Below are 52,011 nucleotides of genomic sequence, written 5' to 3' on the forward strand. Positions count from 1 at the left end.
CAACCAGGGAGAGAGAGCGTCCAGAAGGAGTGGGGCGAGTGTAGTGGCAGGGGGAGCCCGAGGGATCGGCTTCATCGTCGCCCTTATCCCCTCGCCGACGGGGACGGCAAGGTGGTCCGGTGGAGACGCGAGCGCGCGGTCGCTCGCACAGTGGGGAGCGGGAAGACGACGGGGGGGGAGTGGGCTGGCCTAGCTGGGCCAGTTGGCTCGGGTGGGCCGAAGCCCAAGGGGAGGCCAGGGGCTCTCCCACCCCTCTCCTTTTCTTTTCCTTTTTCTTTTTCTTTTGTTTTTCTTTTTCCAGCAGCTTTTGCATTTTATTTTGCCACAAATGACTTTACAAAAAATATCCCACTGGCCAAACAAATTCAAAGAAGTACTGTGCACTGCCACAAAAATGTTGGGAATGTTTTGAATCCCTTTGGATTTATTCAAAAAGAAAAGGACATTTTAAAAGGCTGTTTTGGCTCTGTTAAAAGCATTAGGCCCATTCAGGGTTGATGATGATTTTGTGTTCCTTAACAGCAAATAGTTTTGGATTATTTGCTAAAAGGTGAACATTTTTCCAACAAGTTATGAGCAACTTCATTTTGCACTTTGAATTTGAATGGAATTCAAAAAAGGAATGTGAAATGAGATATTAACCCAACATGATTATTATTGCAAATCTCAGTAGCTTAGCATCATCATGATGGATTACTGTAGCATGACACTGGGGATGTTACATCATTGCAACAATAGCTTTGTTGCATAAACACCCTGCAATAAGAACCTTGCTGCAAAAGGGCATTTGCATATCGTGCAACAATATCTTTGTTGCAAAAAAAAAACATCAACACCGCCACCTATGTCGGCCGATTCCGGCGAGTACCTGCGGCAATCGACGACGCTCGGCACACTCCCGAGGTCGCCTCACTCCGCTCCTTCCTGCCCTCAACCCAGATGTCGTCGGAGTAGCCGCCGGGCACCCACTCTAGCATCACCCTCCCTGACCCTCTTGCTCACCCGGCTCCAGGCGTGATTCGCTGATGCCGGCGAGCCTACTTCGCCGCTCTAACGCCCAATCTACTTCCCTCCCCTCTATCGTGTCTCCATCTTGAGCATGACAACCTCTGGGTTAGCGCCACAAAGAGCTCACGAAGCCATGGCATCGTTGTCTTCCCTTCGCCAGTCTATAAGAAAACAGTTGTTGTGGTGGAAAAAATTCAACAACGCCCGAGTTGCAAACCTAGATTATGGAAGAGGTTGCTCGTGAGTTGTATGATCAAAATGGGATCAACGGCCATGGAGGCGGCAGACACATGCGGCGTCATGGGTCAGGTGATGCCAAGCGTTTTCGATAAGTTATGGTATGGTCTTTGTAAAAGGAGGCTATGTTTTATGAAATAGACACAATTAGTTTTTTGAGATGGACACCCGTACCGAGTTTCCTTTCTTCGAATAGGACCCTGATCTATTAGAAAAGCTCATCACACAAAACACTAAAAGTGCTAGTTATCGACTAGAGGAGGGGTGAACAAGCGATTTTTATGAAAATCTTCGAAACTAGCAAAGTCTTGGAAGACAGACAGTCAAATAACACCTAAACAGGAAGCAGCGGAAGATAAGCTACGCTAGCCATGCCATAGTCAAAGAAACGGTACAGAGAAAGCACGAAGACAAATAGCATCTAGGTACAATAGATCGGAATAAGAAGACAGTATGAAGCCAAATAAGCAATCAGTGATGAATGGCTTAACACAATGAATTCAATCAGAGCAGGCAAGCAATGACTTCACGAAGACAATGATTTGGTAGACCAGTTCCAGTTGTTGTGTCAACTGTACGTTTGGTTAGGGAGTCTGAGATTGAACTCGGAAGACCATGTCTTCACCTTATTCCCCTTGAGCTAAGGTCGCTTAGTCCTCGCCCAATCACTCAGGTAAGTCTTCAAGGTAGACTTCCAAACCTTCACAGACTTCGTTCATCGACGATCCACAATGACTCTTGGATCCTCAGAACACGACGCCTAACCGACTGAAAGATCACAGTCTTCAAATGTAACAAGTCTTCATATCACACTGACAGAAAGACTTCAGTGATGCCAAATACTCTTTAGGCTCTGGGTGTTTTGGGTTTTGTCCTCGCAAGGATTCTCTCTCAAAGGCTTCTGAGGTGGGTTGCTCTCAAACGACAAAAGCCATGTACTAACTCTGAGCAGCCGCCAATTTATGGTGGAAGGGGTGGCTATTTATAGCCAGGGGACAACCCAACATGATATGTCCAAAATGACCCTGGGTCATTGGGGAACCAACACGTGTCCAAGGGTCAGATTTCAAACACACGCGGCACCTTGACTTCGGCTACAAGTAAAGCTGACTTATCTAACTCAGATAAGATTTTCTCTCATTGTCTTCACTCGAAGACATAGGATTTGGGTTGAGCATCACGTCAGTTTTCTGACATTGTTCACTTGGACCTCACTTAATAGTTCGGTGATTCCTATGACTCAAGAAAGAAGAAAATGAAACTACAAAAGAAATTATGTCTTCGCACTCCATTGTCTTCAAGCGAATGTCTTCCCACATCATTATCTTCTATGTGAATGTCTTCTCGAACCACCAATGTCTTCATACATTTTTAGGGGTCATCTTCGATGAGTAAACCGAATCAATAGGGATTTCTACCTGTGTTCTCCTGTGAATCTCACAAACACATTAGTCCCTCAACCACGTTTGTCGTCAATATTCTAAAACCACCTATGCGCAAGTTGTTGGCGCCGTCTTAAGGAGGCCTACCGACCGAGTAGCAGGCCTACGTCGCACTATGGCTTGATGGGCCTATATCCAGCCTGGTGGGCCAACTTTCAGTCCAGCGATGTACCACCGATAAAAGCTTCCCTATCATACCTTGTCTAACCTTGTCAATGATAGCCAGAAAATCTTTATGCACCTGCCCCTGAGGACTAGCTCTAGGGAGACGTAGTCATTGTCGTTGAAACTCTTGCATTAGTCTAAAGCACTTGACATCAGATGTCACCGTCGCACATGGCGAGAAACACTAACCTCGCTATCCCAAGGAGAGCGGGAAGTTATAGTGGAGCTTCATCAAATCCGTCTCGTCGAACAAACTCGAGGAGGATCGAAACCCGGAAGACCAGCTCGAAGATGAAATGCCACCATCCGTCCGAGCACCGTCCTTGTGAGGACCAAAAAACCTAACCTCAACTATTAGCCAGAGATGAGGGGCCAAGCTTCCCCTCCCCGCCATCGGCCGTCGGGGCGGCTTGGGGGAGAGTCGAACCCACAGGCTCGTCGGCGGAGCCAAGAGAGCTCGAGTTCTTCCCTAGCCGCTGCTTTCACGAGAGGGGGAGGAAAAGATTTTTGACACCAGTACCGAGTTTTGAAGATAGTTGTCTAAATATCTCTTAAGTTTTGAATAGAGCTTTAGAGAAAAAAACATGAGCTCTGGTTTCTGGAGAAATCGTCTTCGTTTGATTTGCCGAAGGGTGGGGTGTCACGTATTGTCATCGCTCCGTTCTCCACCATCGTCGCTACAGCCAGCCACATCTTCTCCGGCTCAACGCCGGTCGCCGCTGCAGAAGCTAAATTGGCCAGGCCCGTCACCATGCATCAACCTCATCCTAATCAAAGTGACATTCTCGAAATATAACATCATAAACAGGAAAGTTAGAATCCACCCGCATGGAACCAAGCGCAGCAACCGAGTGCTCAAATGTCCGCGTCGTCGCATGAAAGCTATTACTCGCCAGCATACGAGCATGTTAATAGTGAAAAAAAAGTGAACAAAACAGAAAAGACACGGAATCAGCGATGTTTAATTTCTTACTATTGCTATGGTGTTTAAATTCTTGACTATCGTTATGATCAAATACAGTTTCAATATCACCAATCAAACAAACCAACAGTTATGGTTATGTAGCCAACTATTACAACCGGTTACAAGTCAGTGGAGCAGAGCTCCAGGCACGAGATGACGATGTCATGTGTACACGGATCCAGAGACATCACCAAGATCGTTTCCCAGAAAGAAGACATATTCGCTACATGCAGACAGGGATCAGGACCTGCTTGATAATCTCGCAACCTTGGCTCATCTCATCTCACTCTCCACACAGAAGGTTGGCATCGTAGACTGACAGGTTGGATCAGCCAACGCACCTGTCTCTCCTATTAAGGCTTCAGCGGAGATGGAGATCTCAGTGATTACCACCGACAAGTTCCCGCAATCACTTCAATCTCGTGCACATAGTCCGTCAGCGCTTGCTTCACTACCGGCGGGCAATCAAGAGAGCAAGATGCAACATTTTCTTCTGACAAAGTTTGTGTGGGTTTTTCAACATTTTAATATTTGCCATCTTTTCGCCAGACACCATGACACGGGCGATGCTAAAATCGTCCCCCTTTTCCAATGCAAACTGCCATTCCCTCGCTGTGATGTAGAACCAGTTTTTGTTTGAAGTTGTGGTTGCCTTCACCTCCACATACTCTATCCGATTATCTCCCCGGGTGATGATAATATCATACGGCAGTCCGGTTTCGGTGTCTGCATTAACCCACCTGACGTTCTTGGCCCCTAGCCGCTCAACCAAATGTTTGTAGGCTACAGCTTCACCAACCCTGCCAGTTTTTAGTAACTGGGCTGCGCGGAGCCTTTCCCTGTGTTCTGAAGCATTTGGCATTTTGTCACTGAAATCCATTACCTCAACCTCGCTAGGTGAACCGGTCCCGAGGTCCAAATAAGCAGGTGCACCGTCCGAGTTAATGGACATCATCATCTGAGGCTCGTCCAATGTTGCCACTGTGCTTTCTGTGTGTAAATTACTTTCTAGACTCGTATCCTCTTCTATAACCCAATCCTCGTCAAGCTGAACAGGAAACCAATTATCTTCTGTATTTGTGAGCTCAACATCATTCACCTCTGTATCTTGCAGGGGTCCAGGAAGCCAATTATCATCATTCACCTTTGTATCTTGCAGGGGTCCACGCTGACTTCTGCGAGATGTTCTAAAATCAGGAGCTGTTCTCCAATTATTAGGTGGCCAACTTGAAACAGTTCCGTCTGACCTCTGATGTTGTTTGTGAATATTGAGAACACAGGCGGATGAGGTTTCAACCGGTTTGGAATCAACACCTTGGTCGGGTACAAACTCTGGCACAAACGAGGAAGAAAAGGACCAAACCGCTTCATCTTCAGGCAATGCAGGCACATTCTGATTATTAACGACAAAAGACTCAACCTGTTCAGCTGAGGTGCCAGATTCTGCCATGGTTTTGACCATGTGCAGAAAATTCGCAAAGTGCAGATCAGGGGACCCATCAAAGAAAATTCTAGAAGTTTCCAGAAACAATGAATGTGAATCAGCTTCTTGCGTAGCATACAGAATATTTTCCTGAAAATAAATAACAGATCAAATCAACTGAACTTTAAAGCTCATGGCAGATGACATAACAGAGCAAAGCCTTAATCATGAAGTGCATCAAGCATTCAAGCAATGCCTCAGTTGCAGGAACTTCTTAAGGTCTTAATTTTGCATACAGTCGACAAAATGTCAGAAGGTCGATGCATGGCAGCACATTACACTTAATTTAACTATTTATCAGGTATAATTAGCAACCAAAGTTGGAGATTGCCAGTTATAGCATTATTCGGATGCAAAAGTACATCAGTATATTCAGTGGCACATCACTATATTCTTCAGCGGTGTCATAGGAGAGGGACCTGAGAATAAACCATCTAACTAAGCAAGCAATAGTCCATCGTAATTATCTAACAAATATGCAGTTAATATTCGGAAACAAAAGATTAGCAAGGAGGTAATCACTCACACTAGTTACCATAAAGGCGGAACAGAAACATAGGTACCAACCTGCAGAAGACAATTGCATTTGAATCTTTTCTTAGAAGAACTCTCATGTCCTTTAAGCATATACTTGTGGAACAACTTTTCAACGACAATAATCTGAAGATTGCTAAGCTTCATGATCTCATTTTGCTGAAAGTTGATATATGCATCTCTATGCGTCTTATAGGTGTAGCGTTGCATATATGGTAACAGTCCACAAAGCAAAGTAGCCTTTTCCCTGTTGTCAGCCGTGCCATAGAATATTGCTTCACGATGCACAACCTATACAAAAGCAACAAAAGTGAATGAGAACAATACTTAAGATGCACACAAATTCAGGATATGCCACTCAATAAACCAAAGTTCTGAAAAAATAACCTAAACTTAATATGCAGCTCGTGCAGTTGCGGAAAATAAAGTACTATATACTTTAAAATATGACATGTACATATCAAGTATGTTACAACTTACAACATATAACCTTCAAATGCTGCTAGCCTATTACTAGCAGATATGAGTGAAGTCATAATGTGACCCTTGCAGTCAATTTTGACGACTGTGATGAAGTCATCATCCCCAGCAAGGCTATAAAGAACTAACATGTGTATAATGTGGAAGTGGTGGAAAGTAGAGTAACTTTTTCTAGTTAAAAATAAAGAAAAGGAAAGAAGCACGTGCGACCAGTAGCCATTTCTCTATAACAAAAATGTACAGTTTTACCAAATTTCTCGTCAATTATTCTATTATAGATGGAATCATAGGATGGAGCTTTCAGAATTTTACGTTCAGAAACTTGTGGGAAATTCCAATTGACTTTGCAGTTTCAACAGCATGGCACACACCATTACAACACCTTCCACCCTCATTTCTCGCTGCTACCACTTGCAGGATGGGTAGTGGTTCTAGTGGATGGTAGAAATTAACATTGTGAAGCACATGAAAAATTCACTTCTACCATAAAGAATTGCTTTAATTTATTGCATCACTCTATTTCCTTGTTTCCTTAAATCTTCTACTGTGGTCTTTTTTTTTCAAATCCCAAAAAGGTGTCACTTCCTACTACCCATTTGTACGATGAGTAGCGTACGGTAAAATAGTCGAAGGGCCGAGGCCAATCTTTATTAAGATCGGAGAGAAGATTTACGAAGCAGCGAAGGTCGCCAAGGGTAAAAGCAGGCGAAGCTGTAGCAGAGCCTCGTGGCCAAACACCACAAACACACAACACCACGATTGCGCGAGCACCAGCAGCTAGCGGTAGCAACACATGCCACAGACACACAGCAGCACCACAGCAAAAGCACGAGCAGCCAGCTAGAAGGCCGCGGTGGTAGCAAAACACCCTGCCTCCCACCAGGGTCTCAGCTCCTCAATGACCGTGTCCACCACTCCAGCCGGGGTCAATGAGAGGCCATTGAAGATTCATGCATTGCGCTCCTTCCATATGGGCCAATGCACCAGAATCACCACCGTATCAAAGTCCCTCCTAAGCAGCTTAGGGGCAAGCTTTCCTCGCACGCAGCCACCAATCGTACGGTATAAATAGTAGTAGTGAAGCGCATTACAATCTTTCTTGTACCATAGTAAACTTTATTTATCAAAAACATTGTTTTTATGCTAACTTCCATTTTCCGGTTCTCCTAGTCATTAAATAGACAGATATGGCCCTGGTAAAGCAGGCAGCTGATAGTACCTGTCAGGCGCCAACAAACTGGCCACTCTGTTCGGTTGTGATGCAAGGGATTGTTCGTTGTGACAGCCCGCTAAACCCGCTACAGCATAGTTTGCACTGTGCCGCAGCATTTTGGTGCAAATACATTTTGTATTTTCGTATAATTCATACGTTACATATTACTCAAGATGTGAAATATGCCCCGATCTAAAAAACCAAAATATAATATTTATGTTTCTGCAAACACAGCCAAGTGGATGCAGACATGGAGCATGCCTTGCGTCTAAATTAGCTAATGGCACATAGCAAACTTTACCTATGTTTTCAAGGCGCCCAGGCGCTTTAAGGCGCTGGGGGGGCGCCTCAACGCCTAGGCGCTCAAAGCGCGAGGCGAGGCGACGCCTTAGACACTTATTATTAGGCGGTAGGGGTACTAATATGGCGGAGGAGCTTGGCTGGAGAGGGGGAGGACCGGCGGAGATGGATCTTGGCCGGAGAGGGGAAGGGCCTGTGGAGGAGGAGCTTGGCCGGACAGGGGGAGGCCGGCGGAGGAGTAGCGGATCTGGGCCGGCGGCGTGAGAGGGGAGAGCTCCTCTCTCTTTTCCCCTCGATTTGGAGTCACGGGTGTGTTCCCCTCTCTCTCCTGCCTCTGTTTACCCCCTCTCTCCCGCCCAATTTCTCTTCCCTCCCGCCAATTCCTCTTTCTGGCGCGCGCCAGCTGCTGGTTCCCGCTCAACCTGCCCACGCATGTCCAGGGCGTCCAAAATCAACTAAAGCGGCGCCTTATCCGCCTAGGCGACGCCTTGGACGCCTCAACAGCAGAAGGCGGACGCCTTAGACAGAAAACTAAGGCGACGACGACGCCTTGACGTCCCCGAGCGCTCTGACGCCTAAGCGTCGCCTAGGCGACGCCTAGGCGACGCCTTGAAAACATAGAACTTTACTAATCTTCTAATCTGTATTACTTTGCACAACTTCGCAGCTAAATGACGAATTACATACAACATTTCCAGCATTACATAATGTAGGAAAGAAGTCAATAAAGATATCATAAAACAAGAAATATATTACCTTGGATAAAGCTGGGATACCTAGGCTTTTCATCAGTGCAGCAACTCTTCCATGCAAGATTTGCTTGTCCTCAGAAGAAAGTGTACCAAATTGTATGAAGTCAACATCAATACAGTTCTGAAAGTGTTGTTTCAACTCATCATCATCTGACCAGCAAACAAGACCAAAAGATGGATGGAGAGAGACCCATTTATCAACCAGGGTTGGCAATATCGTTGTCTCCAGCTTCTGAAGAGAATCTTTCACATAAACTAGATCGTTCTTGTCATTCACAGAATGGATATCGGTAGCCCATCTCACAAATACACGGAAGACCTATGTACAATGTGGAAACGAAAGTTCATATTTTAAAGGCGTACAGCCAACAGTTGAGGCAATGACAAATAAAGACATAACTTTAGGTACTCCATGCACAAAAGCAACTTACCTGATGGGCTACTTGTGAAGGCAGTGCAACTTTAGATAGTCGTAAGAGCATCTCTACATAATCAGCTGTTGTTGGAACTTTTGGCACACCACATGCTTCCGTAAAGAATTCACAAAGGTTTGGATAGGTTGAGCACAGCATCCTTCTTGGGAACATTCTATTCTTCACCAAAACGAATTCCTCTGTCGTTTCAGAACAACCTGTTGGGTCATGCCAATAGAGATCTTTTGGGGATAAAAATTTACCATGTACGACCTCACTAGATCGAGCACGGATTAGTGGTGTAAATATAGATGAGCATGACATCAACTCCCGTTTGATGTCAATCTTTGCATCAGCTGCACCTTCTGACACGAAGGTATAGAATTTGCACATCTGGTCCACACTGAAGAAAAGGCAGGTCAACCATTAGAAATTATTTGACAAAAGAAAAATTGCAGGGTAGTGTGCGGTAAAAAACTACTACATGCCAATGGGATTGACCTGGAAATGTTCATATTAGTTCTTAAGCACATACCCACATTTTAAGCAACCACATGTATAGATTAAAATAGAAACATGGTAGTGTTTAGACTAGTAATCTTTACAGTTGCTTTGCATCTAAACATGGAGATCAGATTTTCTTTTAATGAAATACCTTGCGCTGAATGGAACTTGTGATGTCATCCATAAGTTCAGGGTCATTAAAGCGTCACTGTGGGATACATTTGTTTTGAATCCAATATCCTTCCTTAGTGACCTGCTGGATACCTGTTCCACAGAAATGAAGTTTCCAAGGTGAGTGGGATACTTGTTGGTAAGGATAAATAGAACACTTCTTTCTATTGGCTGGTAGGTAATAATAAAAACTACAAACCTGAGGTACAGCATATGGGGCCACACCACCAAGCAGGGAACGCACGTTTTCACAATCATAAAACAAATCCGTTGCAGTATGAAGGTCATAATCCACAGTTGACGCTATCCATTTGAAGCTTCTGATACATTTCATAAAGGATGACTCGACTGTTCTGCTTCCATCACAACTGGTCCCGCTTGTGAGACACCAAGCTTTTGCACTATAATGATCATCCCAGAAACTGTCAAGAACCTCCAGAAGATATATGCAATTTTCTCGGCGATTTTTTGAAGAAAATGATGATAAAATGTTAGCCAGTTCTGGTGACTCCCAGTCATACACTGTACAGGATGTTCCAGAAACACCACCTTGCAAAATTCTTCCTGCTATCAAAGAATCAACTTGGGATATGTTTTTCTCAACTTTCATTACATGCACAAAATCAGTCACACCCATCTCCTCAAAAAATTGCCTCCAACTTTTCAGCACAGATGGCAGCAAATCTGAACCATGATTCATCAAGTAACCACTATCAAGTTCTATCCATCTGATTTCAACATTCTGAAGTAGCTTGCCTATGTCCACAGGACTTCCATATTCTTTACTAAAGTGAATTGGTTCATCAGCTGGGCACTTGTAGCCATGGTTTGTAAGTAAGATGGGTCTAGTTCGTAGTTCTGACATTATCTCTTCCTTCCCAAAATTACAGCTTGTACATGGAGACTGAAGATGAAGCATGATAAAACTCACATACTCTATCATCATCATCTTATCAACCTTCTTAGCATCTGTACCATTTGGCAAGGATGTGAGGATGTGATTTTTGATAATTTCATGTCCAGACAACTTTCGCACCCCGATTTTCAGAAGAATATCCGTCAGATCGTTAGCTCTCATTTCTTCTATAAGGTATTTATTTTTACAGGACACAGAGAAAAGCAATGGACTAACAAATCGAAGGTTACCATACAGAATTGGGAAATCCTTCATGCTACCTTTGCAGTCAGGTGTGGAACCGAGAATATCATGAGGCAACCATATAGGGCCATCTGCTACAGAACTAAATGAACCATCTGAAAGTGGAATGCATGGTAATTTCCTGAGAGCACATAAAAGATCACCTTCCAGGCTTGTTGTCGAGGGAATATTTTGAAAAGAACGTGACAGCGCCAAATGAAGATTTACAAACCAAGCACATAGCCATTCCATCCCCAGGGACTCAATGCAACCCTCAGTTCGGCAAATTGATGATACCATATCAATAAAAACATTTGGTCCATGATCGTGAATACCTAGGGCCCTTGATAATGTATCAGGTATGATGATATCTTTTGACAGATAACCAAGACCAAGATGCTGATGAAGTAAGCCATCAGAAAACAGCATTTTAGTCTGTTCATCCCAACCCCTTAATGTGTTGCATGGATAGACCCATTGCGAACTAGAACCCTCCAAAACCATGCACCTATTCAGACGTAACTTGGAAAGGATTAAGTGAGGGAGCTTGCAAAAGAATCCATGAACTTCTCCTGCTAGAGGAACAAAACTCATGAATGCTGTAACAGCCTTTCCAGGGCAACTCTGGAAGCAGGGAAGGGAACAAAAGGATTCTTGTGCACTGACAAACAAAGAGGGGAATTCGGATAACAACCACTGGTTCCATGCATTATCTGCATCCACTTCCTCTCTGGAAGAAGGTAAAACAAAATCCCCTTGAAGAATGAATTTAAGACCATAGTTCCTTAGAGGTAGAAAAGCGAACACAGGCTGTTGCTTCAAGTAAGGTTCATACTCTCCTTTCTCAGTCTCCTGCAAAGTAAATGCCAGAGCTATCTCTGTAGTGTGCACATCATGGCGTACAAGTGTGCCCTGTAACTTCTTACTAACTACCAACCAACTCATTATCTCATTCCCATGTGAGATCCTCACAATGCCATCACCAAGAGCCTTCCTTCTCATAACCAGCAGTGTGTCATTCACCACATTCTTAAACTTGATACAATTTAGTCGGTTAAGGAACAGAAGCAGAGATGGGTGGAGATCTGAAAACATGGATGCAATGGAGCACATGCCAGTGTCATCCCTGAATTTAGATCTGAAGGGAAGTAAAATGCAAGTATTCCAGCGGGAACAAGCGTCCTTGTCATCTTCAACAGATAACATTCTACTCAAAGAGCTAGTATTGTAGGGTGGAACTGCAGTTGGCAATACAAAACCAATCTGGCCGTCGGTAATGTCAAATTTCACATGGAAACCATTTGAATGGATCTCTGGAGCATCAGTTACCTGACATATTAGACAAGAACAAAAATGTGATTTTTTTCCACATTAACTCGAGATTCCTACCCAAAATAGTAGATGGCAAAAAATCGAATGACTGATACAAAAAGAAATTCATGAAATCATAGATGGCAAAGCAAGCAATAGTAAAATCATTATGGCTTTATGGTGGTAATAATTGGAAATGATTCTATTAAACCTACCCGAAATACTGATTTAAATCCAATGCCCTTATTTCCAATATAACCCCTATTGGCTCCTTTCTTTGTTGAGTTACCAATATCGCAAAGAGCTCTAATGTTCTCAGCAGAAAAGCCCCTCTCATTGTTGAGAACAACAATACCATTATCCTGAAGAACGAATGCTAATGTGGGTTCAACATCCTCAAGATAAGTATTATCGTCAGCATTCTGTACCTGAATAGAGTAGGCAGATGTCAGCAAAAAACTGATCTTCGCACCAAACAAGCACAAAAAATGAACTAGTGCACAGAGTTAAGCTTACCAGCTCAAGAAGTAGGTGAGAATCCTGAGAGTATAATTCTTGTGAAAGACAATGCAGTGCTCGGCCAAGTCGAGCATGCTGCTTTGTCAACAAACTATTCTCGGTGCAGCTTAGAGCCTGATCCAAACCAAACTCATCACGTCGTATAGTCTCAATAACTAGAGCTGCTTCCTCGAGATTAATTTCTTCCCTCACGGGAGATTGGTTTGTATGCAATGCAGTTTCTGCCTTGACTCCAACAGGATTTAACATGTTCTGGTTTTCCTTATTATCCATAGAAAGGATTTGATCCTTTTCGCCAGGAAATGATTTGGTACTGTCATTCACCATATCAACATCATGAGGAATAAGCATGTTAGAGTTTTCAAGTGTAGGTCCTTCAGATACAGCTGATGTATGCCCAGAAGAAGAAAGTGTTTCTGTCTTTGCACGACCTTCAGCTAAACAGAATTCACGATAATCTTCAACCCACTCGGTAATTCCAAGTGATAACCCAACATCATGAAGCATGCAAAGCTGCCAAGTTTCTGTGGCTTCATGTAAGATAACTGAATAGCAATTTTTGGTAACTGTTCGAAGTCCGGACAATAGTATATCTGCTGCAAGACTCCGGAATTCAGAAGGCAGATGACCAAGACAATCAAGGAAAAATTTGGCAACAAAATGAATAGTGCTGTCAATGTTTGTTAAGACATCAGACATGACATTTCTTGCAGAAGACAGCTGAGAGCTTTCTTGAACATGGCCAACAAAATGAGGAGAGCTGTCACGCTGTTCAGCACTTAGATTATGGGATCCCTCAGTCACAAATGGTTTGCCTTCAGAACTAGTGTTCATTGGATCCTTGTTGTTGTTCATTATGATACCTATTGCTCGTTGTGCATAACACTTCAGTAAGGAAATTGGAGTATTCACAGAACCATTGTAAATGTGCAGCAAGGAAAGCAGCTTCACTGCCACTTGAAATGGTGAGCATTGAATAATGGCTTCTAAAAATTGGTCGACCGTTGCTGATGGATCTACTCTTATAAATCTACCATCTGTGGTCACGATGCAAGCTAGCTGTTGAACTGGACCCGCATTCAGCAGCCAGTGTATGAAGGAACCCAGTGAAGGAGCAAACAACATATCCCAATGTGACCAAAGAAGCAGATCTGACAACATTGGAGCCTTAAGTAAACAGTTAGTTGCTTCTCGTGAAGAAACTGTTTCAGAATAATAAGTTTGTTCAACAGAACTGTCCCTCTGCCCAACAACAGTATCATGCTCGCCTGGAGACATTCCAGACCACCGTTTCTCCAACAGAGAGATAGAAAACGTGATATTATTTGTGTGTGTGCTCCTTGACTGTCTCTCTATAGAACCTTTAAGTTCTTCCCCAGATTTGAATTGTGCAATATCAAAACTAATTGTCGGGAACTGCCTTTTGAGAAGCATAAGGAAACTATCCCCTGAAAAGTCGCCATCTTCTAGCCAGTTACCCTCGGCTTGGCAGAGTAGGACTTCAATTTGTTGCCGCAGTACAGAAACTTCCAGAGACGAAGAATCAGAGTTCCCCCGCTTCAACAAACTACTCAACTTAGGGGGGAAGTGATCACCATGTTTTCCCAAAAACTCAAGGAAAGTCCCATGGCCAAGAGAAGTAAATTGCTTGGCAGAAAATTGAGTAGCTACCCATATTTCACAATCATGAAGTGTCTTCAGGAACATAAAATTTTCCACTTTCAAAGCACCAGCTCTAGACACTCCACTGTTGGACTCAAAATATTCAGTAATTCTCCTGATGACATCATCAGCTGTGACATCTGCACGAACAAACACAAATGATAAGGGGGTATTTCTTTGTGTCAACTGTCAAGTGGTGCAGAAGCTGTTAGAGGTTGGTTCCAGTTCCATATCACAGAATTTGATTGAGTGCAAACAACTGAGACAAAAGAGAGCGAGTGAGAGTGAGAGAGTGAGAGAGAGAGATTACTGGGTCCAGGCTGATTGGCTCCTTTAGCAATGCATCTAGTATTTTCTTTACTCGGGGGCTCAATTTCCATAACCTCCGTTGTGGTGTTAGGAATAGGACTTGATGACAATTTATTCTCACTAAAGACATGGATCGCATCATAAATACTATCCAGCAGACCACAGGCCATAGATCTAACCTGCATATACATGACGCAGGACATTAAATATGATCACAAAATGCTACCAGAACTTTTCAGCAACAGATACAAAAAAATAAGGAAGAACTGCAAGCTACCAATCAGGACACAAGCTATCATCTCGAGAATGTACCCTAGAAACATAAACTAACAAAAAGAACTGATTTTTTTAAGACATAGACAATACACATCTACAATGTCACAAAATGTGAGGTCCAAATTTGAAATACAGCTCAAAAAACAAAAAACAAATTTAGCTCTGATAGTGCTAGTGGGCCCAATTCGAAATACGTTCGTAAAATAATTTGCCTTATTTGTTTCTCGAGCTGTGGGTCAAATTTGAGTGTGAATTTTTGTTTCATGGTAAATATATGCCGTTCTCCATGCTGAATTATTTTCAGATTTCTTTTACGACTTTTAGCTTGTGTTTTCACCTTGGGCGAACCCACCATAAGAGTTGGTGCACCGGATGCATTCACACCTCATCATACAAGTACAAGCCACGTATGCTACACCTGCAGATCTATTGGCTCACATCAGGAAATTTATGATACCGACCCTAACTAATCTTAACTTTGAAGTGCATTCTATGTGTAGCAACTAAAAAGAATGAAGCCGTTTTGCAAACAACATATCTGGTTAGTAGATCCACTTGTAATGTAGGAGTTGGCTGAAAAAGGAATCAACTCACTGCAACATTTAGGAAGCCAATGCCTGGGTATTGCGAGAAGAAATTTATCATTTTCCTCTTTTCTTCTGGTGTTTCTGTATAGTAATTTGCTATCAATTCCAAAACCTGCATCAATGAGAAGTACAAAATAAATTAGATTTGGAAATAGTAAAAGGCCCTACTGAAACTGAAAACACCTATATTCTGCTGAATAATTGATGGTATTGTTCGAATTTTAGAGTTAAAAAGGGCAGCCGAGTGCATGCAGCTCCCGCTTGCGCAGGGTCCGGGGAAGGGTCCGACCACTTTGGGTCTATTGTATGCAGCCTTTCCCTACATTTCTGTAAGAGGCTAAGATGAAGAAATTGTATCCAGAAAACATCGAAGGAGTAAGAAAAATATCAGAAAAAATGATAGAAACTAGGGAGAGGGGAGCTAACAAGTACTCCCTCCGTTCACAAATACAAGATGTTCTAACTTTTTTTCTGAATTGGATGTATATAGACATGTTTTAGTGTGTTTGTTCACTCATTTCAGTCCGTATGTAATCCATACTGAAATATCCAAGACATCTTAGATTCAGAAAAAGGTTAGAACATCTTATATTTGTGAAAGTGGGTAGCATTTTGTAAAGGAAAAAATAGTTGAGGTCCATCCAGCAAAAATATGAGGGCAGGCCTGGCGCAGTGGTGAAGTCCTCCCCACTTGTGCCAAGAGGTCCTGGGTTCGAACCAGCCTCTCTGCATTGTACTTTGCAGGGGTAAGACTAGATTCTTATAATCCCTCCCCAGACCCCACCTTGTGTGGGAACTTCTATGCACTGGGTCTGTCCTTCATCCAGCAAAAATATATGCACTGTTTTTACACCGAAAGACTCATGATCTGACCAAGCACAAATAGAATTAAGATGTGCCGCCCAGATTTGAATACCAGGATTGAAACAGTTGGAAAAATATTGGTTCAATCTGTCTGACCAAGGACAAAAAACTCCAGGCCAAAATATCATGTATGTAAACCATCAGCAGAGAAAAAAACACAAATAAACACAAATAATCGGCAGAAAGACAAGACACACAGTCTTGCAGGTTTCCATGGAAATCTGGGCATCCACCTTCATCCAACTACCAGGCTGGATCGAGGAGGGATGGCCAGATCCAGGCATGGTAAGGTGGGGATCTGGCTTTTCCCGAGCTCAAGTGCGGCAGCATGGACCACGATGACCCCAGCCTTAGTGGGGATATTTGGCGGGGGTCTCCCCCACCCCAAATATAGCTCTCGCCATCAAATCACCGACACCGCTGCTGATGTGCCAAACCGTGTTTATCAATGGAGCAGAGAGGAACATGAGAGAAATCAGTGCCTCGGTGGAGTGTTGGACCACTTCCTTTAAATTGAGTAGACCCACATGCTATGTATTCTGTTGGTATTTATGTTTGTATTTGTAGCCAAAGAGAAAGCAAGCACAGATTTTTTTATGCATATGCAGAGCCCAGATTCCGAGCTCAATGGAGCTTGAGGGCTGAAAATCCACTCTAATAAATGTAACTATAGTTCACAACTATTCAGACAACAAGGATTTGACCATAAGTAAACAGCTAGCAAGCATACCTGTTGAACTGAATGTTCACGGCATGCTTCTTTCCAGGTTGTTATGAATTTCTCCAGCTTGCCTGTACTTAGGAAGCAATTAGGCGATACTTCTTTCTTTTTTATTTGAATCTTTTGCCGCTTATTGGGCTGTTTGCACAAAGAGCTAGGAGTCCCGTTTTCCTCATATTTCCTTTTGTTTCTTGAATGGACATTTACTTCATTCGCTTTTACCTTGCTGCTCACTATAGCTGGTTTTTTACTCTGATCTGATTTCAAACCAAGACGTTTAATTTCTTCTGCTGTCGAAGGATAAGGGCAGCCACTGACACTTTTATCAACATCCTTTCTGTCAACAATATAACAGCTATCTTCGCTCTCACTGTCCTCCACGGCATCCTTCGAACTACTACCGTCATCAACTTCATCACCGGCTGAATCAAAACGAATATGTTTATTGATACCTGGTAATTGCTTTATACGGCTAGTTATATCATCGAACCTCTTGTCCAACTCCTGCTTCCCCGAATGAAAGTCTGTCTGTTTTGGTAGATCCTTCTCACAAGTGCTATCACGAGAACCACTGGTCTTGCCTAGATGTTTAATTGCAGCAACTTCATTTCTTCTGGCCTGTCGGAGGAAGGAAATGTGCAACCTACAAAACCCCCCAAAATCAGAAAAATTATATATTCTGGTGCAAAGTAAAGAGACAAAATAGTACTCCCTCCTATCCGTATTACTTGTCGCTCAAATGGATGTATCTAACACTGAAATATGTCTATATACATCCATTTCAGCCACAAGTAATATGGATCGGAGGGCGTAGCAGGAAGGCTGAAGGAAGTCATTTCTATCTCAAAGTACACACCAGTACCAGCACTGGAGCACACAAGGAAAGTGAACATGTGCCTAAAAGAGAAGGTACATACCCCAAGCTCTGTACGCGCACGCCGAGTTTCTCCTTCCCAGAGACCGACTTTTGTTCCGCGAGAAAATCCAAGAAGCTTTCCGCTGTGACTTTCTCCTTGGAATTATCGATAAACTTCTGCAGGCAACTGATAATCTCCTCACTACTAAGCTTAGGCACCTTGGATAAATCAGCAGGTACAAAAAAATAATGTGCAACAAGTGGATGCTGAAGAAAAGGCCCCAACCCCAGCTCTTCGAACTGACCAATACCCTCGTTCTTGCATATCTCAACCTCCAGGTCATGAATAGATACGATTTTTCTTGCTGCAACATAACAATGGATGAATGTGTTCACCTGACAAACAACAAACCAAGTCCATGTAAAGTCAAACAGCAGATAACCATGTGCAGTTCTCCCAAATATACTTAGTGATGATTTGACCATTAGAAAGAGCTCTGCAAGCTTTATGCTGTCGCAGAAAATGAGCAAAAAAGAAGCATTCTGGCACTTGTTACAAAATGAGCAAGCATTTAAGCAGCACTGTCTACAGAAAATGAGCAAAAAGAAGCATTCCCGCGCTTAATTTAACATGAGCAAACTAACTTTGATCATTTACCCAACGTTCAATTATTGCGAGAAGAGCCATAGTGAATTACAATGCTATGCTATGGCAAGGGAGCATATTAGTTAGGTTTCCTTTTCCTTACTCTTCTGTTTCTACATAATAGCAGAACAGAAGGTGCTGCGGAGTTTAGCACATGGTAAATTATCTGATAAGATGAGAACATGTGACGAAATTAACAAAGCAGGCATGGAACGTGCACAAGTCTGGGTGCAGTGCACTCTGCAAACATACTCGCAACTTCACCAAACACAGGGCAACAATCTCAGCGCCACTTGTGTTTACAAATGAAATCAGAACAGAGTAGTGCACGATATCCGGCATGAGACGAAGGCCTATATAAGCATGACAAAGCTAGTAAAAGAGGGAGAGCAGGGCACACGGCAGCGCCGCACCCTGTCAGTTTGCCTCATGGTGCCAACGCATGGCAGTTCAATTATGAACTGGAGCGCAGAAGAAGCAGAGTTTGCAGGGTTAACAACGTTTTTTTTCTGAACGAACCAAGCTCCAGCAATTGCAGATGAAATCATCTGTAAATTCAAAACAGAACATGTACGAGCCTTGCGAGGTAACGCAGTCGCGTAAGGTGCGAGCTACCGGGATCTCAGCCGAGCAGGAATACTGACCTTGCCCTCGATACTGAAGAGTTCGCGCAGGACGGGCACGTCGTGGAGATGGACGCCGAGGGACCCCCACGAGTCCGCCTTGAGCGCCACGAGCGCCGCCTGGGCCACCTTCCACCCGGTGACGCCCTGGCCCGCATGCGTGAGCTCGTCCCGCGCCTTGGTCGCCGCCGCCTGCGCCCTCTCGAGGGCCGCGGGGTTCCGCGGCGGCGGCGGCGGCTGCTGCTGAGGCGGGGCCGACGAGGGCGAGGGGTTGGGCGGGCGGTGCTGCACGTTGGGGGTGGTAGGGCTCTGGGCGTAGCCGGGGGAAGGGAGCGGCGGCTGCTGCTGGTACTGCTGATGCTGATGCTGGTGCTGATGCTGCTGGAACTGCTGCTGGTGGTGGAAGGCCGCGGCGAGGGCGGCCTGGTTCTGGAGGAGGAGGTGGGGGAGCATGAGATGGAAGGGGTCCTGCCCGAACTGGGGGTTGGGGGCGAAGGGGTAGGGGTTCATGGCCGCGGCCGCGGGGTCGGAGGCCGAGGCGGCGCCATGCCACGCGGCGGCGAAGGCGGCGGCGCGCGGGTCGTAGCCGTGCGGCGGCATCTGGGGGTTGCCGCGGCCCCTCATCGGGGCGGCGGGGGGTTTCGGGCGGCGCGGCTAGGGTGGGTTGGGAGGCAGAGGCGGCGCCGATGGCGTGAGGTGGAAGAAGGGAAAAGGGGAGGAGGTGTGACCTCCGTGGACACGCGCGCTAGGGCGGACTGGGCTGCGGGATTTTATCTTGGTTTACACCTCTGCGCAGCGTTGCGGGCTTCGGGCTGGGCCGGTCACAAAAATCGGCCGCCTGTCTTCATGGGGTTCCGACGTCACATTTTTTTATTCTTAGAAATCTAAAAAAAAACACTTTTGTACTTTCCTTTTTCTTCTGAAAACATAGCTTCTAGGAGTAATAGCTAGCCCCATTAACTATTTTTAAAGCACATGAAACTATGATAGCGTTGTGATATACTCCCAACGCTAGCTGTCGTGGCCATATAACTTTCTTACATGTCACCGCTTGCGTTCCCCTCCTCTTCCCCGTCTCGTGGCCTCATCGGAGCAACATCAATGGCCTGGTGCCGGCGATGGCGTGTTGGGATAAGGTATCTTCGTTTTTCCTGCCTCGGCGACGCCATATTCGGTGTCAATGAAGGGCATGTGATAGTTTGTGTCCCTAGATTTCTTCATATCTTGGCGGTTGATGCGTCTTTCAAGGAGAGCTACTTGCCCGACTTTTGATTGCAAGTTCGTATTGCGTCGGATGACTCTTCAACCAACATTGCTTCGGTGATTTTTAAATCTCATCGCAAGTGCGAATGTGTATTGATGTCTTCAATGATTATTTCAAGGTTCGGAGGGTCCTTAAACATTACAAAGACTTGTGCTCATATGTTATCGTCGACAAGCAAACGACTCGAGTAAGAGAGCATCCATGTGGTAGGTAACTAAGTTTTTTCAGTTTCAGTCGATTGACCCTAGTTGTTCGATTCAAGCCAATGGTCGCCTCGTGTTATTGTTTCACCGATGGTTTCTCTGCCCAACTCATCACACAGTCACGGCGCCATGTTCCCCTGGCTCCCCTCCCTCCCTTCCCAGTGTCATCTCCCCATCTCAAGCTCAACTGCCATCTAATCTAAGTCCCATTTAGAACGAAAGCCCCCAACCGACACTTCTAAATCCTCGTCCCAATCTCCGACGTGGTCCTAGCTTGGTCTCGCCATTAGCAACGCGGCCAGCCATGTCGCCTTCGCCTGGCCTCAAAAGTTCGCACTACATCTACTAAAAATCGACCAATCTGAAAAATATTCTCAGATGCCTAAGGAATAATAAATCCGCTAAATAACAACTAGTAATGTCACTATGTCTAGCTCCCCGGACTGGCTGACTTAATGTGGCTAAGAGCAACTCTAACTAAGTTGCCATATTTGTAGTCGTCATATTGCATATGAAGCCTGATCCGTAATATTTTGAAAGATGGCCAGGTGACGTGCAAACTCAGAGTCACCATATCCCAACCTTCATAATATACTTTTTCGTTATATTTATTCAACCACTTGAATTGAATCCAAAAGATCATATTATTTCAAATGTAATTATGCATAAAATGTTAAACAAATAGCATGAAGAAAGGCATTAGAGTTAAATCAACATGTACAAATCACATGTTGGCGTGTGCACTGTCCAGCTCTGGCATGTGCCCTTGCTTCAAAGGACCTGGAACATATGATCGTCATCTGCATCTTCTCAAAAAATGCTCGCTCACTAGATTCATGGTGTTTCGGATCCAACATGATGAAATGATTCTCCTCGGATGTCTGTTCATGTGTCACCCCACACTCCTCAATTTCAAGCCTACGCGCCTTCATCTCTTCATGGTGTCGCATGCACACTTGCATAGCATCCTACCTCGTCCTTTACTATTGGATCTTCTTCTCCTTCATCTCGAGCTTTTCTTACTTCCTCTTCTTCGTGTACTCGTTCCTTGTCCTCATCGAGACACTAATCTTTCTTTTCATCACCTCCACCTCTCCTTGTCTCTTGAGTTTCTCCTTTGTTACCTTCCTCTTTTCAGGTCGACCCATGTCAGAGGCAGGAGCGGGACCTCTAGGCACCATTTCCTCTCCATCACCATCATCATCTTCACCATCGTCCATCTTATAAGAGAAATTATGCACTCCATTTTTTAGAGAACCGTGATCATTCCTCAATTTCTACTTCTCGTTGCCTTCCAAGATATGCCAGCAATATACGAGGCCAACACAATTTGCCCTTTGACTCGGCCACTTATTGTGCCTCTCCCGGGTCATATAATCCTAAGAGATACAAATGCTCAAATTGATGTGAATGCTCGATAAAATGCAAATGTGGCAATAAAAAATTAACAAGATTGATTACATATTGCTCAATGATGACACTGCTAGGAGAAGTGTGCTTCACTTTCTCCAAACAATCAACCCAACAATTGCACATCTTTTGATCGTACCCCATCAGTTTGTGAGATTTGAGGGTATGTTTTGTTGGATGCCCAAGGTGATGTTTGAAATGCTCCTAGATGCACTTCCAATAATTTGCGCTTATTTGATCTTTTCCGGCAACCACGTCGAGAGAGATCTTTTGTCACCCCCTCACAACAACAATGTCATCACTCGCGGTGTAGCTTTCAGCCCGGATTACTTTCTTCCTTGACAAGCTGGAGGGTTGGGATTGATCAAATTTTGTATCACGATTCTCCGCATCCATTTGATCTATGCGATGCACCCACAACATCAAAATCATTTGTGCCACTGGACTCACCCATCATACTCTCGATAAATGATTCGTCCTTGATGGTCAACCCCCCAAAATCACAAAATCCTTGCTAAATCACAAACATTGCACATTTGCCAACATTTTTCCACAATCATCTCGCATTCGATTGAACAAATTGAATACAAGCAAAGTATCGCTTTTTTTTTTACCTCCATCGTCGTTTCACCCGCGTCGGACTGTGAAGGCGCTTGAGTTTCACCCGCCGTCGGGATGAAGAGAGGAGGGACTCGAGCGCTGTCTGACGTCTTCTTATTATATTTCTTCATTGACGGTTGTGCAACACAAACGGGGGGAAGGCCAATGCATGCGGTGGCATAGGGGTTGTCACCTCTAAGCCTGACTCATCACCAACAGGATGGACGAGGTGTTCGCCTAGGTAGTGGTGAATCGTAGGCAAAGGCGCAACGCCCGTTGAAGTCATGGGATCTGACTTCAAACCAACTGACTAGGAAGCGGTGGTTGAAGCGGCATCCATGGCGTTGTTAGTTGGGATTGGGGACGGAAGGAAGCGGCACAGGTGGCGCTACGGCGAGGGAGGGGAGGTGGCAACGCGCGGGCAGGAAGAGCGAATGGGGAAATGTTACTGGCGCCAAACCATTTTCGAGATGTAATGTGCCCTAAATAGCCTCTCCCCAACTACCAAACATGGAGGCTTGTAGACTCAATTGGAGCGGCCTCCAAAAATTATGCCGGATGGCGACTTTGCTAGACCTCACGGTTTTAGCCAGAATTATCGTGCTGACAACTATTGTTGCGATCGGGCACTTTTGGCAACTCTACTAGAGTTGCTCGCTCTATGTCAGCTAACCTGTATGAGCTGTCAAATTCAATATTGGCCGACTTACCTCTCTACGAGTCGGCAAATTTCAGATAAGGGCATGCTACAGTGCATACCTGCGGATGCATGGTACACGATGACGAGGAGAGCTGTTGCAGTGTTCAACTGGTCGTGTACAGTAAAAATGATCTGGGTCACTCAATTTAGATCCGGCGGTTCAAAGTGAACCAAGTTACCTGTGACCTTGGCCACACAAAGTCGGCCAAGCCGAGGCCGTGCTAGACTAGTGCTGACAGAAAATAGTGCCATGTTCATCGGTAGAGACAGATACTGCAGCACAACAACGTGCAAATCCTACAATGACAGGCCCATGTGCGGGCCAAATCCATGGCAAAGACAATGACTGAAACCAACTCACTAATTGATTGTAAACTCGCAAGATTGCTCTTCTGTGCCTGATGGGTTGTTCACGACCATTAACCACAATCAGCCACTCAAAAAGTAACAGTATCATTTCATCTAAGCTTTTCTACCATTAACATTTACAGCCGCAGTTCTTGAGCAGTCAGAAATTCTATATATATGGGAGAAAGAGGAGCACCACAAGCCGATCCAGAAGAGTCCCTACAAGCTGCCTCTTCGTTCATTCCCTCGGTCGTTTCTAGCTGAAACTCGGCCCATGTCATCTCTAACAAAATGTAAAATTTGCCACCAAAAAGTACTCCTTCAATCTCGGGCTCGGGACCATCAGCAGCAGATATGGATGATTAGCAACACCAAAAAGGGGTCAGGTGCCACCGGTTCCCTCATCGCTATCTCATGTTGCAGCACCGTGGTCTCCCAGCCTGCAGCTTGTCCCACAAACACAGCATCTGCCTGGGTGATTGGTAATGCGCGGTGTAGTAGTCGTCTATGCATCCAAATTGACAGAACTTGACGCTGTGCACGTATTCGACGGGTCTGGTGTTGTTGAAACGGCCCACCCACATTCCCATGCTCACGTCTTCCATTTTGAAGAGCTGCACAGCAAGCAAAATGTGAATTAGTCATCTGATTTTTATTACCAGAAACGAACTAGTGGTCTGTCCATGTTTTTATGTCCAGATTCTCTTCTTTCCAACCCGGTTCAAGTTATCTTGTGCTTGGAAATCTGCAGAGTTTTTTAATATGGTTTTACGGCTGCTCCACTGGGAGCACAAACATAATCTGGTGAAATTCTGGTTCATTCTGGTGATATGCAAATTGTTGACTAATTTCTGTAGTATGCGGGCCAGGAGCATTTGGATCTTACCCTTAATTTATGATCTGTAAATTCTGAAACAATGGAATCTGCGATATCAGCAGATATAACATATCCAGGACCATTTGCATATGTTGGATAATCCTCTTCTGGCCACTCCTGTCAAGTACAATAGAAAAGCAGAGATAAGAAATATGTGCATTTAATGCGGACACCATATGCTGCTTTTGGTTAAAGGGGTAACTTGATTGGAACTTAAAGTGGAAAAGCATAATAGACGTGTCTAGTATTCAGATAGTACTACCTGTTGAAATTCAGAGTAATTACCTACTGGAAAATATGAAATTATGACAGGAAGTCTGAGGCAGCACACAATAACTTTGAGAGTAAAGTTGTGCATTCTTCCTACAGATTTATTCAGGCTCTAGCAAGCAACAAAGCAAACTGTCCTACTGGCAGGAACTAATGACTGCATCTTTTATAGCAACTTTGGCTCATACATAAATTACAGCGAGGGACAAGTACGAGAACTCATCTATTTTAAATAAGAACAGAAAGTTAAATAATTTCTGGACTGTTTGCTACAGCAATGTAGTGAAGCACTAACTTAATAAACCAATGAAAGAAAAAAAGGACAATCACAACTCTTCAAGTTTACCTCGTAAGTAACAGCCCATTTCCCAATGCGCAATGGATTGTGGCGATAATTCATGTTCCCTATATAAAAACTTCTACCGGTCGGTATTTTCTTAACTTCAGCCATTACTGCATTAAGTCTAACAAAAGTATCATCATCACACTTCATTATATATTTTGCAGAGACGGCGCGGACCTGAGAGAAAAAGGGTTCATTGGTGGCAAATAGTCAATACAGCGACTTAATTAGCAAATTTGAAAATGGGTACTAGCTCTTACACATACCCCATATTCGCATATCGCAACCGTCTTCAGAACAACCAAATCATAGCTGTCCATGAATGGCACAATGACAATGTCCCCAAAATATTCTGCTTCCTTTTTCAACTCTAGATTCACTTCCTTTCTGGCATGCTGCAGAAAAGATAATTCAAAAGCTCAAGCCCATAGATAGTGGAGTACACAGCTAGGAATTACTAACCATAGATTGAGTCTAACAAAAATTACCAGCGCAACAAAAAATCGAGCGACGACATTAGAAGTCTTCTGGGCAGCAGACATCCATGTCTTGCGAGCAGCCATACGCTCTGCAAAATGGTTGCCAGCTGACAGGATGCCGATGAATATCTCGGCTGGTTCTTCTTGTAGGGGAGGGGCCTGCCAAGCTGGAAACATCTCGAGGTGTTTCTGCGGTGCAAAGCTAGGATGTGTAGTGGGCAGAGTCCCCGCAAACACTGATTGCACATCAAGGTCCCCATTCAATGATAGGCCAGTAGCATCCTCAAGCCCAAACCCCTGCAAACACCACCAGAGACAAAAGTTAGCCACAGTGCCCCACCATTTTAACATCTAATTATGCTTCTCATATCTTGATGAGCAGAGAGTTGGCACTTACGATGCGGTACGGGAATGACGTCACATGCCGGCCATCAACATTCACATGATATCCCTCCAATCCAGCGGTGAGAGTAAGAACGAAGAGGCGGTCCTCCACAAATGGGTATGGCCAAGAACTAGAAACCTTCTTGGTGCGGCCAATGAGGTGATTCAACCACCATGTCGTCTTAGACTCGTTGGACTGATCTTCGTCCTGAATCCACTTCTCACACTTGACCATCCCATCCACTGAACAACAATTCAATCAATTCTATCGTCGTACAGCCAAAATACTCAATAACAGAGTAGCTAAACAGTAGTAGTAGTAGTAGTAGTATTTGATCAGGCAACAACAAACCAAGAGAAACAGGGTGTGGCATACCAGTCTCCTCGTCGGCACGGGACATCCATCCCTCGCATCGGAGCGAGGTGCCCCACTGCATGCGGTAGCAGGTGTTCTGCTCGATGACGGGCTTGCCGCTCCAGTCGCCGCGGAGGCGGGGGTTGAAGTGGAGGATCCTGGGCGGGTCCTCGCCGTCCACCGTCTTAAGCCCCTGCAGCTCCATCATGAACTGGGAGACCATGAGGGGCTCCTCCCCCTCCCTGAGCTGCGCGATCTTGGGGTCCCGCTCGGGGTGCGCGGCGTAGGGCGTGGCGGCGACGGTGATGTATGACCCGAGCGTGAGCCCGCACGGCAGCTCCACGGTCCGCCCCCGGGCGCGGAAGTCGTCGCCGGCGAGCACGATGGAGTGCGGGCACTTGGTCCTATCCTCGTCGTCCAGCGGGTCCGGCAGGGAGGCGCCCCCGAGGGCGTAGAGGTCGGCGAAGACGCGGGCCCCGGCGGCGGCGGCCTCGGCGGCGGCCTTGCGCAGCGAGCCGCCGGCGCGGGAGGAGTTGAGGCGGGCGAGGTCGAGGCCGGAGACGATCCCCGACGGCGCCGCCTCGAGGGCCTCCCGGTGCGCGCGCACGGAGGGGCGCGCCGGCGCGGGCCGCCCGCCCGCGTCGCCGTCGACGTGCAGGTGGCGCGCCCCCGCCCCCGCGGCGCCGGGCAGGGGCAGGGAGGGCGGCGAGGCGAGGAGCACCTGGAAGAGCGCGTAGGCGAGGATGAAGAAGGCCGCGAAGCCCTGGACGGCGCGGCGGCGGGAGGGCGCCGACGCGGCGGCCGCCATCCCCCTCCGCATTGCAAGCCCTAACCCTAGCTGGGAGGAGGCGAGAGGGGGGCGGCCGGAGCCGCGGGTGCGGGTCGGGAGGGGGGCGAGCCGGGCGGAGCGGAGGCGGCCCACGGACGGAGGGATGGATGGAAAGGGAACGGGAAAGCCGAGGCCGCGGGACGGGCGTGGTACGTAGTACGTGTCTGCCCGCTGCGCTGTTGTGAAGAGACAAGAGATGATCGACGGTTTCCGCCTCGTTCAAACCGATGCGGGTCGCATTATTCTAGCGCTATTTTTATTGTGATTGCGAAAAGCAGCGCGCCTAATTTACTCCGTACCAGCGCGCACACAGTGGGTTCGGCGGGGGAGGAGGGTGGCGTCGCCTGGGCTGGGCGCACGGTGGATCGGCCTGCTGCCGTGCCGTGTACGTGGGGGCAGCGGGGGGCAGCGCTGTGCGTGGAGCCGTGGACTGAGCGCGTGGACGGCGTACGCGTGGGGTAAAGCGGCGCGCGCCGGCGCTGGGGTGGGGGTGGGGGTGGGGCGGGCGAAGCATCCCGTGCGGTGGGGGCGCGCGCTGGGTTGACCGGCGCTCACCTGGGTCGGGCGTTGAACATTCGCACGAGTAATAATAAATCCAAACGGAATGATTCCATGGAGCGATACGGTCCCGTAAGGTTCACTCTGGGGCGTGCACGGGCGGCCGCTTCTATGTGCGCCCCGTCTTTGTTTGTTCGTTGGATTTTTTGAGAAACCTAACGAGAGAACGTTCCCAGATTGGTCTTGACGGGCGAACGACACGCCATGGCATGAATGTGGTCCTAGGAGGAGGTGAGTCTTGGGAAGATGGCGCCGTCGAGACTGCCTACGGGCGGAAGAGGCGTTACTGGAGGAAGGGAATGAGTCGTCGATGATGGGGGTGGTGGAACACCGCCGATAGAGCGAGGGATGAACCGTAGGGGCGGCAATGGAGTTGGATCATGGAAGATGCGCAGGAAGAGGGACATTGGAGTTGCGATTTAGTCTTGCCATTTGTCGGTTTAATTCAACCTCTACAGCGGGGAGATGACATCTCCTTTTCCAAGATACCGAGGAAACTCTTTGCCGCTCGTGTAAAGAACTCTCATCAAAGAAAAATTGTGAATTAGAGTACACATGTTCATCATAATAATTCTTATGGCTGCTCTTTTCTGGCAGGCACGCCTTTTGTTCTAGTAGTTGCTGAAGGAAATATGCCCTAGAGGCAATAATAAAGTTGTTATTTATATTTCCTTATATCATGATAAATATTTATTATTCATGCTGGAATTGTATTAACCAGAAGCTTAGTACATGTGTGAATACGTAGACAAAGGGAGTGTCACTAGTATGCCTCTACTTGACTAGCTCATTAATCAAAGATGATTAAATTTCCTAACCATAGACATGAGTTGTCATTTGATAAACGGAATCACATCATTGGATAATGATGTGATTGGCATGACCCATCCGTTAGCTTAGCACTTTGATCGTTTAGTTTATTGCTATTGCTTTCTTCATAACTTATAGATGTTTCTATGACTATGAGATTATGCAACTCCCGAATACCGGAGGAACACTTAGTGTGCTATCAGACGTCACAACGTAATCGGGTGATTATAAATATGCTCTACAGGTGTCTCCGATGGTGTTTGTTGAGTTAGCATAGATCGAGATTAGGATTTGTCACTCCGATTGTCGGAGAGGTATCTCTGGGCCCTCTCGGTAATACACATCACTATAAAGCCTTGCAAGCAATATGACTAATGAGTTAGTTGCGGGGTGTTGCATTACGGAACGAGTAAAGAGACTTGTCGATGATGATATTGAACTAGGTATGATGATACCGACGATCGAATCTCGGGCAAGTAACATACCGATGACAAAGGGAACAACGTATGTTGTTATGCGGTTTGATCGATAAAGATCTTCGTAGAATATGTAATAACCAATATGAGCATCCAGGTTCTGCTGTTGGTTATTGACCGGAGATGAGTCTCGGTCATGTCTACATAGTTCTCGAACCCGTAGGGTCCGCACGCTTAACGTTCGATGACGATATGTATTGTGAGTTATGTGATTTGATGTACCGAAGGTTGTTCGGAGTCCCGGATGTGAGCATGGACATGACGGAGAGTCTCTAAATGGTTGAGACATAAAGATTGATACATTGGAAGGTTATGTTTGGACACCGGAAAGGTTTCAGATAAGTTCGGGCATTTTTCGGAGTACCGAGGGGTTACCGGAACCCCCCAGGGGGTTAATGGGCCTTCATGGGCTTTGGTGGAAGAGAGGAGGAGGCGGCCAAGTGGAGGGGCGCGCCCCCCAAGCCCAATCCGAATTGGGAGGGGGGCCGGCCCCCCTTTCCTTCTCTCCCTCTTCCCTTTCCTTCCCCTCCTAGTTAGACTAGGAAAGGGGGGAACCTACTCCTAGTAGGAGTAGGATTCCCCCCCCCCCCTTGGGGCACACCCCATGAGGCCGGCCTGCCCCCTCCTCCACTCCTTTATATACGGGGGAGGGGGCACCCCATAGACACACAAATTGATTTCTTAGCCGTGTGCGATGCCCCCTCCACAGATTTCCACCTCGGTCATATTGTCGTAGTGCTTAGGCGAAGCCCTTCGTCGGTAACTTCATCATCACCGTCACCACGCCGTCGTGCTGACGAAACTCTCCCTCGGCCTCAGCTGGATCTAGAGTTCGAGGGACGTCACCAAGCTGAACGTGTGCAGATCACGGAGGTGCCATGCGTTTGGTACTTGATCGGTTGGATCGCGAAGACGTTCGACTACATCAACAGTGTTACTTAACGCTTCCTCTTTCGGTCTACGAGGGTACATGGACACACTCTCCCCTCTTGTTGCTATGCTTCTCCTAGATAGATCTTTCGTGATCGTAGGAATTTTTTTGAAATACTACGTTCCCCAACAGTGGCATCCGAGTCAGGTCTATGCGTAGATGTTATATGCATGAGTAGAACACAAAGGAGTTGTGGGCGTGGGTATATACATACTACTTGCCGTCACTAGTTGTTTCTTGATTTGGCGGTATTGTTGGATGAAGCGGCCCGGACCGACAATACATGACCGCGTTCATGAGACTGGTTCTACCGACGTGCTTTGCACACAGGTGGCTGGCGGGTGTCTGTTTCTCCAACTTCAGTTGAATCGGATTCAATGAACAAGGTTCTTTCTGAAGATCAAAAAGCAATCACTATACCATGTTGTGGTTTTTATGCCGTAGGTAAGAATGGTTCTTGCTAAACCCGTAGCAGCCACGTAAAACTTGCAACAACAAAGTAGAGGACGTCTAACTTGTTTTTGCAGGGCATGTTGTGATGTGATATGGTCAAGACTTGATGATATATAATTTGTTGTATGAGATGATCATGTTTTGTAACAATTATCGGCAACTGGCAGGAGCCATATGGTTGTCGCTTTATTGTATGAAATGCAATCACCATGTAATTTCTTTACTTTATCACTAAGCGGTAGTGGTAGTCGTAGAAGCAATAGTTGGCGAGACGACAACGATGCTTCGATGGGGATTGAAAGTGCTAGTGATCGACTAGAGGGGGTTGAATAGGCGATTTTTATGAAAGTCTTCAAAACATGGAAGTTTCGAAGACAACCGATAGAAATAAACCTATTACCATGCAGCGGAAGGTAGACTACACTAGACAAACCATAGTCAAGTATTCAATAAAGTGAAAGCGCAATGACAAATAGAAGCTAGGCAGTAAGGATCAGGTAGGAAGATATTGTGAAGCCAATCAGAACAAGCAGTCACTCAGTGAAGACAGAAGATAATGCAATCATACAATGACTTCACAAGGACCAACAGTAAATAAAGGGAAGTGAAACCAGTGACTCTTCGAAGACAATGATTTGCTGGACCAGTTCTAGTTGCTGTGACAACTGTACGTCTGGTTAGGGAGGCTGAGATTCAACTCAGAAGACCTCGTCTTCACCTTATTCCCCTTGAGCTAAGGACACCCAGTCCTCGCCCAATCACTCCGGTAAGTCTTCAAGGTAGACTTCCAAAGCTTCACAGACTTCGTTCACCGGTGATCCACAATGACTCTTGGATGCTCAGAACGCGACGCCTAACCGGCTGGAGGATTCACAGTCCTCAAGTGTAATAAGTCTTCAGATCACCCAGACAGGAAAACTTAAGTGATGCCTAACACTCTTTGGCTCTGGGTGGTTAGGGCTTTATCTTCGCAAGGAATTATCTCTCAAAGGCTTTGAAGTGGGTTGCTCTCAAACGACAAAAGCCGTGCTTTAACTCTGAGCAGCCAACCATTTATGGTTGTAGCGGGTGGGCTATTTATAGCCACTAGGCAACCCGGCCTGATTTGTCCGAAATGACCCTAGTGTTGGAAATATGCCCTAGAGGCAATAATAAATTAGTTATTATTATATTTCCTTGTTCATGATAATCGTTTATTATCCATGCTAGAATTGTATTGATAGGAAACTCAGATACATGTGTGAATACATAGACAACACCATGTCCCTAGTAAGCCTCTAGTTGACTAGCTCGTTGATCAATAGATGGTTACGGTTTCCTGACCATGGACATTGGATGTCATTGATAACGGGATCACATCATTAGGAGAATGATGTGATGGACAAAGACCCAATCCTAAGCCTAGCACAAGATCATGTAGTTCGTATGCCAAAGCTTTTCTAATGTCAAGTATCATTTCCTTAGACCATGAGATTGTGCAACTCTCGGATACCGTAGGAATACTTTGGGTGTGCCAAACGTCACAACGTAACTGGGTGACTATAAAGGTGCACTACGGGTATCTCCGAAAGTGTCTGTTGGGTTGGCACGAATCGAGACTGGGATTTGTCACTCCGTGTGACGGAGAGGTATCTCTAGGCCCACTCGGTAGGACATCATCATAATGTGCACAATGTGATCAAGGAGTTGATCATGGGATGATGTGTTACAGAATGAGTAAAGAGACTTGCCGATAACGAGATTGAACAAGGTATCGGGATACCGACGATCGAATCTCGGGCAAGTATCGTACCGCTAGACAAAGGGAATTGTATACGGGATTGATTAAGTCCTTGACATCGTGGTTCATCCGATGAGATCATCGTGGAACATGTGGGAGCCAACATGGGTATCCAGATCCCGCTGTTGGTTATTGACCGAGAGTCATCTCGGTCATGTCTGCATGTCTCCCGAACCCGTAGGGTCTACACACTTAAGGTTCGGTGACGCTAGGGTTATAGAGATATTAGTATGCGGTAACCCAAAAGTTGTTCGGAGTCCCGGATGAGATCCCGGACGTCACGAGGAGTTCCGGAATGGTCCGGAGGTAAAGATTTATATATGGGTAGTCTTGTTTTGGTCGCCAGAAAAGTTTCGCGCATTATCGGTATTGTACCGGGAGTGCCGAAAGGGGTCCGGGGGTCCACCAAGGGGGTCCACCTGCCCCGGGGGGCCACATGGGCTGTAGGGGTGTGCGCCTTGGCCTATATGGGCCAAGGGCACCAGCCCCAAGAGGCCCATGCGCCAAGAGATAAGGGAAAGGAAGAGTCCTAAAGGGGGAAGACACCTCCTAGGTGCCTTGGGGAGGTGGGACTCCTCCCTGGCCGCACCCTTCCTTGGAGGAAGGGCCAAGGCTGCACCTCCCCCCTCTCCTTTGGCCCTATATATAGTGGGGGGAAGGGAGGGCAGCCCAACCTAAGCCCTGGCGCCTCCCTCTCCCTCCCATGACACATCTCCCTCCTCCCGCAGCGCTTGGTGAAGCCCTGTTGGAATCCCGCTACTTCCACCACCACGCCATCGTGCTGCTGGATCTCCATCAACCTCTCCTCCCCTTTGCTGGATCAAGAAGGAGGAGACGTCGCTGCTCCGTACGTGTGTTGAACGCGGAGGTGCCGTCCGTTCGGCACTAGGATCATCGGTGATTTGGATCACGACGAGTACGACTCCATCAACCCCGTTCTCTTGAACGCTTCCGCGCGCGATCTACAAGGGTATGTAGATCCACTCCTCCCTCGTTGCTAGATGACTCCATAGATAGATCTTGGTGACACGTAGGAAACTTTTGAATTTATGCTACGTTCCCCAACAGTGGCATCATGAGCTAGGTCTATGCGTAGTTTCTATGCACGAGTAGAACACAAAGTAGTTGTGGGCGTTGATTTTGTTCAATATGCTTACCGTTACTAGTCCAATCTTGATTCGGTGGCATTGTGGGATGAAGCGGCCCGGACCGACCTTACACGTACTCTTACGTGAGACTGGTTCCACCGACTGACATGCACTAGTTGCATAAGGTGGCTAGCGGGTGTCTGTCTCTCCCACTTTAGTCGGATCGGATTCGATGAAAAGGGTCCTTATGAAGGGTAAATAGCAATTGGCATATCACGTTGTGGTCTTTGCGTAGGTAAGAAACGTTCTTGCTAGAAACCCATAGCAGCCACGTAAAACATGCAAACAACAATTAGAGGACGTCTAACTTGTTTTTGCAGGGTATGCTATGTGATGTGATATGGCCAAAAGGATGTGATGAATGATATATGTGATGTATGAGATTGATCATGTTCTTGTAATAGGAATCACGACTTGCATGTCGATGAGTATGACAACCGGCAGGAGCCATAGGAGTTGTCTTAATTTATTTATGACCTGCGTGTCAACATAAACATCATGTAATTACTTTACTTTATTGCTAACCGTTAGCTGTAGTAGTAGAAGTAATAGTTGATGAGACAACTTCATGAAGACACGATGATAGAGATCATGATGATGGAGATCATGGTGTCATGCCGGTGACGATGATGATCATGGAGCCCCGAAGATGGAGATCAAGAGGAGCAAAGTGATGATGGCCATATCATGTCACTATTTGATTGCATGTGATGTTTATCATGTTTATGCATCTTGTTTACTTAGAACGATGGTAGTAAATAAGATGATCCCTCATAATAATTTCAAGAAAGTGTTCCCCCTAATTGTGCACCGTTGCGACAGTTCGTTGTTTCGAAGCACCACGTGATGATCGGGTGTTAGATTCTAACGTTCACATACAACGGGTGTAAGACAGATTTACACACGCGAAACACTTAGGTTGACTTGACGAGCCTAGCATGTATAGACATGGCCTAGGAACACAAGAGACCGAAAGGTCGAGCATGAGTCGTATGGTAGATACGATCAACATGAAGATGTTCACCGACGATGACTAGTCCGTCTCACGTGATGATTAGACACGGCCTAGTTGACTCGGATCATGTAATCACTTAGATGACTAGAGGGATGTCTATCTGAGTGGGAGTTCACAAGATGAACTTAATTATCTTGAACATAGTCAAAAGGTCTTCGCAAATTATGTCATAGCTCGCGCTTCAGTTCTACTGTTTAGATATGTTCCTAGAGAAATTTTTAGTTGAAAGTTGATAGTAGCAATTATGCGGACTAGGTCCGTAAACTGAGGATTGTCCTCATTGCTTCATAGAAGGCTTATGTCCTTAATGCACCGCGCAGTGTGCTGAACCTCGAACGTTGTCTGTGGATGTGGCGAACATCTGACATACACGTTTTGATGACTACATGATAGTTCAGTGCGTAATGCTAAATGGTTTAGAATTGAGGCACCAAAGACGTTTTTGAAACATCGCAGAACATATGAGATGTTCCAAGGACTGAAATTGGGATTTCAGGCTCGTGCCCACGTCAAGAGGTATAAGACCTCCGACGATTTTCTTAGCCTGCAAACTAAGGGAGAAAAGCTCAATTGTTGAGCTTGTGCTCAGATTGTCTGAGTACAACAATCATTTGAATCGAGTGGGAGTTTATCTTCTAGATGAGATAATGATGTTTCTCCGAAGTCATTACCACCAAGCTGCTAGAGCTTCGTGATGAACTATAATATATCAGGGACATATATGATGATCCTTGAGATATTCGCGATGTTTGACACCACAAAAGTAGAAATCAAGAAGGAGCATCAATTGTTGATGGTTGGTGAAACCACTAGTTTCAAGAAGGGCAAGGGCAAGAAGGGATACTTCATGAAACGGCAAATCAGCTGCTGCTCTAGTGAAGAAACCCAAGGTTGAACCCAAACCCGAGACTAAGTGCTTCTGTAATAAGGGGAACAGCCACTGGAGCAGAATTACCCTAGATACTTGGTAGATGAGAAGGCTGGCAAGGTCGATAGAAGTATATTGGATATACATTGTGTTAATGTGTACTTTACTAGTACTCCTAGTAGCACCAGGGTATTAGATACCGGTTCGGTTGCTAAGTGTTAGTAACTCGAAATAAAAGCTACGGAATAAACGGAGACTAGCTAAAGGTGAGATGACGATATGTGTTGGAAGTATTTCCAAGGTTGATCAAATATCGTACGCTCCCTCTACCATCGAGATTGGTGTTTGTATTGAGCATAGACATGATTGGATTATGTCTATCGCAATACGGTTATTCATTTAAGGAGAATAATGGTTACTCTGTTTATTTGAATAATACCTTCAATGGTCTTGCACCTAAAATGAATGGTTCATTGAATCTCGATCATAGTGATACACATGTTCATGCCAAAATATATAAGATAGTAATGATAGTACCACCTACTTGTGGCACTGCCACTTAAGTCATATCGGTATAAAACGCATGAAGAGACTCCATGTTGATGGATCTTTGGACTCACTCATTTTTGAGACATGCGAACCATGTCTATTGGTGTATATGCATGAAGAAACTCCATGCAAATGGACCATTTGGACTCACTTGATTTTGAATCACTTGAGACATGCAAATCATACCACATGGGCAAGATGACTGAAAGCCTCGTTTTTAGTAAAATGGAACTAGAAAGCAACTTGTTGGAAGTAATACATTTTGATGTGTGCAATCCAATGAGTGCTGAGGCATGTAGTGGATATCGTTATGTTCTTACTTCACAGATGATTTGAGTAGATGTTGAGTATATTTACTTGATGAATCACGAGTCTGAATTATTGAAAGGTTCAAGTAATTTCAGGGTGAAGTTGAAAGATCGTCGTGACAAGAGGATAAAATATCTATGATATGATCATAGAGATGAATATCTGAATTGCGAGTTTGGCACAGAATTAAGACATTGTGGAAATTGTTTCACAACTAATACAGCCTGGAACACCATAGTGTGATGGTGTGTCCGAACATCATAACTGCACCCTATTGGATATGATGCATACCATGATGTCTCTTATCGAATTACCACAATAGTTTATGGGTTAGGCATTAGAGACAACCACATTCACTTTAAAAGGGGCACCACGTAATTCCGATGAGATGACACCATATGAACTATGGTTTAGAGAAACCTAAGCTGTCATTTCTTAGAAGTTTGGGGCTGTGATGCTTATGTGGAAAAGTTTCAGGCTGATAAGCTCGAACCCAAAGCGGATAAATGCATCTTCATAGGACACCCAAACAGTTGGGTATACCTCCTGTCTCAGATCCAAAAGCATAAGGGATTGTTTCTAGAATCGGGTCCTTTCTCGAGGAAAAGTTTCTCTCGAAAAGTTTGAGTGGGAGGATGGTGGAGACTTGATGAGGTTATTGAACCGTCTCTTCAACTAGTGTGTGGCAGGGCACAGGAGTTGTTCCTGTGGCACCTACACCAATTGAAGTGGAAGCTTATGATAGTGATCATGAAACTTCAGATCAAGTCACTACCAAACCTCGTGGGATGACAAGGATGCGTACTACTTCAGAATGGTACGTAATCCTGTCTTGGAAGTCATGTTGCTAGACAACAATGAACCTATGAGCTATGGAGAAGCGATGGTGGGCCTGGATTCCAAAATGGCTCAAGGCCATATAATCCGAGAGAGGATCCATATATGAAAAACAAAGTGTAGACTTTGGGAGAACTACTTGATGGTTGTAAGGCTGTTAGGTACATATGGATTTTAAAAGGAAGACGGACAATGATGGTAGGTATCACCATTAAGAAAGCTTGACTTGTCGTTAAGATGTTTTCCGACAAGTTCAAGGAGTTGACTGCGATGAGACTTTCTCACTCGTAGCGATGCTAAGAGTCTGTTGGAATTATATTAGCAATTACTGCATTATTTGTGAAATCTTGCAGATAGGATGCAAAAAAACCATTGTTTCCTCGAAGATTTTTGAGGAAAGGTTGTATGTGATACAACCGGAAGGTTTTGTTAATCCTGAAAGATGCTAATAAGTATGCAAAGCTCCAGCAATCCTTCTAAGGACTGGAGTAAGCATCTCGGAGTTGGAATGTATGCTTTGATAAGATGATCAAAGTTTTGGGTGTATACAAAGTTTATGAGAAACTTGTATTTCCAAAGAAGTGAGTGGGAGCACTATAGAATTTCTGATAAATATATGTTGACATATTGTTGATCAGAAATGACGTAGAATTTCTGGAAAGCATAAAGGGTTATTTGGAAAGTATTTTTTGAATGGAAAGCCTGGATTAAGCTACTTGAACATTGAGCATCAAGATCTATAAGGATAGATCAAAATTCTTAATGGTACTTTCAAATGAGCACATACCTTGACATGATCTTGAAGGTGTTCAAGATGGACCAGTCAAACAAGGAGTTCTTGCCTGAGTTGTATGGTATGAAGTTAAGACTTAAAGCTCGACCACGGCAGAAGAAAGAGGAAGGACGAAGGTCGTCCCCTATGCTTTTATCATAGGCTCTCTACAGTATGCTATGCTGTGTATCGCACCTGAAGTGTGCCTTGCCATGAGTCAGTCAAGGGGTACAAGAGTGATCCAAGAATGGATCACAGGACAACGGTCAAAGTTATCCTTAGTAACTAGTGGACTAAGGAATTTTCTCGATTATGGAGGTGGTAAAAGAGTTCGTTGTAAAGGGTTACGCCGATGCAAACTTTGACACTAATCCAGATTATTCTGAGTAGTAAACTGGATTCGTATAGTAGAAAAGTTGTTTGGAATAAGCTCCAAATAGAACATGGTAGCTGCATCTAGGAGATGACATAGAGATTTGTAAAGCACACACGGATCTAAAAGGTTCAGATCCGTTGACTATAACATCTCTCACAAGCATAACATGATCAAACCCAGAACTCATCAAGTGTTAAGCACATGGTAATGTGAACTAGATTATTGACTCTAGTAGACTCTTTGGGTGTTAGTCACATGGGGATGTGACCTTGAGTGTTAATCACATATCGATGTGAACTGGATTATTGACTCTAGTGCAAGTGGGAGACTGTTGGAAATATGCCCTAGAGGCAATAATAAATTAGTTATTATTATATTTCCTTGTTCATGATAATCGTTTATTATCCATGCTAGAATTGTATTGATAGGAAACTCAGGTACATGTGTGGATACATAGACAACACCATGTCCCTAGTAAGCCTCTAGTTGACTAGCTCGTTGATCAATAGGTGGTTACGGTTTCCTGACCATGGACATTGGATGTCATTGATAACGGGATCACATCATTAGGAGAATGATGTGATGGACAAAGACCCAATCCTAAGCCTAGCACAAGATCATGTAGTTCGTATGCTAAAGCTTTTCTAATGTCAAGTATCATTTCCTTAGACCATGAGATTGTGCAACTCTCGGATACCGTAAGAATACTTTGGGTGTGCCAAATGTCACAACGTAACTGGGTGACTATAAAGGTGCACTACGGGTATCTCCGAAAGTGTCTGTTGGGTTGGCACGAATCGAGACTGGGATTTGTCACTCCGTGTGACGGAGAGGTATCTCTGGGCCCACTCGGTAGGACATCATCATAATGTGCACAATGTGATCAAGGAGTTGATCACGGGATGATGTGTTACGGAACGAGTAAAGAGACTTGCCGGTAACGAGATTGAACAAGGTATCGGGATACCGACGATCGAATCTCGGGCAAGTATCGTACCGCTAGACAAAGGGAATTGTATACGGGATTGATTAAGTCCTTGACATCGTGGTTCATCCGATGAGATCATCGTGGAACATGTGGGAGCCAACATGGGTATCCAGATCCCGATGTTGGTTATTGACCAGAGAGTCATCTCGGTCATGTCTGCATGTCTCCCGAACCCGTAGGGTCTACACACTTAAGGTTCGGTGACGCTAGGGTTATAGAGATATTAGTATGCGGTAACCCGAAAGTTGTTCGGAGTCCCAGATGAGATCCCGGACGTCACGAGGAGTTCCGGAATGGTCCGGAGGTAAAGATTTATATATGGGAAGTCTTGTTTTGGTCGCCGGAAAAGTTTCGCGCATTATCGGTATTGTACCGGGAGTGCCGAAAGGGGTCCGGGGGTCCACCAAGGGGGTCCACCTGCCCCGGGGGGCCACATGGGCTGTAGGGGTGTGCGCCTTGGCCTATATGGGCCAAGGGCACCAGCCCCAAGAGGCCCATGCACCAAGAGATAAGGGAAAGGAAGAGTCCTAAAGGGGGAAGGCACCTCCTAGGTGCCTTGGGGAGGTGGGACTCCTCCCTGGCCGCACCCTTCCTTGGAGGAAGGGCCAAGGCTGCGCCTCCCCCCTCTCCCTTGGCCCTATATATAGTGGGGGGAAGGGAGGGCAGCCCAACCTAAGCCCTGGCGCCTCCCTCTCCCTCCCATGACACATCTCCCTCCTCCCGCAGCGCTTGGTGAAGCCCTGTTGGAATCCCACTACTTCCACCACCACGCCGTCGTGCTGCTGGATCTCCATCAACCTCTCCTCCCCTTTGCTGGATCAAGAAGGAGGAGACGTCACTGCTTCGTACGTGTGTTGAACGCGGAGGTGCCGTCCGTTCGGCGCTAGGATCATCGGTGATTTGGATCACGACGAGTACGACTCCATCAACCCCGTTCTCTTGAACGCTTCCGCGTGCGATCTACAAGGGTATGTAGATCCACTCCTCCCTCGTTGCTAGATGACTCCATAGACAGATCTTGGTGACACGTAGGAAAATTTTGAATTTATGCTACGTTCCCCAACACCTAGGTCACTAAGGAACTGACACGTGTTCCAACGGTCAGATTTCAAACACACACGGCAACTTTACTTGGGCTACAAGCAAAGCTGATTTATCCAACTCTGGACAAGATTTGCTCTCATAGTCTTCACTTGAAGACATAGGATTTTGGTTAAGCATCACTTTAGTCATTCTGACTGGTTCTCTTGGACCCCACTTAACAGTACGGTGGTTCCTATGACTCAACAAAGAAAAACACAGAACAACGAAACTGCTAAGTCTTCGCGCTCCATAGTCTTCACGCGATGTCTTCTCTTGTCATAGTCTTCAATGTGAATGTCTTCACATACCACCTTTGACTTCAATGTCTTCATACATTTTTAGGGGTCATCTCTGGTAGGAAAACCGAATCAATGAGGGACTTCTACCTGTGTTATCCCGCAATTCTCACAAACACATTAGTCCCTCAACTAGGTTTGTCGTCAATACTCCAAAACCAACTAGGGGTGGCACTAGATGCACTTACAATCTCCCCCTTTTTGGTGATTGATGACAAACTAGTTGAAGTTTTCAACGGGGAATATAATGTGTGAAATTGTAAAGCATAGGGAATTGTCTTCATAAGTTGCAAGGGCTCCCCCTGAAGATGTGCATATAAGTAATTTGCTTTTGGAATGCAAATGCACATGGCAGGTTGTACTCGTGGAGATCCTCTTCAACTTATGATGACAATTCATCATGCATGAAAAGTATGTGAAGATAATGACATGCATAATGAAAAATGGACGTCTGCAAAATGTTCTAAGTGCGGAATTTATCGTTACACATGCGGAATTTATCATCGCATCATAGAATAGCAAATAAGTAGCAGACGACCATCGAGTTTGAGTGTTACAACTCAAAGAACCAAATGTATCAAAACGAGAGTTGTAAACACTAGGAAAAACATAAAGCAACCGCCCATATGGACCCGCTTGAAGACTATCAAACTCATATGCTTCTCCCCCTTTTGTCAGTAAGGACCAAAAAGGTTTGAATACATAGAGCATCTACTCGTTCCCAGGAGGAGTAGGTGAAGCAGCAAGGTCGTCGGTGTTGTTCGGCAGTGCAGATGAACTCGGGGCAGTGTCGATGCGTGCAGAAGTAGGGGCGGTGAAGTGGCATTGTCTTTGTCATTGATCACTCTGGCATTCACAGTTGTCGCGGAGGAAGAGAACTCAGAGTCTTCAAGAGACAGAGTTCGTCGCAGCACAGTCCTTCTTGGAGGTGTGGAGTCAAACTTGAAGCGTTCAGAGAAGCCATCCTCTTGAAGATCATCCTCGGAGCACATAAGCGTCAATCCTTTCCATGTACGCCGACAGGTTTCATGGGCAACAAAGGCATTCTTGGTGACAAGATTGCGAATCCTGTTTACGTCCACCAAGAGGCTTTGCATTTGGCGCTTCAGCCAGTCATGATGCCTATCCTGTTTCTGATGAAGGGCAACCAGAAGCTCTCGGTCATTGAGAACACGAGATCGCTTCTTGGGCCGTTGGGCAATGGTGCTTTCAGTGGCTTCAGTGAGGGCACGATGAGGTGCACGTGTAGTACCAGCCAGAGGATAAACACGAGTGACTGCTTCAACTCCTTCAATGTTTTGAGAGAAGCTTTGATGCTCAGCATTCTGAAGACTAAGAGGCTCCTTGGCAGGCTTTGGATAGATGGCTTCAACGGACATATCAACGTCAGGCAGAAAGATCCGATGATTGCGAGCAGAGGGCTGATATGAGACAGCTGAGTGAAGTTTGATCAGCCGCATTATCCATGGAGCGTAAAACTTCAAGCCAAAAAGATCAGATCCTGATGCAGCAAGTTGGCGGATGAAGAAGTCTTGTGCATTGAAGCATTTGCCATGAAGAATATAAAAGACCAAAGTCTTCATTGCACCTTCCAGCTTTGCATGTGGAGAATGTCCTTTGATGGGCCAGAGAGTTCGCCTTATAATGTGATAGATAGTGCGTGGCAGATACTCAAGGTCTTCAACAAAGAACTCCTTAGGATATGCAGCATCTGGACGCAAAGGCTTCATCATGCTAAGCATCTGACTCATGTTTGGTTCAGGCTTCTGAAAGATGCTCTCCATAGCTGCACTGTCAAGCTGACAACCAGGTTCATAAAGATCTCCAGGAGTGGGCAGACCAGTGAGCTCAATGATATTAAGGGCTTGGCTTCGTGATGAACACTACCGGTCATCCATTCAAGGACCCAAGTCTTTGGATCTCTCTTGTAGCCACGAATGTGAAGAGTGGCATAGAATTGGAGCAGCAATTCTTTGTTCCAGTGCTCTCTCGCGGTGACAAACGACAACAATCCAGACTCTTTGAAGCAATCCAGAGCTTCTTCCAAGCAAGGCAGACCAGTTATGGCTTCAGTGTCAAGACGCATATGAGGGAAAATGCGACCTTGATTGTACAGAATGCATGAGTAATAACTTCGCTGCGGATAGCTCCAGAACCGATCAGAAGATATTCTTTCCCTTGAGTAGGGGTTCTTGGCGCTATTGAAGAAGGTGTTGTCTGCTTTGAAGCCGTTGACATTAAAAGATCTGGGTGCCGATGCAGGACCTGGAAACCTAGGCAACCTTGACATTGGCTTCTGTACCTGAGGCCTGTGCTCAACGTGATAGTCGAACTGAGGACCAGCAGCAGGCGCAGGAACAAGAGCAGTTGCATCATTTGCTTCATTGACTTCTGGCACATTGGTTGGTGCAGGCTCCACATTTGCTTCAGCCATGACTACGTTATTGGCTTCATTTGTGTTGGTGGTGGTAGCCTCAAGATTCTCAACCTCCACTTGATGAGCTGGAGGGTCGGGCACAGACACGTTCTCCTCGAGAATAGCTTCTTCAGTAATGGGGGGAGTAGGGACACAATCTTCTTCTTGTGTGTCGTCGGCTGATGCAGCCGGAATGTCTTCAGCAGCTTTAGCCTCAGACTCGGAGACACTCACAGTAGGAGTGGTATCTTGAAACACTTGACGTGCAATAGATTGGTGAGGCACTTCTCCTTCTGGAACGCTCGAAAGAGAGACTTGAGGCCTTGGTCCTTTGCGAAGCCTGCGTAATGCTGGCGACGCCTTTGAAGATGGAGTTGGCTGGGCCTCAAGGTCATCTTCTTCTTCTTGCCGGGGTGGTGTGACTTGTTGTTGAGGGTGATCAGCCCATGATGCATCCTGAGCAATTGGCGTCAGAGGACAACCAATGCTGATGAGTTCGCTGTGCGTAAGCACAGGCGATGATACCAGTTGGTGCTCGATCTGAGGAAGAACTACATCATCTTCAACATTGTCATGGTGACCAATGTCTTCAGCAGCGGTGGGATCAATTGCTGGAATGTCTTCAGCTTCATGAGCCTCTGTGGAAGCAGGCTCATGGACAATCAGTTGGCGCTCTTGATGTTCAGCTGCAGGGCGAACCATGAAGATAGGTTCAACAACTAAGGGCTCTGTGGGAGCAGCCCGATCCTTCTTGGTCTTGCGCTTCTTCTTGGAGGGAGCAGCATCAGAGGCTTCAGGATGTTTCCTCTTTCTCGCTTCAGCCTCAGCATTCCTCGTCTTCTTCAGTTCTGAAGCGGTTGACCTGACCTTTGGCTTCGAGCCGGTCATGCTGGCTGGGAAGACAATGGGATGTGCTTCCTGCCTTGGTGCTTCGGGTTCGGCAACAACTGGCTTCTTCTTCTTCTTTGCAGCCATCCTGGGATTGATGCCAGGACGACCAAGAGCCTTGCGCTTCTCAGCCTCATTGTAGGCTTGCACACACTTGTCAGCAAGGCTCTTCATGCGCTCACGAGAACCTTGAGCTTCTTCACGCTTCTTGAGAAAGGCTTCTTTGAGCTCGTGCAGCATGATCTTGAAGTTTTTGACCTCTTGCACGCTGAGCTTGGCCATGTGCTTCTTGAACCGAGCTTTCTCAAAGTCGATCTTTCGCTTCATTTCAACGATGCGCTGAGCTAGAGCTAGCTCTGAAGCAATGGCGCCATGGAAGGCGACACTGAGGCCAATTGGAAGTTGCAGATCTTCAAAGCTGAGGTTGGGCGTGTCAAACCACTCATCAATGAAGTTGTGGATGATTGCCACGTCAAAGAGAGGCAAATCATTGAAGATTTCTGCTTCTTCTTTGCTCTTGATCAGTTGCTCAAGAGCGTCATCTGCAAGATCTTCATCGCTGGACAGATCAATGGCGTCGTTGCGCAGAATAGCAGCAGCAGTCAGTTCTTGGCTGGTGTGTTGCAAAGGCATCTTTACTCTCGAGGGCTTGGAGATGCGTGACAAATCTTTAAACTACACACTGTCTTCAGGAGGTGCAGTAGCCAGTGGCTTCGCCCGTGAGATTTTTGGTGCTGAGGAAGGCTTTGAAGCTTTAGGCTGCTTCAGTTTTGTTGGCTTCGGCGGTGCAGGCGCTTCATCAGATTCAGCGTCATCTACAGGTTCATCCATGGTTGTCCCTTGAACCATGATATGAGTGATAAGACCTTCTAGGTTGTAGAAGGGCCCAACAAGATTGGGTTCAGCTTCGCGGGTGCCATCGGCACGGGGAGCAGAAGGGTCAGGGTTGAAGTCTAGTCCCAATGACTTCTTGTTTTGCTTAGACGAATTCTTGGCAAACTGGAAGTTGCGTTTGAACAGATTGTCGTCACGACACCATAGCAATGACGATGGGTGTGCATCCGCAGGCTATGGTCCACAGACCATGCAGGGATAGAAGCCTTGTTCAATGGCTTCATCTCTGGACCTGGGTTGAAGATTTCTATATAGGATGTCTCCCCATGGTCATTTGATGGCATTTTTCTCAGCATATTCCTGGGTCACAAACCTGTACTTGAACCATTGTTCTGCCCAATATCTTCGAATCCATTGGATTCGGGTCTTGCGCTAATTGTAATCCTCTTCAGGATCTGTCTTGTAAAGCTCTGAGAGGTCATCAGGCAAATCTTTTGACGTTCCCCCACGATGATGTCTGCCACCCTTCCTTACTGATTTCTCTGCAGCCATGAACTTCAAACTGAATGGCTTCACTACGTTCAAAGGCTTCAAAGGCTTTCGCTTGCTGGATAAACAGGAACTGGCTTCAGGAGAGTTAATGTGATGCTGTAAGAATTCTGCAAATGAATGCAGACTATGAGAACCAAGGGATTCTCCCACGGAGATGTACCTGTGATAGCATTAGAGATGCGAGGGAAGGGGAAGAGGTCATATGCATTCTCAAAAGATTTTGAAGATAAATCAGTTTAGGAGACATTGACCTCATCGTGCGAAGACATTCACTTATATGTTCAGAGTTGATTTCAGATTTGTACGAATCCGCGAATAAGTACAAGTGAGGAATCTAACTAGATATGAAGCTTAAGTGAATATTCTAGGCAGTATGAGATGCGGACAGGATAGATCTAACATTGTATAGGCAGAAACTTATTTTGGCAAACAGGATGAGTCTTTGAGGATCAAAAAGATGGTAAAAATAGAGTTATATTTACCACGCAAAGAATTGCTAGATGGGAAGAGTAGGAGACCGAGCAGTTCAATCCACCGTGCCCTATCTTGGCGACGGAGAACACCTACGGTGGCAGCGGAGAAGACGATGTCCGCGGCCGACGTGAGGACGACATCGGAGAAGTCGCAGCAGCTAAGCGCTTCGTCACCGGCGTCGTTGAGAGCTAGCGGGGGTGCTAGGGTTTGACGAGGTGGAGAGGTGGAAGAAGGTTTTCTTGACCGCAGGGGACATGTATTTATAAGGAAGTGTGCGGCACAGCGCAATTACGTAGGTGCCCCTGGCGGTTCACATCTGAGGAACACGTGGCAAACATGCAACATACTTGGAGTTGTCCCACGTTCCCACGCACATCTGGATTGTCGGGTGGTCGTTCCCACTTCTTCGGGTTTCAGGTGAAGGAATTAGCATTGAAAACAGACTTAATGTTTGTCTCTTTTTTTGCTGACAAGGACGCAGAGAGGATATTCGACAGTTTCAATAGAATGCATATGATTCGGAGAGATAGAGTTTGAGATAGAAAGCATAGAGAGGTTAGGGTCCAATCACATTCACTTAGTTCAAAATTTTCAACAAGAAGACATAGTTATAAGTGAATGTTGTAGAGGACAGAAAATGACATGTGCCTGATGTAGACTTGCGATCCACCTTGTCACCAGCATAATCAGCATCCGAGAATCCAACCAGATCAAACTCTGAGCCCTTTGGATACCATAATCCTAATGTTGGGGTGTGAGCCAAATATTGAAGAATTCGCTTCACAGCTAAGTGATGCGATTCCTTTGGTGCCGCTTGGAATCGAGCACACATGCAAACACTAAGCATAATATCTGGCCTAGATGCACATAGATAAAGTAAAGAACCAATCATGGAGCGGTATACCTTTTGATCGAACTCTTTACCATTGTCGTCGGGACCCAGATGATGTTTGGCTGACATTGGAGTCGTGAAGCCTTTGCAGTCTTGCATCCCAAATTTCTTCAGGCAATCTTTGAGATACTTCTCTTGAGATATGAAGATGCTCTTGCGTTGCTGGCGTATTTGAAGACCAAGGAAGAACTTTAGCTCACCCATCATGGACATCTGATATTGCTCTTGCATCATATATCCAAACTCATCAGTGTATTTCTGATTGGTGCAGCCGAAGATAATGTCATCCACATATATTTGGCACACAAACAGTTCACCATCATATGTCTTCGTGAAGAGAGTGGGGTCGAGGGAACCAGGTTTGAAGCCTTTGCTCTTCAGGAAGTATTTGAGTGTGTCATACCAAGCCCGAGGGGCTTGTTTGAGGCCGTACAGTGCCTTGTTGAGCTTGTACACCATGTCAGGATGTTTTGGATCTTCAAAGCCAGGCGGTTGTGCAACATACACTTCTTCTTCAATCTTGCCATTGAGAAAGGCGCTCTTCACATCCATTTGATACAGAAGAATGTTATGATGATTTGCATAGGCCAGCAGTATGAGTATGGCTTCAAGTCTAGCCAGAGGAGCAAATGTTTCATCGAAGTCAATCCCTTTAACTTGAGTGTACCCTTGAGCAACGAGACGAGTTTTGTTTCTGACAACTTGACCATGCTCATCTTGCTTGTTGCGATATATCCATTTGGTGCCTATTATATTGTGCTTGCGAGGATCAGGACGCTTAACCAGTTCCCATACATTATTCAGCTCAAACTGTTGAAGCTCTTCTTGCATAGCTTGAATCCATTCAGGTTCCAAGAAGGCTTCTTCAACTTTCTTGGGTTCAGATATTGAGACAAATGCGAAGTGCCCACAGAAATTTGCTAGCTGCGTTGCCCTTGAACGAGTGAGTGGACCTGGTGCATTGATGCTATCAATTATTCTCTCAACCTGTACTTCATTTGCAACACGAGGATGTACAGGACGAAGATTTTGCTCTTGCTGATCATTGTCATTGTTAGAGGGATTGTCTTCAGGCTGAGCATTGTCTTCAGGTTGATCAGGTGCGGAGATGATAAGTTCCTCTTCAGGCTGAGCTTCAGACGGTATGATTTCCCCAGTTCCCATAAGTTTGATTGATTCACTGGATGGAACTTCATCTAGCACATTTGGCAGGTGCTCTCTTTGTGAGCCGTTCGTCTCATCAAACCGCACATCCACTGTTTCTACCACTTTATAGTGAAAAAGGTTGAAGACTCTGTAGGAGTGCGAATCCTTTCCATATCCAAGCATAAAACCCTCATGTGCTTTTGGTGCAAATTTTGAAGTGTGATGTGGATCCTTGATCCAGCACCTAGAGCCAAATACTCTGAAGTAACTGACATTTGGCTTCTTGCCAGTAAGGAGCTCATAGGATGTATTGTTCAGAAGCTTGTGAAGATAAACACGGTTGATGATATGGCATGCAGTATCAATGGCTTCCGACCAGAATTTTCTTGGAGTCTTGTATTCATCAAGCATCGTCCGGGCCATCTCAATAAGTGTTCTGTTCTTGCGTTTGACGACACCATTCTGCTGTGGCGTGTACGGAGCTGAGAATTCATGTGTGATGCCTAAGGTATCAAGATATGTATCTAGGCCAGTGTTCTTGAATTCAGTGCCATTGTCACTTCTGATGTGCTTTATCTTGGCGCCATAGTTGTTCATTGCTTGACTGGCGAAGCGTCTGAAGACATCCTGCACTTCAGTCTTGTAGAGGATTATATGCACGCAAGTATATCTTGAATAATCATCAACAATGACAAAGCCATAGAGACAAGCATTAGTAGTAAGAGTTGAGTAATGAGTGGGACCGAAAAGATCCATGTGGAGCAGTTCGAAGGGTTGAGTTGTTGTCATGATTGTCTTCGAGGGATGCTTGGCCCTCGTCATCTTTCCTGCTTCACAGGCACCGCATAAGTGATCCTTCTTGAACTTAATGCCCTCGATGCCTATGACATGCTTCTTCCTTGCAAGAGTTTGGAGGTTCCTCATGCCAGCATGCCCTAGCCTCCGATGCCAGAGCCAGCATTCAGAAGCTTTTGCTAGAAGACATACGGCAAGTTGTGGTCCTGCTGAGAAATCTACCACGTACAAATCATCTTTCCGATACCCTTCAAACACTAGAGACTTGTCAGATTCCATTAGAACAAGGCAACGATATTTTCCAAATATCACAATCATGTTTAAATCGCAAAGCATTGATACAGACATTAAGTTGAAACCAAGGGATTCAACAAGCATGACTTTATCCATGTGTTGATCCTTTGAGATTGCAACTCTACCTAGACCCAATACCTTGCTTTTACCAGTGTCAGCAAATGTGATGTGACTTTTGTCAGATGGACGTAAGGTTGAGCCCATGAGAAGGCTTCGCTTGCCAGTCATGTGATTGGTACACCCACTATCAATAATCCATTCTGAAGCTGCTGGTGTCGTACCCTACATTGCAGTTAGGGGGATAGGCTTCACGAAGAGAATTGTGAAGCATAAACATTTGACGAGCAAGTGGATTATGAAAGCTTAGATCACGGTTAGGACTGATAGGGTAAGTAGCAAGCGACTCAGGACAAAATACATAATAAGACCATTTGGGCATTTGATCTTGCGCCCTACAAGATGTTTAAGGTCCCCAGCAATAGCGTCAGATGATTTTGGTTTTCGGTTGGAGACCTTTCCCTGCAAAAGAGAGTTAAGCTTTCTTAGCCACCCACATCTTCAAGGGTGGCTTTGAAGCAATGAGTCTAAGTGCAGCATCTGAGAACTTTGGCTCTGGATACCTAGCAAAAAGTCTTGCAGGTGGACAATAGTACTCATAAGAATAAGCAGAATAGTTCTTGGTCTTATGAACATGGCGGTTTGATGAAACACGCTCATATTCACAGGCCTGGGTATGGTTTCCCTGCAAAACATTTGCGTTAGTGCGACTTAGGTGAGTCCTCTGTCTGTATGAAGCCTTTGGACCGTATGAAGCCTGTGGTCTGGGGTTTGTCTTCTTCACCTGTGGTGTCATGATGACATTCATAGGAAGATTCTCCAAACACCTTTTCGGCACCTAGATCTTCTTCATAGGCGGTCCATTCTTGCAGTTAGTACCAATATACCTGGCAAACATTTCACCATTCTGATTCTTAAACAGTTTATAGTTTGCATCAAAGGATTCATCAATAACAATGGGATTAGCACAAGTGAAGCCAGATAGGGTGGATGGATCCACTGAAGGTTCCTTTGCAGCAACCCATGTGGTTTTGGGGTACTGCTCAGGTTTCCAGTAAGAGCCATCAGCATTCATTTTCCTTTCAAACCCAACACCCTCTTTCCTAGGGTTTTGGTTCAGGATCTGCCTTTTGAGGACATTACAAAGTGTTTGATGCCCTTTGAGACTTTTGTACATCCCTGTTTCAAGCAATGTCTTCAACCTAGCATTCTCATCAGCAATATCAGTGGTATCCTCAGCAGAGGGTTAGTTACCACATCAACAGTTGAAGATATTGCAACAGTAGCAGCAGTAGAACATTCAGCAACAGAAGTAGCATTATCACGCTCAATGCATTTAAGACATGGTGGTTCAAATCCTTCCTGAGCTGAACTGATCTGTTCGGCGCGAAGTGACTCGTCTTCCTTTTGAAGATCTTCATGAGCCGCTCTCAATTTCTCAAGATCTTTCTTCCTTTGAAGATAATCATAGGAAAGCCTTTCATGAGTTGTTGAGAGCGTTTCATGACGACTTTCAAGTTCCTCATACTTAAGGTGAAGATTTTTTATGTCTTCAATTAAGGACTGAGATCGAGTCATTTCAGCATCTAACAGACCATCGCTTTTGTCTAACAGTTTTTGAATGTGTTCCATAGCTTTCTGTTGTTCAGTTGCAATTTTAGCATGGGTTTTGTAGCTGGGTTTGGAACCACAATCAGAGTCATCGTCACTAGATGTTTGATAGTGAGTAGTGCGTGTGTTTACCTTGGCACCGCGTGCCATGAAGCAATAGGAAGGAGTGGAGTAGTCCTTGTCATTTGCATCGGTGTCGGTGATGGAGTCATTGTCTTCAGTGTTGAAGATGGACTTGGCAACGTATGCTGTAGCCAGACTCGCAACGCCAGAATCGGACTCCTCCTCAGACTCCACCTCCGCCTCCTCAGAAGCGGACTCCTCCTCAGAATCCATTTCCTTGCCAACAAATGCACGTGCCTTGCCAGATGAGCTCTTCTTGTGTGATGAAGACTTTGAGGAAGACTTGGAAGAAGACTTTGAGTATTTCTTCTTCTTCTTGTCGTCAGAGTCATACTCCTTGCTCTTCTTCTTCTTCTTGTCGTTAGAGTCATACTCCTTGCTCTTCTTCTTCTTCTTGTTCTCATTGTCCCACTGTGGACACTCAGAGATGTAGTGGCCAGGTTTCTTGCACTTGTGACATGTTCTCTTCTTGTAGTCATGAGCAGAAGCTTCATCATTCCTTGAGCTTGATCGTGAAGACTTTATGAAGCCTTTCTTCTTGGTGAATTTTTGGAACTTCTTCACAAGCATAGCAAGCTCCTTTCCAATGTCTTAAGGATCATCAGAACTGCTGTTAGATTCTTCTTCAGATGAGGAGATAACTTTTGCCTTCAAGGCACGAGTTCGCCCATAGTTGGGACCGTAGATGTCTCTTTTCTCAGAAAGCTGAAACTCGTGTGTGTTGAGCCTCTCAAGTATGTCAGACGGATCGAGTGTCTTGAAATCAGGACGTTCTTGAATCATTAGGGCTAGGGTGTCAAACAAACTGTCAAGTGATCTCAGGAGTGTCTTGACGACTTCATGCTTGGTGATCTTAGTAGCGCCGAGGGCTTGAAGCTCATTTGTGATGTCAGTGAGTCGATCAAACATGAGCTGGACATTCTCATTGTCATTTCTCTTGAAGCGGTTGAAGAGGTTGCGAAGGACACTGATTCTCTGATCTCTCTGGGTTGAGACGCCTTCGTTGACCTTGGGGAGCCAGTCCCAGACTATCTTAGATGTTTCCAAAGCACTCACGCGGCCATACTGTCCTTTGGTCAGATGACCACAGATGATGTTCTTGGCAGTAGAGTCCAGTTGAACAAACTTCTTGACATTAGCAGCAATGACACCTTCTCCAGCCTTGGGAACGCCGTTCTTGACGACATACCATAGGTCGACATCAATGGCTTCAAGATGCATGCGCATCTTATTCTTCCAGTAGGGATATTCAGTTCCATCGAAGACGGGGCATGCAGCGGAGACTTTAATTATCCCTGCAGTCGACATAGCTAAAACTCCAGGTGGTTAAACCGAATCACACAGAACAAGGGAGTACCTTGCTCTGATACCAATTGAAAGTGCTAGTGATCGACTAGAGGGGGGTGAATAGGCGATTTTTATGAAAGTCTTCAAAACATG

General features: G+C 45.6%; 2 protein-coding genes across 2 annotated transcripts; both read right to left on the minus strand.

Moving 5' to 3' along the window:
- Nucleotides 1-3,803: 3,803 nt before the first annotated feature.
- Nucleotides 3,804-19,817, minus strand: LOC119303634 (protein NO VEIN-like). The gene is made up of 13 exons (XM_037580764.1): nt 19,200-19,817; nt 17,971-18,305; nt 17,063-17,696; nt 15,476-15,580; nt 14,607-14,784; nt 12,632-14,436; nt 12,331-12,543; nt 9,866-12,133; nt 9,647-9,759; nt 9,010-9,394; nt 8,583-8,897; nt 5,867-6,124; nt 3,804-5,389 (listed from the first exon to the last, which is right to left on the minus strand). Exons 1-13 carry the CDS (start codon nt 19,800-19,802, stop codon nt 4,268-4,270), a joined length of 8,334 nt encoding a protein of 2,777 aa, XP_037436661.1. The 5' UTR covers nt 19,803-19,817; the 3' UTR covers nt 3,804-4,267.
- A 1,258-nt stretch (nt 19,818-21,075) lies between these two features.
- On the minus strand, nt 21,076-26,938 carry LOC119303636 (hydroxyproline O-galactosyltransferase GALT5-like). Its single transcript, XM_037580765.1, has 12 exons — nt 26,433-26,938; nt 26,070-26,299; nt 25,682-25,969; nt 25,460-25,588; nt 25,197-25,370; nt 24,590-24,697; nt 24,282-24,317; nt 23,717-23,827; nt 23,535-23,628; nt 22,341-22,456; nt 21,770-21,865; nt 21,076-21,264 (listed from the first exon to the last, which is right to left on the minus strand). The coding sequence occupies exons 1-12, from the start codon at nt 26,632-26,634 to the stop codon at nt 21,076-21,078; spliced, it is 1,773 nt and encodes a 590-aa protein (XP_037436662.1). The 5' UTR covers nt 26,635-26,938.
- Between the last annotated feature and the right edge of the window lie 25,073 nt (nt 26,939-52,011).

This window comes from Triticum dicoccoides, chromosome 5A (assembly GCF_002162155.2).
Source record: "Triticum dicoccoides isolate Atlit2015 ecotype Zavitan chromosome 5A, WEW_v2.0, whole genome shotgun sequence".
Lineage (NCBI taxonomy): Eukaryota > Viridiplantae > Streptophyta > Magnoliopsida > Poales > Poaceae > Triticum > Triticum dicoccoides.

Excerpts from the sequence above, each read along its gene's own strand:
- LOC119303636 (XM_037580765.1), bottom strand. The coding sequence starts at position 26,634 with ATGGTCTCCCAGTTCATGATGGAGCTGCAGGGGCTTAAGACGGTGGAC. Across the intron at positions 25,589-25,681 it reads CTCGATTTTTTGTTGCGCTG|CATGCCAGAAAGGAAGTGAA; the intron begins GTAATTTTTGTT and ends TCTTTTCTGCAG. Across the intron at positions 23,828-24,281 it reads ACGTGAGCATGGGAATGTGG|AAAAGCTTAGATGAAATGAT; the intron begins GTGGGCCGTTTC and ends TGTTAATGGTAG.
- LOC119303634 (XM_037580764.1), bottom strand. The coding sequence starts at position 19,802 with ATGAGGGGCCGCGGCAACCCCCAGATGCCGCCGCACGGCTACGACCCG. Across the intron at positions 12,544-12,631 it reads CTCACCTACTTCTTGAGCTG|GTACAGAATGCTGACGATAA; the intron begins GTAAGCTTAACT and ends TACTCTATTCAG. Across the intron at positions 12,134-12,330 it reads GATTTAAATCAGTATTTCGG|GTAACTGATGCTCCAGAGAT; the intron begins GTAGGTTTAATA and ends CTAATATGTCAG.